We start from the raw sequence: 72,089 nt of genomic DNA on the forward strand, positions 1-72,089 counted from the left end.
ATCATTGGTTAATTTAGAAAAAATATGTGTTTTTGGTTGCTTTAATTTGACTGAAAAAATTGGAGAATATGCCTGGCTGAGAAAAAAGGATATCTTGATAATCGGGAACCCAGCTGAAACAAGATTTTTACTCAAATAAATCCTTAATATAATATTATGGTATATCTTATATTCATTTTCTTCTTAAATTAAAAATCCAAGGTTTTATAAATTCTAATGCTAATAATCTTATATTAAAGTGGATGTAATTGAGTACAATTGAATTTGATTGTCATTCTATGAAAATTCTGCAATTTGCATATATTTAGTTATAATCAGAAATACAAATTATGAAAAAATATAATGAATAATAAACCAAGAATAAATAATACACAAAGGTTTCATTTATCTACAATAAAAGAATTCATCAAAAATTATAGGATAGGAAAATAACTTAAAAATTTACGTTTATATAGAATATAAACTGTATGACGCTTAAATATTAGATTTTCTAATCGCTATGACAGACTATATAATCACATATGAAAAAAAAACACAATAAGTCGCTGATTCATCACATGTTGTTGGAATCTGTAGTAAAAATAGCCCCATTATCCAAAGTTTGTATATATAAAATAGTTTTAAAGCGTTAAAAAAATAAAAATATGGTTAAAGATGATTATTTAAGTATTTTGGTAGCTGCCATCGATATTCCGTTCGAAATAAGAGCAAAAAATTCACCGAAAATAGTATCCAAGAAGTTTAGAAATATTTTCTGGGTGGTCTTGGAATACATATATATATAAAAGAAAACGAAAAGTAGTCGAGGAAAATAAGTCATATTATTAAAAGAACAAATTTTTATGTATATTTAATAGTATCTTTTTTTGATAATGAATATATTATAAAATTTGACTGAAATATATAATTTTTTCTCATGAATCACAAAAAATTAGTGCGTTTTTAAAGTTTTTGATGTTTTTTATATTATCAAGTACTTTTACATAAAAAGTGCTTTAGATATTTATTTAATGGATTTTTATTTTGTAAAATATTGAAATTTCTTTCAAGATATCTTGCAAAAAATAATCATAAAATTTATTATTCCACTTTAATCATTCTTATTTTTATTATATGGCATATTTTTAACATCAATAAAGATCATTTGAATTTATTTGAATCTTAAAAAAAATGTATTCACGGTATAAAATACTCTTGAAGTGAGTTTTAACGTTTTTAACAACATTGTGTTCGGGGATCTTGCCTGTGAATTATTCTATGTTTCTCTTTTTAGCAATAAACACATTTATTATGTTATAATAGGTAAAAATTTGAAAGCTAAAATTATTTTAAAGTAAGGATACCAGTATAATAAAAACGTTAATTAGAATTTCTTTTCAAAAAATATTTTCATATACTTTAAACAATTTTAGTGTTCGATTAAGGCTTCAATATGTGGCGGCAACGCTTATTTGTACTTTTAAGTTTATATATGATACACTAGAATAAAATCAACAATTTTATTGTATCTTTGACATTAATATGTTCATAATAGTGCTATGCATATTTATTGCTATCGTTTCACTTATACAGCACAATTCCTACTTTTAAATATTTTTCTGATTTTCAGTATGTATATTTTCATTATAAACAAAGGTTACCCATTATCTATTTTCAGCTCTAAAGATGCAACAGATAGCTTAACTTATTGACTTTTTTTGTAATTTTTGTCGAGTTCATTAGTTTTATCTATTTTTTCGCTTGGACTTTTGATCTGATTCATCTAGTTTTTGTTGATCTAATAGCGAGCTAAATTATTTAAAAAATTTGAAATAGAATATTTCTTTATAAACTCTAAAGACATTTTTTTACAGATAAAGAGATATATTTGCATATAGTAGATATGCAATCGGCGCCATATATGAATTCTTCGCAAAATTAATAATTTATTAGTCTTGTAATTCTACCCCAAGTTCATATTAATTTATATTATATGTGTAAATTCGAGAAGTATCATGAATTTTGAAATCAATTAATTACAGTTCCTTTGAATTATCACGGGAATTATACAGAATAATATTTAGATGCGCTTTTCTTGCGCATTCAGCTTTATTTTGTAAAAATATAAGTAACCACATACAAATGGAACTACACTGTAGCAATATGACGAAAATTTAATAATATTTGAAATTTTTCAGCCTGTAGGCTTCAAGTGAATTTTTAAAACAAATAATATCTTAAGATATCATTAAATAAATATGGTAAAGCATATGCCTGGGCTTCAGTTGTTATCATAACCATTTCTTTGATATGAATTTTTTTATTAAACAGCATAATGTTATTCTTTTACAAAAATGCGCGGTTAAATATTTTTGAACACTTTTAATAGCACAAATGCATTATACATAGGTATAAATCATCACATGTGTAAAATATATAAATTATAAACTATTAAATCCGGGAGGAAAAAAAATTACTTCTTGCGGTGCCTATAAGTATTATTATAGCATGATGTTTTGTAATTTTGTTTAAAAATACGAAAAGTCGTGTCTTAAGATGCATAGGTGGGCAATGGAAGTCTATCCACCCCGAAAAACAACATTTTAAATATACCCTAGAAAAAAATACACAATTTAAATAAATATAGAAGAAGTTTTGTGTGTTTCATACTCCCCTTTGGGCATGCGCTTGTTGAGCTTCAAGATTTATAGAATTTTAAATTAAAATAATCAAAAATCTGCTTAAATAGTAAAGAAGCATAAATTTAGGATATATTCTGAAAAGATATATTTATAGCGTAATTTAAATCACAGATAAATTTTAATTCAACATAAATTCACAAAAAAAGTAATAGTCTTTAAAATAAAAAAATCTGGTATAACAGTGATTCCCTGTTTATATATAAATTGAACATTTTCGAAATTTATTCTCTAATTACAACTAAAATGTCCTTTATCATTCGCATTTTTTTATTGAATGCATATATCTGTGTTTATTTTTAAAATATCCATTATTTACTTCACTCTTCTGAATCGTAACACAATGCAAACATCATTTATTCACTATCACATAAGAAAAAACAGAAAATAGTTTAACTACAAATATCAAAGTCAAATTAAAATAAACAGGCAAGTAATATTTGTAAGAGTATATTTTTAAATTGACAGATTTCTTTCCTCTTTTAAATTTTAGGATAGCGAAATTCGATTTTCTATTTTAAATCTAAAAATTAAAATAAACTTATTTCAGAATTTTTTATTTTGTATTAAAATTTTTCACTATACTAACTAGAGTACTTTTGATGCAATTTTTTTCATCGATAAACCATGTTTTCCAGCCTCTTTTTATTGGATCTTCCAGATTTATGAGCCTATCTTCAAAAACATAAACATTTTCCGGATTATTGATCTCGAATAAATCGGAAATAAAATCATAGGCTTCTCTGGATGGTTTACAAATGAAATTTCCATCATTTTTGTATTCAGAATATATCATTCCATCGAAATATCTGGTTAAATTCAAGGCTTCGAGCATTCTCAGCCCTATTTTACGGGATCCATTAGTTAAACACCACAATCTTATTTTATATCCCTTCTTAATATTTTGAAGAATATCATGAAGTTCCAGATCTGGAAATAAATACCTTTCTATTTCAAGATTTTCATCATAAACTTCTTCCCATTTCTGAATCGTAGCTTCTTTATACTCCCTTAAAAATCCTTTTATTGTCAACCCGTAATTATTATAATAACTGAGAACGGCTTCGCTTGCTTTATTATCATCCCCTATAAACAATTTTGCATAATTAGTGATTAGAGTTAAAATATTATTGTGCATGCCATTTTCTTGCTTATAAAGAGTGTTATCAATGTCAAATATGAATATCTTTTCGTCTTCGTTGAGCGAACGTATTTTTAGCTTTTGGTTATAGAAATTTTCAAAAGTCATTGGAATACATGCAAAACCAGTTTCTAACTCGAGGTCTTCACACTTTTCTTCTAAATTCGATTTTTTTTTTAAAAATGTGTTAGTATCGACATACATTATTTGGGTAAATTAGAAAAATTCTTTTTATTTTCTAAATATCAATATTACATATTTTTGGAGGCATTTGCTTTTTGGCATATCAATAAAAAAATAGATGGAGACAGCTGATATAAGCGGTGATGGTCATATAAATTTTAGAATACAATATAATTTACATTTCAGAATTAGATATGGTAAATTTTCGTTCTCGAAATAAAACTCTAGCCAATAGTACATTAATTTATTTTCTTTTCGACTATAATTTGGTCTTTATTTCCTTATACATACTGATAAGAGCTCGAATAAATTTAAACCGTGAAAAAAACGAACAAAATAATAAAAATTAGAGTATCTTTATGCACAATTTATGCCTATTTAAATAAACTCCAGTGAGTGTACATTTTTACCCTAAAATATATACATACATTGATAGTCAGGGATGCTAACTGAAGCAGAAGCATACACACAAACAATTGTATTGGGAAGAAACTGGACATAATAAGTCTTGAGAAAATAAGATGCATATAAAATATTTTAAAAATGATCTCGTGTAAAATCTGCTAAATATTTCATATAAAGCAATCTTAAGTTTTGTTCGAACAGCTATAAATCATTAAACTATTGCATAAAATCGGTTTACTTTTTTTTGTTATATATTTTTAAATTCTGAATTTATACAATGCAAAGAAGTCTTTTGAGTGAATTATAAATAAACTCTAAATAGTTGATTCATAAATAAACTTTAATTCGATAAAATTAAATCGGATTTCTTGGCTATTTTACAATATTTTAATCACTGTTTTGCCTAGAAAACATTCTGTTTACTTTATAGGCCGCCTTAATTTTAAATCATATGGCTTATTATCTTTTGAAAAACATTAATCTCTCATATTTTTGATAATTTATCATTAAATTTGCCTAGCGAAGATCAATATTTAATTGAAGAAAATCGCAAATGCTTTTAAAAATTAGAAAGCGGGATTATATGTTTCATCTGGTAGTTTCTTAATCGCCAGAATTATAATTTTAGAATATCAACAACTTTAATATCTTATATATTAAGTGTACAGATAATTTAGGAGAAAATATTCTTTCTCTGTGTGTATAAACTAAAGTTAAAACATATTATCGGATTTATCAGTTCAATATCAATGTATATTTCTGCCAAGATGATTATAATGACAAGTACTTTTTCTCTCTATAAAATATTTCGCTGCTATGACCTTTAAATATTAAAATGGGATTATCAGTAATAGAATTGAAAAGGTAGGCAGATAGTAGACCAACCGAGTACTAGATTAAGGAAATTTTCTGGGTGGTAGTTTTACCACTCACAATCAAAAAACAAATAGCCAATATGATTAGAAGTTATAAAGAAATCAGAATAATTTAATATTATTAATTATATAATGCAATAAATTAATCCATATTTTTATAGAAACCACAGATAATCATGTATTTTATTTGGGAGGTATTGAACATTATTGGGGGCTACTAACATACATGTCTATGCAATTAAAAAGTTTTCAACCGAACTGATTTTCTAAAAAATGTATAAATTTCAGCTTCCTCTAGATTTTGATGAACAAGATTTTTTATTATCAGAGTTCTGATACATTATTAAACGATATATGATTTACGTTGTTGATTAAATCATATTTTGCTCTCTGTTGTGATTCATATAATTTTATAGGAAGTTATGTTCTGTAATTAGCGTCAAGCTCGAAAAAATGTTAATATGTGAAGAGAATATTAATATCAATACAAAGGTATAAACCTAAAATCCAGCAAATAAATTTTAATTTGAAGCCGATTAAATTGAAAACAAAAAGTATTTATGCCAATATAAATTATTTGGATAAATAGAAAGCTATAAAATTATAAATTAAGGCATGTCTACTGAGTAATATATTATTATAATTTATAATACGATAATATACAATAGTAAACAAGCACTGAAATTTGTTTGAATTTTTTCATTAAATATACATAAAGGATCTAAAATCATATGATATATAATAGTGAAGAAACTGAATAAGGAATATAGTCTATAGATTATATCTAGTAAATGCATGCTAAATTATTGAAAGTATACAAAAAAGACATTATTCCCTTCATATTTGTAATTAGATGATAAAAAGCTCTTGATATGTTATACAAGGAAAAAACCCCTTTTAAATATCGAAATGTATATTTTTCTTGCAATCCGTTTATTTTTATTTGTATTTTACGATAGCATGCTTATTTTGTTTCAATATTTAAGAATAACGTCATTTATTTTTTCATTGTTAAACTATTGAAGATTAAAATTATTATTATTTTTCCTTTGCATTCATAAAAATCTTTTTTTCATCTTAGATCTCAGACATTATTTATATAATTCAATTGCCTTTAAGACATTTTATTTGAATGATTAGTTTAATTTTTTAATGTAAAGGTGGAACTTTTCCTTCTAAACACTTCATACTTTAATATTAACATATTTATCATTTTTTTCGATATGGTTTCTTGCGAAATAATTTAGGCTAACCAAACTAAACCAAAAAAAAATAAACATCAATTATATTTTACACACTTTAGAAATTGGGTACATTAAAAAAGAAAAAAATCTACAAAAATACCCCTATAAATTTTTTAAAGACAAATTTCTTGAAAAAGATTCATTTTATCAAGCCTCGCATATTCTCTCGCAAAATTGCATAATTTACCACATTTTTAAATGATCCAAATTCGTTGTATGTAAATTCTCGGCATATTGTTACAACTTATATTTTTGGAGTACCGGGATGTGATTGTGACATAGTTTGATTATTTAAGTATGAGCAGAGCGCATTTTTAAGTTTTTAATATAATTTTGTACTTTTTTAGAAATTTACGGAATTTTTTTCTTGCTGTTTCCCTAGATAAACCTTGATCGTAAATATATTATCACCCATGACTATGTATCAAGAACCAACTATTCAGCATTGGAATAAAAAATAAACGTTTCCTACGTACCAGTAACTTTATAACTGCCAGTCAACCTTTTTAATAATATAAAACTGTATTGTGAAAATATACTTACTTTATTGAAATGCCGCAATATTTTATATATACTGGACAACATTATTTACAAAATATGCGACAGGATTTATTTCTTAGACTCTATGTTCTCATGGTATGACATCTTAACAAATGATTAAAACATTTTTAAAATTATAAAATAGGGTTTTTAAAGTATTTTATATATTTTTTATAACAAGAATATGTATTTATTGTTTTTTGTATTCAAGAGCAATTATTATTTACTTTTTTCATTATAGCTAACGTGTCAAATAAATTAGAGTTAAACGACATTTTTGGTTTTTTTATAGCTTTTAATTTTCTATTTTGATTTAGTTAAATATATTTTTAATATTATTCTGGTTGTAGGGATTCTTAAATCCAAGTCCTAGGGGTTTAATAAGCTCAATTCTAAAGTATGTAAATTCGCAATGATTTTTAACTTTATGGAAACTGTAAAAATAAAAAAAAATGTATATCTAGAAAAAAGTTCTCTATTTTTATCGTGCTCCGCTGAAAGTGTTTAATTTTCCCTTAATACTCAGGAACGTAAATATTTTATTATTAATTTTTATGTATTATTAAGTAAAAAACTGTTTTTTGTTATCTATTTACTATATTATAATTATATAATTAGTAATATTTAAGTATTCTCATCGATACGAAGATATCTTGCTGGCTAAATTTATATTTTACAGATTTTTTTTTCACCTTTTTACAGCATTTTTATTTTATCTTGATTGCATAATAGATTATTATATATTGAATAACTTATGCCTAATTTTCGTAAATTATATTTCGTTTGCGTCAAATTTATATTAGCCAAAAAAGTATACTATATTTACATGATGGCATATAATTTTACATATATAAATCTTAAAATTGCCTTTTATAAAGAATTGGAATTTAAATCTATTAAATAAATTATAGCATGATTTTTATTTGATCGTATAATTTTTAGGGCTGATACAGATGAAAAATAATAATAAATAAAATTCCAAAAGAAAAGTGTTATATTATATAGTTTATTTATCAATGGTTTTTAATTATTTTATCGGATCTCAAAATATTATGTATACATGGAACTGCCTTTTTAAAAGGTTTATACAGACAAGTAATAAAAATACATATACTTATTTCTTATTACGTTTACCAATGTCTGTCAATATATTATATAATAAACATACGATGATTATGCATGCATATGCTAGAATTAACGCAACAACATATAAATTTTTGACGGTAAAAGATTTTTTTTCAAATTTTAAAGACTTGAAACGCAACGATGTACTTTAATGTGGTAGTACAGATAAAATTATATTAAGTGTGCAGGTAGTATTCATAATGAAAGCAAATCTCAGCTTTAAGTTATCAAAAAAGAACGATGCACCGCTTCCTTTATCGAAGTGAAGTTGATTAAAAATATTTAAGCGTAATTATAACTTTCATAAACATGTTCTGTGAAAGATATATTTTCATCCTATATATCTTTTTGATCTTTCTTTATAATTAGTTTACTAAAATATACACAAGATCATAATTTAAGAATATTACGTAGTAAGCAGGTGAAGGGTACTGAAAAACACGTTTCAAATCAATTATAAGGTAATAAAAGTATATTGGGCTATTTAAGCTCGTTTTTAGTTCATTACTATATATAAACCCGTTTTTTTATATTTTTGCATATCTTGCATTTGGAATTTGAATATTTTCACAGTATTCAATCTCTTATTTTATGAGGCTTTATAATACATATGATCCACACATATGACACCAAAAAACCCTTCTACACAAATTCGGCGATAAAAATTTATGATTTTTAAAAAATATAAAATTCGTTTACATAAATTAACCAAATTTGAAAAATAAAATATTTTGATGTTCGAATTTCGTTTTTTTAATTTACTTAACAAACATGTGACGACGCTGTCATTTGAATGTTGGAGTACCATTTCTTGTTGCATATCGACACAATTTCCTTCATTCGTATTTATATGCACTCCTGTTATGGAATCAAAAAAAATAAAAGTTGTGATGAGCAAACGATTTCGGACAAACTATATCCTTTATAAATATCTGTATAAATAGTTAAACCTTTATATACGTACTATTAAAAATATCATTTGAATTTAAGATTTTTTATTTAATCGTCAATTGCAATGATTCTTCGTGTTTCTGATATTTCAATCATGCAAAATTTCAACAATATCTACACTATTTCTCCTATCATGTTTACTTTTCGAGAAATTTCTCTGATCTACTCTAATGACAATCCCAGGTCCGCCTAGTTTCGCAAACATAGTACATTATCTTTTATATATTTTGGGTCTTAATATTTAGTTATAATTTAGGTTTTATATTCAAACACAGCTTTCTTGGTATCATGTGTCCACAGCGTATTAAAACTTTTGGCTATTTCTCCCTCTTTGAAGTATTCTTAAATACCTCACCTCTATTCAAGACTTATGTATTCATGAGTTTTTCTCAATCCAAAGGTTTGTATACTTAACTCAATCTAATTAGCTAAAAATATAATATAAAGTCATTATGTTATACGGCCATGTACCCGAAAGAAATTGAAGCTTGAACTAGATTGTGGAATATATACAAACCTTGGAATTAACGAAGACTATGAATTAATAGTCTAGAAAAAGGTGATATATTGCAGAAGACTTTGGAGATGATAAGATATCGAAATTGTAAAGACGGTGTGCGCAGTGTAAAACAAGAAAGATTTGCTCTGTAACAAAAACAAATTTTTACATATAAATATAATATGAATGTAGAAAACGCTGCGTATATTATATATAATATCACTCCTAAAAATTAAACGCTTTATTAAAGTTTTCTACATATGAAAGTTGATAAAGTCAAACTGTAAAGTATCTCGTTATTTCATACGTTGATTCATCTGTTAATTTTATTGTTAAACGAACTTCTTTCTTGCCTGACTGGAGACTAATTGAACTTTTGTAAATAAATACCTTGCTTTAGGAGCTAAAACAATTGTGTAGCAATAATTTCATATATTTTTTCTTTTATATTCTTTTATTTTAAAATACCTTTATCCATTCTTATTCTCGGCATTGTGCGCACATGCATTTTTAAGGGCTATAAAAAATTCGAGATTTCCTATTTTTAGATTTCTATGTTAATCTATTTAACCGATACACATCATATTTATTCTATTTATAATTACTTCAGAGACATGCGCTAGTCTATAACATCCCCAAAAAAAGTTTATATTTATATCCAAAAGAACAAAAATAAGCACTATTTACACTTTTGAATGAATCAATGCGTTTTATAATCATATAAATAAAAAATCAATATAAAGTTGTTTTTTAAGCACTGCAAGCTCCCTCGCTAATCTTTTATATAATTGATTACTGCAAGAATATATCATCAAATGTACATAACCAATCAAGTACTGAATTGATTATACCCTAGAATTTTTTCTGATAAAATGGATAATTATTTGAACAATTCGTAATTTTTTTCTTCAAAAAAAAATAATTGGAGAGGGAAAACGATTTTTATGTTTATCTATATAGCACTTTTCTAATAGAAATTATAACTAGATATTCAAAAGTGGTAATTCATGTATATATTTTTCGAATGATAAATTGCAAAAAAAATCTCTCAAAACATATATTTCTAAGAAATTCTATCGGGTCCTATGATTTTTATGCGTAAATGATATATAAATAGGCTAAATTCAAGCATATAGTACTTATATCACCATATTTAGATTTTTTTGGATTTTCTTTTACAACAGCTTGGCAATTACAACTATTTTATACATACTCTAATCTAATGCGATCCGATCCGATTGAATTATTGAATAGTATTAAATTTGTTGAAAAAACATGAATACAGTGATTTTTACTACGATTAATTAGTATGGATTTTATGGTTCTGCTTGAACCAATTCTAAATTCAATGATTCATTCTTAATAAATCACTATTTTTTAGATATAATCATTTTACCTCTGCATTTTATATATCAATTATAATCCAATTTATTTTTTGTTCATAGTATTACTCTAATCTATAGAAATAATTCCACATTCGAAGTTTTATTTTGGATTTTAAATTTTTGGGCTAAATAGCATTGCTTCGATGGGTTTAATTGTCATAATTCATCTTTAAAACTAAAAAATTATGATACTGTGTATATATCTCAGTTATAATTCAAACGGCTTGTCTACCTTATTACTTTAACCCAAGAGACGGATTTCTACTGGAAATACACCACACTTTAAATAAAATTTGATTATATTTACTAGAAACATACTTCTGCATTTTTTTGCCTTAAACAAAGCATTATGGTGAGTTATTCTATCCAAAGACAAAATATGGATGTTGCTATTTTATTAAAACTAAGGGCTAAAAAAAAATATGAGTGCAACATGTTTGGCTTGGATTAGTTTTAGATAAAATTCAAGGAAATGATAACAAAATATATAGTTTCACCATATATTTTGATATCAATAAAAAAATAAGCTTTGTGCATGTTTATTGTACCTGTTGATGATAAAAATTAATGTGGAAAATTATAAAAAGATAAAAATATATTTTATGCTTCTTATTTACGTACATGTTAGATATTTTATTATTATCATAATAACTATTGATTGCTGTATATATTAGGCAAATTCTGTATTGTCTTGAGAAAATACTTCGTAATCCTTAATATCTAGTCTATTTGCCAATTCCAAGCAATTTTCTATAATATTTTCATATGTCTGGTTATTTATATTTTTTTGATTGAATTCAGCTGATCTTGTCCATCCATCTTGTTCATCATACTCGTTAACAATCCTGCTATGGATCTTGCTAATTTTGTTGATGATATTTTTAATCGCATATTCCATAGTTATATAGTCATTTTGTTTAATATATTCTTCAAAGTAGACCTTAAACATCGATATAATAATGTGTGTCCAATACGGAGTTTTTTTTACAGATTCAAGTAGTATAAGCCATTTTTTTGTTGTAAGCAAACCATCAAATAATATAAAAACGTGATCATGATCATATTTCATATAGTGATAAATAGGCTTTTCAATACATCTTATAAGTCGTATAAAATGAATTTGTCGGGGGTCCAGTTTCTCCCGAACTGTGGCTCTAGGGTTAAAGCTGTACATGTGTTGTTTTAATTTTTTCCCCATTTTAAGCAGCCATATTGGGTAGATAAATCTATTTATAGTTTCCCGCAACTTCGTACGTGAATGCAAAAATTTATCGAATGAAGCCTTACTTTCCTCTGCCAAATGTCTAAAACCTTTAGAAAGGAATATTTTCATAATCTGTCTATGGTATAAGTAAACAATGAAATCCATTACGTGATAATCTATAGCGGCGGGACCTAGATTTTTTTTTAAAAGAGCCAAAGCATTCCTTAATGAATCATCATGTATGATAAATTCTGGTAAAATTCTAAGAAGTTCCCTTTTTTTCGAGATTGAATCTATAATTGCAAGTGAATCATCTAATATATCATAATGTAAGCATAATCTTTTCCTATTATCAAAAATTGGAGCATCAAAACCATCCCTGCTATAAAATTCTGAAGTAATGGACCCAGGCCTGCTTCCAAATCCATCTAGTGTCTCTATCAAATTTAACATATTTCCGAAGTTATTTAGAGACCCAGAATTATTTTTAATTTTGTATCTCTCTTTGATCTGTAATTTGATCCCATCAAACCATTTAGAAAAACCTTCATGAAAATAACTCATTTTCAGTTTTGAATTTATGCTCTCCTTCAAAAATACATTATCACTTATAAAGTCTATATTTAAATCTTCTTTGCGACATTCTGTATAATATAGGCTATTATTAGAATCAATGTTTGATAATTTTACTATAATACAACCCATAGGTGCATGAACATTTTCTAAATTCCTACTAGAATCTTGCATTCCCTTCTCTTCATTAAGGATATTTGATTTCGGCTTAGAAGATTCTCCTAAAAAAGGGTTCTTAGAAGATTCTCCTAAAAAAGGGTTTTTAGAAGATTCTCCATAAAGAGGGTTCTTAGAAGATTCTCCATAAAGGGGGTTCTTAGAAGATTCTCCACAAAGTTGGTTCTTAGAAGATTCTCCATAAAAGGGCATTTGTTTTAAATTCAAATCTAAATTATTGCCTATCTTTATATGCGGCTGGGTTTTCATATGTTTATGTTTAGAAGTCTCTTTGATCAATTTATTCTGTACCTTCTTTGAAAAAGGAATTTTAAACTTTTTTAGAGCTGGTTCTACTGTATCTGTGTTATCCATTTGTTCTTCTTGTAAACTTGTTTTTGTTTCATAAGTTCCAATCGTGGTTTCATTTCCAGGGTTACTCAATTCATGTATTAAGGGAATTGGAATAATAGGGGTGGGTGGCAAATGCTGATCTACGTCACAGTCAAAAAACAGGTCATCGATATCATCGAAATTCCATGGATTTTCAGTGGTATTTTGCTGTGATAATAGATGTGTCTCTTTCTCTTGCTGTTCAAGTGTATTCGATATAAGTAAATTAAATTCATAATCATTTTTGTATTTCTCGTAAGTGCTTTCGTAATATACCCTTAAATTATCTGTGTCTTTTAATATATTTATTATATCGAGTTCTTTTAAAGTAAAACCTTCATAAATTTGTTCTAGTTCAACGGAATTTTGTTGAATTAGGTGGCCTTGAATCAAATTTACATCACTTTCTGCTTTTGCTTTGGCATATCGGTTAAGAATCTCTTTTAGGTCAGCTTCAGAAAGAATTTTATGTTCGATTACTTCATTTGAATCGGTATTTGTGGGATCTTCGGTATATTTGTCAGAAGAACATGATGAAACATTTACAAACTGAAGTATTGCAAGTGAGATTTTGCAAAGCTGATAATTTTTGAATTTATGGCTCATCTGGATGCTTCTTTTAGTATTTATGTTGGTCCAGATTACACGTAACATAGACAGAACAAAAATACAGATCCTTTGTGTAAAAATCATTGTTTTTATTCGATTTTTATCCCTTATATAGCAAATTTAGCAATCAAACAACAAATTAAATTTATGATAAATCAAATATATGATAAATCTAAAAATAAATTAAATTTCAATTTTTGATAAATTTGATTTGATTTTATGTGCTTTGATAACAAATTTATAGTTTATAGTTTATATATTAATTATAAATTAGAATATTTTTCAATATGATATTGCATAAAATCCACTGCAAATTGTTTTCATTTTAGACGTATTGTGTTAAAATCGAGCTAAAAAAAATACAATTTTTGCCTTATGTCACCGATCTGCAACGGAATCTAAAATAAAGCTGTAGCTTTGGTTTTTTGGTTAAAAATTGCCAGAAATAAATCACTGAATGTTCTTGATTTCAAAAAATCCATCTAAAGATTTATCTTGCTTTAAATCAAAATTATATAATTTTATTGATTTATATTGTTTAATTTGTTCACGTTTCTTGATTTTTATTCTCTAATTTAATGTTAAATTAAACAATTTGTTATACAGGAATGTATTTTAATGATGTTTATATTGATTACTTATCGCTTTTAAAAAGAAGTGTATCAAATTACCATATAAATCATTGGAAAAATTAAGAATCTCGAAGCAACATATATATTAGAAATGAATTAAAAAGAACATGGTGGTAGAATTCACAAATAACAAAATACTGAGGATAAATTCGATAAATTCATGGATTTTTAAAAACTAAATAGCGTGAAATCATGAATATTTATCTGTTTTGATTTATTTTACTGTGCGCTAATATAATTCAAACCAAAATGTTAAATTAAATTGATATGGTAATTGATGGAATATACATTTTTGCTTCTTTTGGTTTTAAAATAAACGTCTTACAATGATCATATTGTTGCATTCTAAACAAATCATCATAAATAGTAAAGTTCTTCCCAGTCCCATAAAATAAGTTGGTGATTACTAGAAAAAAATTACATCTCGTTAAATAAAAACGAATGGCGTATTAAATATATATTTTTTAAATTTTTAGTATACCTTCAAAACCGTTTCGTGTATTTTTATTGTCACTACATTTTACTGTGCAATGTGCATGCTTATAGTTGTTTACCCATTTTTAACCTCTAACTTTTACTTTCTCAATAATTTTTTCGATGAATTCTAAATTAAAAATTATATTGCTTTAATAAGTATGAAATATCTCTTTCCAGACTAAATTTTAGTGTTTTATATCTTTGAAAACCCATAATATTCACAATTTATACCTTATGGATAGCTGATTCTAAACATTATCGCTTTTTATCAAGCCTTGAGTATATAATCACTTTTTTCTTTTTTTGTACAAATTCTGCAATTTTATCAATTTGTTATCTGGTCTATGATTGAATTTCGTAAAATTAAATCAAAAGATAAAAATAAATTGAATTAAAAACTAAATTGTTTGAAATCATTTGATAGAAAAAAAAACGGCTATCTTCAAAAATTATATGCCTATTTCATTAAATATACCTCTATATAATGAACAAATTTACGGAGAACGACTTTATAATATTCGGGCTTGATAGAAATGATACTGGGTTTAAAATATTATTTATACGTTTTACGTTTTAATTGAGTTCATGAAATGAACTTGTTCAAAAATTGAAATTTAATACCTTCCAAATAAATTTAACCTATAATACCATAATAAGACGTGGTATGGTTCTGTCGTTTACAAGTCGGACCACTGTGAGGGGTCGCGGGTTCCACTTCTAGCCCATAAATTTCTAAACGAATTTACTGTAAAGAAAATTATTCAAAGACGTAGCAAGTGATAAATAAAAGATAAACCAATAAGCATTATTGACAAGCCATGAGAAATAAGAGGTTGCTGAGCAAGCCGTTGAACTGTGCCTCCAGTATTGAAAAAGATCCCACACCGTTCAGCAAGGATATAGGTAAGTGTAGAGTGTGGTTGTAGCTTGTAACTTGTAGCGATGAACAGTAGACAGAATCTCATTCCCTCCACATAATGACTGCCGCCTATGGGAAAATGCCCAATCCATGGTGATTACGGTTGACAAGAAGTGCTGGAGGAGTTCTACAAAGAGACTCAGCAGTTAAGCAATAGTTCTTATTAATATAAAGCGAACTTCCAAAAAGTAATAGAAGTAAAACATAAATAAAGTAAATACTCAGATAATAAAATTTAGAATTTTCGACCTGATTAAAAATAAAAAAGATTTGTAATGATATCAGGTCAATGTAAACATTTTTTAACTGTTACGAGATTTAATTACAAAAAAAAACACTATGAAAATTCCCAAAAAGTATTTTTCTCATTTTAGAGCTCGTGATGCAATTCAGACTTATTAGATAGGCATAAACAAGGGGTTAAATGCATAAATGTGGCTTAAAAATACCAATTACTAGCAAAATAAGAATTTTGAAAATACATTTTTTCACTTGCGAAATTTGAATTCAAAAACAAAATAATGGTTTATGGCATTCAAAATATTTCCTTTTTACCAATATTACAGAATTAAAAATTTATGAACGGTAGCATAATAGATAAAACTATATATTCCATCATATTAGATCGAGAAGATTTACGCGAATGAAATATTTTGAGAAATTTATCATTATATTATATTACCTACATATAAATGTATTCTTAACGCTTTAAACATTCTTTAAGCTTGATGAATATAACTATTTTTCTTCTTGTTTTAGCCTTGATGTTTTTGTATGAGAACTAATTTAAAAAATCTCATTTATTTCAAGGAGATTATATTGTAATTTACAGAAAAATATGCTTTTTACTATGACTTTTTTAGTTATAATTTGATAACTACTTCCAGATCAGAATTCAACAGATTAATCGATTTAAAACAATAAATATAATTTAATTGAACTCATAAGTGTTTTTTTCTGGCTAGTTTAGCTTAAATTTGTATTAACAGAGTTCATTCTTTAGGGCTATAGTATCTTTGGCATAATTCTCTGTAGGTTCCACCTTTTCAATCTAAATATTCTTCAATCCTTCTAAATTCATATAAATTTTAACAATATTACCTTGCGCAATTGATATCCTTGACTATCCTATTTTTTAGGGAAATTAAACCACATCATATTTTCCTCTTTCATTCCTCCAATATAAAAATAATAAAATTATTCTAGCCTAAAATTCTGTAAATTTTGGGATTTGCTTATGTTCCACTTCCTATATGATAATTAATGTTTTTTATTTTTGTGTTAATTTGATTTTTAGCTTTTTATGGATGTTGAAGCACAACTTTAGATTACTCTGTAAAACAGATATGGCTAATTCTTCTTTCGACCTCCATATCTTATCAATCTTCCACGATGCATCTTCTTCACTCTAGACTTATTGATCTAATTTTCTTGCTCAATTCTAATGTTTTTGCACATCCTTATGTTGTATTTAAAATCTTTAACTCCTTAATTTGCTATTATGGTATTTTGTAACTACACAATTCAAGTTATGACGCATAGAAATATTCGAGATCTATGATTGCAAATTAGGTTGTGTTCATTTGATTATATATCGTATTTTCTTAGCTTCTCATTTTCAAAACTCCCCAGATTAGCAATATTCGTTATTCATATTTCTATATGCAGGATTTAGCCTATATGATATATACATATCCATAAGAAACAATAAAACTTACTATTGTCTATTTAAACATTTTAAGATGTTCCTAAAAAACATATAAACTAAAATTGCGTTACAGTTAATAATATGAAAAATTGTATTCAAAAACGTATTTCGGCTCCTTATTTGTTTAGCATTTATTGTATCAGAATCTTATTAAAAAAACATATTTTTCTAACCCATTACATATCACAACATAAAAATATATATTTTATAATAAATTCCTATGCAATAAAAACATTTACTTGTTTCTTTAATCCTTTTTAAAAAATTATATTATTAAAGCTCCCATTCATACTAAAAACAGCTTTCTTAGCCCTTATAATTATAATCTACATTTCTGTGCCAAATTTATAACTGTATATGTTTATTTTTAGAACATAATTTTTAAAAAAAGTTTGTTCTCTGAAGAAGATTTTTCTTCCAAAATTAATTGTTATAGAAAGATTTTTTATATAAGAAGACATTGCCGACTCTCTCAATATGTCTTATTTATTTCCTTTTGAATTTTTTTATCGGTACACTTTAAGGTTCAAATGCAACAATTTTACATTGTGTCGAAAGATATGATGGCAAAAATTTCCTTTATTCCCGCTATTCATTTTATTATTGAAATCAGAATTTATATATTTCAAAAAAAAAAAGATTAGAGATTAAAATATTCGTTGAATTATTTTAATTTCATCCTAAATATCATTTATATCTCGGAATTACTAGATTTAGTAGGAATTAAGTAACGATCCGGTAAATTCTGGCATATTATTAAGTTTATTTTTTGCTTGTGATCAAAAAATTTATTTTTATTAGATTTGAATTTCCGCATAGTCTAATTAAGCAAAAGAAAACATGGTTCTAAAACCAAATCAGACTTTTCAACTTAATTCAAACGATAAATATTATATTAATAATTAATAATTAATAAGAAGAAAGAAAAACTTAAATTGTTACTGTGCAATGAATGGTGCACGAATGAAAATATTTAAACAAAAAAAAGATTATTTTTGATGATGCAAAGGCTAAACGCATAGATGTCAAAAACTAAAAAGGATGAAAGAATCATTTTTACACGGGTGGGCTAAAACTGTGGTTTTAAATACACAAAACAAATGATGGTAAAAATTTCAAAACCGCTGAGATATCAGTATGATCGAAAAAAACTAAAAAGGAATATCAAATTCTTTTTAATACTAAAAAGAGAAGATACTGCTCTCGTAAACTAAAATGAATTAAGAATTCAAATGCAAAGCATTGGTTTTATATTAAGTCAATTGAAATTTAAAATTCGAGGCGAATTCAATTTTTATTTATTTATCTTCTCGTATAAATCTTTTTTCTACGAACTTCGCATATTACTATTAATTAAATTTGCTCAATCTGATGCTCCTCAGCCTTTTTCCTTCACATTTTTTGCAGCCTATTTGATCTCCGTAGATTAGACCTGTTTTACCATGGGGTTGTCGATATGGTTTGGGATGTGATTCTATACACTTTCCGTCACTGGTTATTATGCTATCATCACTCTACATTTACCCATATCTTTGCAGAAAGGAGCAGACTTCGTTTAATACTCTGGGTACGTTTTGGAGTCTTAAAAAGCAATTTACCAAATTTATTCTCGGCTTGTTAGTTTTGTTATGTTTTAATTTATAGATTCCACGGACCACCCTCTTGCGGTTACACTCATTTGAGTACATTCATTTAATTCTGAGGTGCTTTATGGTTGGAACTCAGGCAAATATCAAAGTTTTCTGAACCAACTGCGTCTACATTACTCAAGGAAATTTTATGCATACATTTTACCTAATATTGACTTGAACATCATCTTTATATTAATCGTTAATATCAGGGATAAAATTTAAGTAAAATATATATTTGAATCTGATTCAATTGAATTTAATAAATTTATTTAATATAGGTTAAATTATTTGATATAGTCTAAATTATTTGTTATAATTTTAGCTTTTGTTCTCAAGCACAAATCTCTTGATCTCTCGTGGCAACAAGCGTATTAATACTTTCGGCTATTTTTTCCTCTCTGAAGTCAACTTGTATACCTCTCCTCCGTTCAACACTTATTAATTCAAGGGTTTTTGTCAATCCCAAGGTTTGTATTTAAGCCACAATCTGGTTATTTTACTATGAGTTCTTTTAGATATCTATTATGATATTGTGTTACCACGACGTCCCAAGCTATATTATATGGACTAAGTCTTTCATTGCAATTGTATATTAATGACAGTGAAGATGTTGGCAGATCATGTTTTTTTAACTTTTCGTTTTCAATCATTTTTATGTTTTCAATACTAGTCACAAAAATTTCTATGTGAGTAATACAGTTCTTATTATTATCATATATAAAATTATCATGTCTGTTGTTTGATAATTTTATATAGGTTTTAATTCTTGTATTTATTTAGATCTCCGCGAAGATATTTTCCAATTAGTTATGTACTGATTTTCTACAGATTTTTCTGGGTTTTTTTTGAAATTATAATTTTTCGCTAGCATAAAGTAAAGACACCGACCATTTCATTATGCCTTCTTGTATAGTCATGGCCAAGCGTTTTTACATCTGTTTGCCAAGTAATCAACAGTTTTAAAAGAGCCGTTACAGTGCGGGAATCTTCCTCTTTTACCTAAGATGATATTTCTATCCCGAATGAAACGTAACTTAGTTTCCTCTGAAGGTCTTGAATTTCCGCAAGTTAGCCACTTTGATGATGCTAGTATTTTTATCTTTATTTAATTTTGCACATTGAAAAGTTTTTGATTGGGTTTTTTTTATTGTGAATTTTAAAATATCATACTTTTCACGGATTGCCTTAAAATTATATGGTAAGAAAGCATTCTAAAAATATAAACTTTTCCATTGCAAAATTCATAATGATATTTGGATTGAATTATAATGGTCAATTATTTTAAAGGCTGTACATCAGATTTGACTAGCATCCCTGAGACTTTAAGATATGATTTTAGATGTTTTAATAACACTTTGATCACATCAAATTATATCTAGATAAACTATGATCTTTTATATTTTTTTACATCTTTTCCTGGATTAAAAAATATTACTCACTGTTTCTTTTTTCGCGAAGATACAAAAATTTTTGAGAAATTTTTCGAATCTAAAAGATTGTAAGACAGATAGTAACTATAAATATGTTAAAATTGAATAAAAAGGCATATTAAACGCATGAAAACGGTAAATCTAGTCCTTTCAACAAATAAAGTTCTATATATTTGGGGTAATATATTGAAAGAATGTATTTTTGTGATTCCATCTTATAAAAAAACAATATTTACTAAGGATGGAATTCGGAGATATTTCAAAAGCTAAATGTGCTTTTATAAACAATAGAAGCTGTGATTTACCACTACATAAAGAAATCACAACAATAAAACCTATTTTAGCTCACTATAGTTGAAAAATAAAGGTTTATGTTTCCAATCAGATAAAAAATTACACTTAGATTTTGTCTGAAAATCTTGGATCAAAAATAATTAAACCAACTTTAAAAAAATATTGATGTGTAAAAATAAGAATTTTAAAAAAAGTATGCGCTTCAAGATTAAAAATAAAACAAGAAAATAATCGTTATTTAAAAGATTCTCGATATTTTATAGAAAATATGACAGTATATAGAAAGCTATAATTGAATATTAATGTAAATATAATTTTTTAAGCGCAATTATGAACAAAGTGAAAATCAAATTAATAAACTTTTTACATGAATTGATAGAATGCTGATAAGTTTTTATTAGCTGCTATAATATATTAAAAAATGATTAAAAATAATTATCACAACTAAATAAACTATTGCTAATTAATAAAGCCTACAATTGAGTCACGAGGCTATTAATAAAGCAATTAACAATTTATAAAACATCAGTAAAAACTATTTGTAATGATCAAAGTATGTCTAGCATACAGTTTATGAAAAAAATTATTGAACATATAAATATTTATATAACTTTCTGTAGTACAAACAAAAAATAAAATAATTATTTAATTCCAGTAGCTAAAATTCAAAAATCCCAAACATTAAATTAGTTCAAAGTAATCATCAAAGATACAAGTGTAAAAAAGAATTATAATTTATTGCGCAACATTAATACATAAAGGCAGATAAAAGATACTTATGAAGGTAAAATTATATTGGAAATAAAATTCACATAATACAAAGATTTTTTATAGTTTTAAAGGCGAGCTAATATTTATATTGTAATTTTTTATAAACTCCCACACCTCTATTCCTCAAAAAATGAGTTTATTTATATTAATTTGTAACTTTTGACCAAATTGGTCTTGTAAAAAATGTTTATATCCTTTTAGATGTAAATAAAAAACCCTTAAAAGCAAAATCAATGAGGGTATGCATTTTGATAAATGAAATCGAACTGAGATTTGATTGTATTTGCGTGCTAATTTCTAAAGGGTTTATATAACCCCATTATCTTTATCAATCGACGGACATGAATTTTTTTTTCTTTTTGATTTATTTCATTATTCTGCATCTTAATTTTTTATCTATGGTTGAAAATGTCTTTTAATCGCCACAATAATAATTATACATCTTTTTTCTAGCTAAAAATAATTAATTTTTAATTTAGGTATATGATATTGTAAATTGACAAGTAAAAAGAAATTCGTTATCTTATCTGAGCTATATTCCTTTATAATTCTGTTGAATGTGATAAATTGTTGTTTAGGATAAAAAGATATTTTAAAAAAAACTTATTTATACTTTCTCTGTGTTATTTATCATGCCTGAAATTAAAAAATGTTTAAGGCACAGAAAATTAATTTTGTGGTTAATCCCGGCCGGCTGGAATTCAAGCACGCCGCATATTTTTTTTTATAAGACGCCAATTATTTGTTTATTGGTATCTTTAAAATGTTTATATGTTATTTCTAAATTACATCTTTTGTTTAAAATTATATAAATATCAATAATTGATTTATTCACATATAAAAATTTTTCTTTTATTTAGGAAACATAAAACTGTCCTACTTGTTAAAAATATTTCAAGAGTAATGTTTTTGAATTTCATGCTTTTTTTTATTTGGTAAAAGACAATTTTGCATTAGCGCTCTTTGTAGATATTTTTTATCAGATTATGAATTTCATCTGCAAATACCGAAGGATATTGTTTATATTTACAGTCTGTAAATCTAAACCTGATCCTTTAATTAAATTTATAATGGGTTTAAAAAAAATTTGGCAAAAAAACAATATATATTATATCGCAGAAAATTATTGTGCCTTATTTTACACTTATCGGTATGGTTAAAAGATAAAATTGACCTATATAATAAGTATTTTTAAAATTATTCTAATATCACATTATTTTTTAAATTATCGTTATCTATAAGTTTGTTGCTAACCGGTTAACATGATATAGAAGTAGTATAGTTAATTCTGAGACAAAAGGATGCAAAAAAAACATTAAAGTATCAATCTCAAAATATGTGTAATATTTTTAGAAATCTATGCGGCATTTGCTGAAATAGATATGGGGTTTTGTAAATTTCACATATGCATTTTGAGAATGGTGCCCAAGGCAGTTAATTTATACATTCATACAGAAGGGACATTTTAAGTGTACAAAATACATGAATGATCAATAAACTAGTTTATATTGAATTAAAATTTACCATTTGTGTTTAAAAAATTTGTATCAAATCAGTGACTACAGTAAAATTTATTTAAGGTGTGAACAAGTGCAAATAAGGCTATAATTTTAATTTCAAAAATATTAATTACCAAATTAAAATTTTTTTGGGTTCAAGGTATAATTTTATATTATTATGCGATTTTGGCACAATCTTTTTTTGATAATCTACTTTTAAAAATCATACATATCAGGCTGTCTCTTTTAAAAGCAGCAGAGACAAAGAAAAATTATATTTTTTTAATTAATATTAACAATTCACCATTAAAGTTATGTATTTTTTAAAATTAACGTTTATGCCAAAACATCATTTTCTTCCTTTGTGAATTTTAATGGGCCGAATAGGAGCAATAATCTTTGAGAAATAACTGTGATTAAAAAGATAATATTTTCAACCCCTCAAATGTCAGCTCTGTTTAATTTTGATTCCTTGGTCCGAGTAATTGTATTGACAATATGCCTCTCAACTTTTATAAAAAAGTATGCGCCTAATTTTATATCCAATAAGAGAAGTGGTCTAGTATCTATATTTTATAAATGCAGTGTAATTGGTGAAAGATTAAGTCCATATGTTTGTATTTTATGCATGTACATTGGCTTGAAAATTTTGGTGGGCATCATTTTTAGTTGAAATATAATATATTAAATTTGAAACACAAATATTTACATAGATTCTTTAATTTCGCTGGTTATAATGGTTTAATTTATCATTAACCGAAAGAAAGCCCTAAATCTAAAAGATCCCAATAATTTTCTAAATAATTTAAAATATTGGCATATTAATTAAAATTACGTGAATAATATTTATATAATACTCAAAATATTATTTAGGCGCTAGCCCGCTCTTACCAATATTATTTAATCAAAGATTTGCTTAAATGACATGAAATTTTTTTAAGTAATAAGTAAAAATATTATGGCCGGTTAGAATATTCCGTTAAATTTTTATTTCCTTAAAGAAATCTTATAAGCTTATTGTGTTAACGAGACGTAAGATTTGCATACTTTGGATCTCCAATCCTATTTTGTCGGAAATGTGTTTGAATATTGCTATGTTTCACTTTGAACGCATAATTTATCTACATACTGTTTTTTACATATATATAATAGATGTAAATACACATGAATTCATGCATTACCCTATCGTCATTCATATTTTAACTGGTTGAGAATTCGTACTTGTTCCTCCAATCCATGTTTTTAAAAGTAGTTTATCGGATTTATAAAGCTTAGCTAATCAAAATTAATGAAAATAACCGACCATTATGTCATAACATAGGATGGTGTTGTCACAAAATAGCATAAGTCGTATATTAAGGAATTATGGATTTCAATGAAAGGATAAGCAATTCACAAAAAATAGTATTGAGAAAAACACTTAAATGTACAAATCTTGAGCGTATAAGATTTATTGGGATGATATGCCTGAAAATACTATGCAGCAAGTCTGTAATATAGAGCAATCTTAAGTGTTGCGCGAGCAAAAATGAAAAGCTAGCATTTTAATAAATATTATATAACCGACAATTAAAGGAATGTTATCTTGTACAGAAAAAATATATAATTTATTTATGTGTTAATTTGATTTTCAGCTATTTAAATTAGTACAAGAAAACTTTGGATTTCTTATAGAACTAAATTTTTTATAATTCTTTTATATTATATCATTTTACAATATTGCAAAGTGCATCATCTTCTTTCAATATTCTTTAACAAAAAAATAACTTGAAAAACATTTTTATGTGCGTATGGTCCCATTGTGATAGTTAACTGCTATCATACGACTTATCGTATTTTGTTACAAGAAGATCTCATGTTATTATCTTAAAAATTGTAATTTTTTTATAAATAATCTGCAATAATTGACTCTTTTTTCAAAACCCAGTGAAAAATTATTAAATCATAGTCACCAATCTAATCCGATTGAAAATAAAATATGTTCTTCATATTTACACAATGAAGGATAATGAAGTGGTCAGATATATTCACTTATTGATCTCAGGAAAATATGAGTACAAAAAACCAAAGGAAATCAGAAAATATAGTGCGTTTTATATCTATAATCAACTAGTATTCAAAGATTAAGTATATTAACAGAAGAAAAGCAGAATCGAATTTTCGAATGTGAACGAGAATATTCATATAAGATGAAATTTTATTGTATTCATTGAGATCGAATTTATGTATCTATAACTTGACAAAGCTTGAAAAGACAAACAGTGAAAAATGATTTGCTTGCAAAATAACTTTAGCCAATTTATAAGTACATAACAAGAACAATAACTTCGCCATTCATGATTTTTTGAAGACATAAAATACCAAAGTCGTATTATTAAGGTGTTGGAAATGTCAAGTGAAACAGGAATAGACGTTAAAACAACAGTAATTAACAAGAAAACTTATATTAATAAGTCTTCGAGTTTGAATTATAAGCACAAAAGCTCATAAGAAAACCATTTTGAAATTTGTATAAACTTGAACAACTTAAAAAACCAGTAAGGTATTGGTTGTTTGAAAAAAAATAAAAAGTAAATCGATAAAACTAGCACATAATAAAAACTTGAAACAATAATCTATATAATATTTCTAAAAAATAGATAAGCTGTTATTTGATATCCATCTTTGAATTTGAAAACAAAAATATTTATATTTTTATATACCATTTTAAACCTTCACTTGTAGTTGTAAAATTTTTGCATACAACACTCTTTTTGAATTCTCAGAATGCGTTATATATACACTTTCGATGGCTTTCATATAGTATTTTGCCTTTTTTACGAACGATTAATTCCTTCTAATACCATACTTTCTTAACTGTTTATTTTATAATAGAAAATGTCAGTGAAATCGTTCTCGAATATTTTTTGGTATCGAATGATACCGGCTTTTTTATAGGTTCCAGATTATATTGATATCCTTTTAAGAACGAAATGATATTCCAACTAGTTAGATATTATTGCATATAAATTGCAGCAATAAAAAATTAAATAAATTACTCTGTGCAATATAAAAAGATTACTTGTTAACTAAGGAGTAATTATATATAATACAGATGTAAAATCGTCTACTACGAATTCACTATATATCATTTATTATCTAGATCGATCTTTTAGGAGAGGCGGGCGGTGGAACTAACTTGTTTCTACCATGCGATATTATAACGCTACTTTTCAGATTTCTATAATGTTATCTCTATCATATGTGGGGAAACTAGAAAATTAATATATTCTGTTGTTTTTCTATCTGTTTAAAATATCATTTAACTTAATAATGATATTTTTTCAGCATAATATTTGTATTAAAATAAATATATCATGATATATTTGCTACGAGTATTTATAGATAATTTTTATTTTATTTTAATATACATACTAAAAGTATAGGAAACAATTTTTTAAATATTCGTTCTTGTTATTCAATATATTATATTTTATTTCAAGCTAATCATTCTGAAAAAGTCTACACTTATTCGTACTTATCGTGGCTCAATATAGAAAATCACATATAAGTTATGCTTCTAGTTCATCGAATGCGATCCCATCATGCGGATTGAATGATAAACTCAACTTAAAACTATATATAGTGTAATATCAAGTTAAAGAAACGTTTAAAAAGTACAATAAAAATGCAATTAATAAAAGTGATAAAAATAAAAAGTATATATATTTATGTTATCTAAATAAAAACCACTCTGAAAAGTGAATAAGTCGCTAATTTTTACTGAAATTTATACTTTATAACGCTTAACTTTTTTTTATTTAGTAAAATTATCGAAACCTTTTTTAATTTATAAATACTTGACAATTAATATAATTCCAAATACACAAGAAAATACTACAAAAATCCATCTATTTATATTTTTTTCTTTTGAAACGCATTCTATCACAACTTAAAAGTATCTTTTAAATTACATTATACTTGATTGTCTAATATAATTCCAAATGACACAAGAAAATACTCCAAAAAATCCATCTATTTATATTTTTTTTTTGAAACGCATTCTATCACAGCTTAAAAGTATCTTTTAAATTACATTATACTTTATTGTCCATTTAACTTGTTGCGCACCAAAAAAGGTTTTAATACCATTTATTTTATATAAAAGTATTCCAAATTTATCTGGTCATCTTGGTTAGAAGCTGCTAGCTACTTACTTGTGAGATATCACGTGTGTGAAGATCTTATTAAAAACAAACAAATATTTAACTGAAATTTCGATGATTAGAAAAAGCCTTCGGCTTCATTTATTCCTTCCTGATAAGGAGAATTAAAGGATTTTTATGGGATGGTGATAAATAAATTATAACCATTAAAGTCGATAAATTCCCATTACATTTGCAAATATTATACGTGAAAATAGTTATTGAAACTAAATAAATAATTATTTCATATAATTCAACGTTATCGCATGATTTTCGACCATTTGATAGCTTCTTTATATTGAATTCACCTATTATACGTATAAAAATTTTTTTTTTTAATTTTTTCATCGTATTTTTGTAGCTAAAAATAGATATTGCATTGTACGGAAATTAAAAATAGAAAAATAAATAAGAGTTCAGTAAATTAAACTTATGATAATAAACGTTCCTTTTATATTCAATGAATTTTTAACACACTTTCAGACGATATTAAAACTTTCCCAATTTCTCAAAAAAACACAATATGTGAAAAAATTTCTAATCTATTTGTCTTAAGAAAAAATCCGAATACAGATTTTAATATATATAATTAATTAAATCATATAGGTATTTCACCCTTGGGGTTGAGAAAAACCCTTAAATTCATAGGGCTCGAAATAAGAAGGGGTATTTAAGAAGACTGTAGAGAGGAGAAGATAGCCGAAAGTATAAATACTCTGTGAGCACAGAGAATCAAGCAAGCTTTCCATGAGAACAAAAACTAAAATTACAATTTAAAATTTAGCCCAAAAATAAAAAATATATAGTTATTTCATAATTTAAATTTTTATGATTATCATAATGGGGGATAAAAAAGGAAAAGAGAACTACATTGATAAAAATTAAAAATAAAAACCTGTAGCGAAAAATAAAACAAACGAATTTCATGAACCATATAAGCGCGCTAAAAAGCATTGTCTCATATTACTCTTGACCTGGTCTTCAAAAATAAACCGACGAATAAAGGCCATTGCAAATAAGAGGCTTATATCTCATTCCCAAAAATATCGGGAAAACGCCGAGATCTAACTTTCAAGAATTCATAAGAAACCAAAATGATGTCTTATTTGTTATATAAGCATGGTATTGATTAAAAATATACCAGCAAAGGTTCATAAAATAATGATGGTATAAGAAAACAATTATAAAGTTAATAGAAATAAAAACGAAACAAGAACACTAAAAAAATAGGCGAAAGAGTTTGAGAAATTGAATTAATTATATGATCTATATACATGAAAAAAACATCTCTTAGAGTACTGACGCCAATGTTTACTAATTACAACAAAAATTTCCGGGAAAAGAAAAGTACCATATACAAAATTTAAGCCCTAAAAATGAATTTTTTTCTGAACAAGGCGGTCAATGCGCATATCACAAATTACCAACCAAAAAGCATGTGGGAGATTAAAAGAATTTAAATAGCTTTTCCTGAAGTATACGTGAGATAAACTTCGATATCAGCTATCGAAGTCTTAAACTAGATCTTTATAGATAAGGAAAAATTACAAACGTACAGCCCAATAAATAAAAAGCTAGAATCTTACAAAGGCAATTCACAAAAACCAAAGCATAAGAAACAATAAATATGAAAATATACGAGACAACACAACAATATACTCGAGAAAATATGATTTTCTTACTATAATATGCAAAAAAAGAATACTAGTACAATTTTTAGAGCAATACGGCAAAGCAAGGGAATTCACAAGATTAAATTGGCATTTTATAGACAGCTAAAGGTAATTTTATGTTGCATTTCAAATATAAAGAAAAAAATTATAAAAGCTGAAAATGGGAATATTTTAAATTTCTAGCTAAATATGTGTTCGTATGGCATTTTCTAACTTAACTCTAACCCATAATTGCGCAAAAACGCGTTATAAAACACACCTGAAGTGTTCTTTATTTCAGAAACAGAATACCCAAAGATCATAAATCGTCCATAAAACTAGAAAGCTGCAGGATGCGATTGTATAAAAACTAATTTATATAAAATTCACAAAATTGAGTCCATATATATCGGTCAGTCGATCTAGCATGCCTTTATTACAAAGGGGCAAAAATTGGTTCTTCTCTGATATTACTTACCAATATTCAAACAAGAAGCATAAATGAATCGGAATTCGGGCCTTTAAATGTATTGAACTGTTAAAAATCGACAACTTCTGCATTCACAATGATATTATAGAATGAAGTTGAATACAAAAACAATATCGGAAAACTATTTGCGACGATCAGACCGGTAGAAGGAGCTCAAGGTCTGGTAATCGTTGCAATCAAGGGTGAATGCAATAAAAAATAAGTAACTTGGATCATCAGAAAAAAAGGCTTTTGCTTCAGATGCCCACGATTATCTTTTAAACCGCTTGAAAAACCGAAACAAAAAATAAACGATATTTTTATTTATATCCGATTTTTTTTATAATTAGATTTATTTCTAGGATTTATATATGAATTAATAATTAAAAAAGTGATTTTATACGGAGACAGTCTATCACCACTACTGTTTCTCTTATGTATGGATCCGTTAAGCCGCGAACTAAGCGATAAATTTCTGTCAAAATCAATATACTTGGGCAGTAAAGACACTTATAACCGATTATTTCCCTTTTATTGACTATTTAAATATTTTGGCAAAAGACGATCATATACTTAAAAAAAATTCCGATGTAATGACCAAATTATTCAAATAAATCTGTTTGGTAATAAATATGCCACTATCCATGAAAATTGAAAAGATATCGCCCCTGTCATAGATGGAAAAAATAGACATATATAGCTAAAATACTAAAGACTTTAAATCATAAACGAAACCATAAACAATGATTTATATAAAAGCATAAATGCAGAAACTGGTTAGTATTCTATTGGAAATAAATATAAACGGTTAACACATAATGCAAGTGATATAATAATATGCAATATTGCCATAAAACTAATATGTGGGTATATTAAAGCTAGAATCAGAAGACTTTATTAGGATAGAATTTATAAACAGGCGGATATAGACAGAAAATGGAATAAACCTGCAACCATCATATAAATAAAGACTATAGTCAAAAAAATTACTAGGACACGGAGTAAAAGATAGTAAAAATTAAATCATTAAGATTACTCTCCCAGCTACTATTATCACTGTACCAAGAAAGATAGAAATACTGAAATTTAGAGGGTAAAACGCAAATATTTTGTATATATAAATAGAGTCTACCTCTCAAAATATGCTTCTGTAAAACTAGATATTTTAGATTTTGAATTAAAAAAAAATAGAGTTTAGTGTTTAAAATAAAATCTAAAACACTGCATCAAAAAACTATTCAACGCTTGATATACATGGATCCACAAAGTGTCTATAATGTAAAAATAATAGTACACAGACGAAGCTAGGTTCTGTTTATTCAATATAAAATATTTTTGGAAAAATATCAAGGTGCCCACACTGTAAAGACGCATAAAACTGTCGACTAGTTGACAATCAGATGTAAAAGTAGGCTCGGCCATGAATTCACCGATAAGAACAATGAGATAATAAGGTTTCTATATTCATTGTTTCGCGAAAAAATATAATCAATAAAAAACTAAAGATATACGTAGAGACTATGTACAAGAAATAATGAAAAACAAATTCAAGAGATCAAACTAGAAACATAAATGAAAACAAAATACAATTATCGATAAAAAAACAAATATTTTTGTTTATAGTAAAATAAAGGCCTGTATCATTCTGCTAGAAATTGACTTGACTAGTGTCAGCAATAAAAACATATTTGAGAGCAAAAAATATAAACTTATGATCTGCTAGCATCTCAGCTGATACTAATATACAAGTCCAAGACGTTAATTATCCCAAATGTAATAACTTGACACACGATGGTGACACAAAATCATACAATTTACTTGAAGTAATTCGATTTCACGGACCAGATCGATGCATATATACAAAGCGAATTTATAATTCTTGAATAAATAGGTCTCAAAAGATAGAGAGGAATTGAACTAAATTTCAGAGCAGAGAAGTTAGCCAGTTTTTCTCAATACACCGTGCGCAAGGGAAACAAATCAAGTTGATCTCGAGAAAAAAACTAAATCATAACCAACAATATGGCCACATATAGAAATCTAGTATCATAATCCTAATTTTTCCGAATCTTAACATAAGTTTAGATCCTATACAAATTGAAATATACACATTTAAATTCATATGCATGTATGCGTAATAAACGTTTAGTTAAGATGATTACTGTGACGTAAGTATGTTAATAAACTTTACTAGGGGTTATTCTTGCCTTAATTGATTCTTTTCTCGTGCAATATTTGAAATATATGGCTTTTTTCGAAAATTTCCAAAAAAACAGGTGAAAAACGGAGAAGGAAAAATTATACTCTTAAGTATTCCTTTATTTTGTACTTTATGGATATATGCTTTTTTATATTAGATATGTTTTCATGGTTTATCGGAAAACTGGAAGAAATGTAAATATAATCTCTTAAAAAATTCTATCTTTAAATATTACTAAAATTTAATTGTGCGAATCAATTAACAAAATTTTTACCTGAGACAATATTTTTTTTTAATACTAATTTCTCAAAAAACTGGCACACAATTTTGTTATTAAATGATTTTAAACCAAAAAAGAAACCTTAACTCTGTATAATTTTTATAAACTAATTAAAAATGATTTAAAAAAATTAAAAATATACTCTATAATTTTTTTGTGTTTAAATGAAATATATCATTTAAGTAGATGATTACTTACATATCTAGCCTTTTGTAATACAGATTCCGTGAAATTTCTTAAATTTGGTTATATTTTTAAATTAATTATTCTGTTTTTATTTTGCGCATCGAATTTTTCAATTAAAATATATGATTGTTTCAATATTTGAAGTTTTTTATTTCAGAAATTACAAAAAATATATTTTTTAATACCATTTTAGAGCTAATTAGCATCACTGGGGTAATATAACAATTCAGCATTTAGAAACCTCTGCACTGGCATGAGGTACCTGGTGCTAATATCAAAAAAAAAGGCTTTTTATAGTAATTTTTCTTTCTATATATCTACTTTTAATTGTTATCTATAGGCTAAATTAAAAATTTATTGATCAATTATATCTGGTTTTTTTGAAAAATAAGCTTTTAGTTGGATTTGAAATTCACAAATAAAAATACCATTTTTAATATTATGAGCTTTTATATATAAAATACTTAATTTAAACAATATTAATATCCTAAAAAAACCAATACTCTATAAAAGTTAAATGATACGAATATGATTAATTGTGAAAATTTCCATTTTTATCATGTGATAATATAACCTTCTAATCGGGCATATATGATTATTTTATATATCATGAGAAACACTTATTGAAAAAAAAGAATGCGATTCCTACAAATTATGTGCTTTATATTATATTTAAAACCTATTTTTTCAATAAATTCGGAGAACGCGGATAATGATATACAATTTCCAGCTTCAAATAAAATCCCCGAGATTCCAGAAACTAAATCTATTTTCTTCAAAGGCGGGATGTCTGTTTACAAATATGGGGTAGAAAGGGGTTTTGAGTCATCATTTAAAAGTTCACCTAATGAAATTGTGGGTGCCATAAACTTATTATTACCTAATAATAATACCAATGGAATGATGTTTAAAGTGGAAGGAATTGTACAACAAAGTTTTACAAACCTTGAAGCAATTAGTAAAATTCTAAATGACGATTTTTTAATTATGTTTAACGAAAACATAAAAAAAATTTCGGACATGGATCAAGAATATATAAAAAAAGAGGGGAATTTAAGTGGTATTTTTAAAGATGACGAATATGACTCTTACATTAGTAGCGATACATTTTTTTCCAATGAAGATGAAAACGAAAATTCGGACAAACTGAGGAATACTGTCTTAAATAAAGAAACTAGTGAAGATGAAAACCCCCCAAAATGCATATATACTGAGCGCAGGTTTAAAGAAACCTCTGTTTGAAAACTTTTACACTCTATAAGAACTTTTAAATTAAAAGAATTTAAAATGTAATAGAGGTATAATAAATTATTTGTATTTAGTTACCTATAAATATTTATACATGACATAATTGTTTATTATATAATTTTTCTTATTAAAAAATTATAAATGTCTATTATCTATATAAAAAACGCAAATAAATCGTTTCGAAATATCTTTCTAAACACCATGGAAATTTTGTAACAGTTTGATATTTATTTACTATCTATCAAGAACTAAGTATAAATAAAAAAAGATATGTAAATTATAAATGATAAAACCCTCTTATGCAATATAATGTAGCAATTTTTTTTATTTGTATCTAGGAAAGTATGGTGTGTCTGAGATACAAGTGGAATGTCTACGCGTCTTTATCATGCAAATATTTATAGTACCTGCTCATTTATTATAAAAATCAGTAAAAGAAAAAATAGCTTAACGTAAGATGATGAAAATGGAATTTATGATCATTAGAAATCATGCTACAAGGAATAAATCACATTTAAAAGATATGAAAGAAACTCTAATAAAATATTAAATCACAAAAATTTAGAAATTAGTCTATATAAATAAAAAATTTCTACAATTCTCAAAAACTGAACAAATTTTATAGATTCGATAATTTAACAAGGCTAAAATAATGTATAATGTAGGTAAAAAAAACTTCTTAGCACAAAATTGATACCAACAGAAACAGCTTTAATCACATAAATTAGATTATATCTGGTTAAATTTTTTGATAAAAAATAATTTGATAATGAAAATAACTTTGAGCTCTTTATGATCCACTTTTTCAAAAGCATATTCTATAAATATATAATATATATTTGATCATAAATTTGTCGTATAATTTAAGTTTAATTGATATATGAAACCATTTAAGATCAGTTTTTATCTTGTATCTTAATTTTCGTTTTGAGAGGTTGTTTGTTCATCAAAGAAAATATTTAAATTCACATTTATACCTTGTGCAAAAAGCTTTCTTTCAATATTTAATAATTTTCTTTTTATTAAAAGGTACGCATGATCATCATAATATCTTGAGAAATTATATTTTATGTTTGCTACATTATTTTATTGGCTGATACTTATCTTCGCTTTCCTGTTCAATTAATGCATGTAAAAATGGTAATAGAATGATCTTTTTAAAAAAGGTTAGACTGATCATTATTTTATGATATCTTTTTAATTTTAAATATTTAATGTGTGATCTTTCTTTTAAATTAATTTAAATACATGTCATAATAGCTTAAATTACTGAGTTAGCTAAAAACATAAAACTATCATATAACTGTTGAAAATATTATATAATATTTTTTCGTAAATTTTGGGAAAAAAATATAATTTAATTTCAGATTTTTGCGTTTGTCACATGAAGAGGTTACGACTATAAAGGTACAATAATAATGTATGCTCAAAATTACAAATCATTCATAAATAGAAGAATTCAAGTATCGCGATAAAATTAATTCATGGTTTTTCTATACTAATGGATAATAGTAAAGATATTTTGTCACGATTCGCATGTTATATCAGAAACATAATATAAAGTGATAGAAATTGATATGCATTTTTTACCATTCTGTTTCGAGGAGTATGGTGGGATTTAATCCTAATTTGATGCATTTTAAAAAATCACAGCACACAAAGACCATGCTAAACGTGTATGGTTTTTATATTTACAGTTATTACGTTTTATAATAATTTGTAGGACATGACAATTTTTCAAAATAAATATTTATCAATAACATCATACTATTAGTATCTTTAATTAGATTTAATTTATCATGCTTAAGGGCTAGATATCGTATTGAACCTAGATTACCTAGAATTGAATATTATGTTAAAAATAGAAAGTAAATTTAAAAATCAACTACCTCCACATTTTCATGTGGAAACGCCAATTGATACACGTATTTTTGCATTCTTTGTAGATTTTCAGTAAGTTAAAACTAAAATTGGGACAAAACAATTAATCATGTTTCTATATGAATAGAATTTTAGTAGATTTGAATATAAATATTTTTACAACTTTAAAAATTTTGACTTATCTTTAATAAATGTGAAGATCTAATTCTAAGATAAAAATGTGATTACGATTTGTTTTTTTAAATTTTAATTTAATAAATATACTAATGTATCGTTTTAAAATATATTTTAACATATACACTGGTAATTTTTTGCAAAATTTCATAAACTATACAAATTTACAGGCATAAAAGAACTGAAATATATAGTTAAATTTATTTGATTGTGTATTTTTCTTTTAATCAATGCAATTTTTTTTAGTTAGCTCAATCAATATTTTTACATTGCTCCTAAAAGATTTTTATGATCAATATAACTTTGAATTTTTATATATCGGTTCTTTAATGTCTATATATCCTTTAAAGCGTATCTTAGGGGTCGATTCAGTGTTTATTTTTTAAATTGGTTTGTTGGAATTATTTTCCCTGAAAAAATTGATATTTATGAAAACATTTTGACTATTGTATATGAAGCTTAAAATAGTAATTTTTGTAAAGTTATTGCGGAAAAAATTCAGATAGAAGACTTATTAAAATTCTGCTAAATCAATATTTTCTGTTACAGGCTCTTTTAATGTGTATTTATTTGTTGTTTAGATATATTTTTGAATATATATTTAGATTATATGCTCTAAAATATAATATGCATTGAAATGGTAGCTTCTTTTATTTAAAAACCGCATAATATCTAGTTTTAAACACCGAAAGAGTTAAAATGAAAATATTTTGGAAATTTTATTCGAAAATGATCTTAAAAACCACGGCATGGTTTAATAGATAAAGGCTTGCTTTCGTCAAAAAAATTAAAAGAGATTTGTGATTATGTTTCTTGACTGTTTTAAAGGGACAAATTTGCTATTTTTATATCAAAAAGCATATGTCATAAACCGATTTTTAAATATAATACTCTATTAAATGAATTGTTATGAAAAGGTATAAAAAAATACGGCTATAACTTAATTTTTAGAGAATTTGCAATGAAATACTTTGTAACTGTCACTTTTCCGGTGACTAATTGGATGTGTCTTTTATGCTTCCTTAGAATATCTGAATTTAAAATTTTAGCAATTTCATACTTAACATAAAAGTTTGGCTTTGGCTCTTAATATATATCTTAATATCTACTTTTTGTAGTTATATCATAGCATTTTAGAATAATCCTGCTTGAACAATACAAATTTCATCTTAACAGCTTTAGAAATTATATAATATAAAAAAAAATCTTCAGCAGTTCATGTTAAAAAAATTAATGATCAATTTATCATAAATTTCATTCCAATCCATATTCTTATCATTTTTCATGCTATAATTCTTTTTTTTATCTAATATGTGATTTTATATTTTCTATATTGTTTATGGTGATACGATGTGTCCTGTATCCAAACCAAATATATTAAAAACTCTGTTTCGCGGGGTTTGTATTTGGCTGCATCTTTACGTAACAATATGATAAATTATAATGAGAATTTATAATTCTAATCATGATTTTTCTGTACAAAAAAATAACATTATGGTTTTATGCGCTTTAATGCGCAAAATTAGTCGCCCCTGAAAAAATACCACGAAAATAGGACATTAATAACAATGAAAACAAACCTAAAAGCTAATTATTAACATATTTATGTCATTTTCATGTAACCACACGGATTTTATAAGGTTATTCAACATAAAAATATAGCTAATAGCATTTATTACTACCAATTGAATGTCTCTAAAAGGTCATATTTTGCATATTATATTTTTATTGCTTAACAATAGATTTTTTTAGTGAATCATTCTATAACCGAATAAAGTACAAGCCGATGTCAGAAACAATTTATAAACATTCCTTTTTGGTGTGAAGGGCTTTAAAAAGATTAAATTTGAGGTGAAAATGATTAATTTTGTTTGTAATGCAAAAAAAGATCATTGTTGTAATTGAGATGTGAACGAAATTGTACACAACTAAACAATGTTAAAACGAGTTTTTCTACGTTATTAATATAACACCGAGGCAAGTATTTTATAGTTTTTAATCTGTATATAATTTATTTATTACTATTATATTATATAAAATTATATTAGAAGCTCGATTTTTTCTATATGGTTTCTAGTTTTGGGTTTGATGTAATATTATTTTCGGATTGATAGAAATCTTCTTTTGTGCATAATTCAAGAAAATTTGAATTATGTCGAACTGTATTATTCGGAAATTCGTAAAAATTTTAAATTTTATTTTTTATACACTCTCAGATTATAATTATGTTCATAATCAAGAAAAGTGATTAAGACTTTACCAATAAATTTATGCTTATTTGCACTATAAGTTCTAATTAAAGAAAAATATTCTATAAGATATTTAGCGTCTTACGTATCTGCGCAATTTTTATGATAGTGTGATATTTCTATAGCTGAATTCTTAAAAAGAAACGTATCTGTCTATAAATTTTTATACATTTACTATAGGGCTATAATATTAAATATAAATCTTTCAAAGAGATCATTTTCTTATAATATAAACGTTTTGTTTAAATTTGGGGCTGTATAGAATGGTAACTCAAAAAAAGAACTAAATTAGCATATATACTTTCCCCCCCCCTAGAATAAAAAATTTATATATGTTTCCAAACACTGTATTCTTACTTTTCTTTCTTCTGAAGACAAAATAAAACCCTTTTAGACGTTTTATTTGAAAATTTATATATCTTTTAATAAACTATCTAAAAAACTTCTGGGAATATTTTCGGATGAAATAATATATCTAGATCGACTACCGATTCTTGATTTCACAAAATATAGGATTCTATGTTTCTGAAAATACAGTCTAGTATGATCACTAGAATATTTACAGCAATATAATAGCAGTTTCTTGTCCCATTTTAAAATACACGCAAATTCTTCAATGCTCTTCTTTAATTGTCTATTTTTTTACAAAATAAAAATATTCTTTTAGATTTATATGATAAAATAAAAATTATTTCTTATTATAAAGAGCCTGTTGTGTTTGTTTTACATTAGATTGGTGTTTTTCATATATTTTTTTACAATAAGATTTTAAAACTAAACTTATGATGGCCTTTGAGGAGATTGATTTATTTTTTAATTATTCCTATAATAAAATTTTATAGGAATGTATGTCGTGTATATTTTAGATCAATATAGTAAAAAATATTATATTAATAAGTATTATCTTTATTTGAATAGTTATAGCATTCCTATAAACTTTTTCTCATATTATACTAAATTTAGAAAGAAATTATTCGGAAAAACCTGTTTTTTAGCTCTCGAATAGTTGTTTAATTTCTTTTACACATAAAATATTAATAAAAATATTTATGAAATGTTCTTATATGTGGCTGAATGCGTGTTCATTTTTTTTAATCTGTTCCTCGTGCAAAAATCTTGATAGTTTACTATGAATTTTTAAATCATTTTTATTAACTCATATTAATTATTGAGCTTCTTGTTAAACTCTAGATATTTTTGAGTTCATTACCTCTTATTTTATTCAAAATAGTTATCATGGAAAAAAACAAAATTTTTTACAAATTTTTTATATAAAAAAGCTTATGTATATATCTTTCATTGCATGATTTTTCTGTTTTTTGTAATTTTTATAATGCTTTGTTGATTTTATCGAGCACATGAAAACTTTCATTCAAATAGGCATAAATTTCATATAATAAGACTACGGAATACGCTTTCTGAACGACTTTCTAGCTTTCTGGTCATGGTATATTATTTTTATCTTCTTAATGGTAAACAGTCATTATTTCTTAGGTTACAATTATTGCTTGATATAAAAATAATTGCAGTGGGTAAATTACTGAATACATTTATTTTGTCTATCGGTTTAGAAGTGAATTTAATGCACTTAAAATTCATTTAAACTCTTGTTGCATTATGTTTTTTTATAATTCCAAGCGTATTTTTTTTTAATTTATTAAAAAACATATAAAATCGAAGGAGAAAAACGTCACAATTCGAATATTGTGGATTTTTTTTTCCTTAGGTTTTAAAGCTGCAGCAGACACGTTTCCTAAAATATGTTTTATTTTCATTGCAGGCCTATAAAGATATGACCATGTGTTAGGTAGTATTTCAATATATTCTGGCATTTTTATTTAGTCAAACTATTTCACCTGCGCTCTTTCTTTACTTGCAATATGATAAAATGTTTTCTTCTCTGTTTTTCTAAATATAGCATTTATCTTTAATGTGAAATTTTAATACGTAATTAATTATGCATTTCCTTTTTTTAATGATCTATATATAGTTTGTTGATAGCTTTTTTGCCAAAATATAATGTGTTTATGGCTTTTCTAGGCCCGTGGTGTTTTTTAGAAAATTTTATAATATAAACACCAAAAACATCCTTATTTTATGCTTTATTCCAACTAATACTATGAATGGCCCAAATATGTTTAAAAGGCAAATTGTTGCTGTAAATTTATATTTATTGTTTTTATAAAATAGACATGGATGGTTTATTATTTATCTTAAAGTTCCAGAATTTATAGTTTGCCTAAGATTATTTTAGAGTCCATATTTTTTCGGCATTTATAGATTTCTTATATACATTTAAAAATATTTTACTTGTCAAAATAAGATTTTAAGACACGATTTGGAAAATGGCGAAAATATGGTTGATTTTTGGTGTGTTTATGAAGATAGAAACAGGATTCGAGTTTCATTGTATCATATATGTTTAGTTTAAGTCTTGTTGTGCCATATTATAACATATACACTTCAAGATTTCACGTTATAAAATTTAGACACTATTTTGAAATAAATTATAGACAATCTCGGTTTCCTCATTCCATGGTTTAAAGTTATATAGTTATGAAAATATACTGTAATAATTATCTCTATGCTGCGTTACATGCAGTATAACAAATATTTGAATATATTGATTGCCATATACGACGAAAAGACTACGTATTGGGTAATTTTGATATATTTTTACTATTATCACAAATTAAATTTTTAAATAATTGTTTTAATTTTTTAAATCGTCGATTTAAGTTCAATTGTGAATCAATATCCAGAGTCGAATTTAAGCCTAATGACTTATATAAACATAAACAATTTAAGCGTACGATATCATAACCATATCATCGCGAAAATATTTTTGCTTCTTTTACACATATAATTATTAAAATTCATCTTTGTTGGGACAAATTTATTTATTGCTTCAAGCAAATAGTTTTATGTAGAAGGGTCAAAATATGTTGTAATTTCAAAATTTAGCATAAAAAACAATCTCATTGGTAATAATGAGGTGGATACAAAATACCATAAAGTCTTCATTAAGTAGTTTGGAATGTCGACTGAATCGGAAGTATAAACAAAAACAATAGGATTGAGGAATACACTTGAACTAATAAGTCTTGAGAGAAGGGGATAGATCGGGGAAGTTTTTCAAGATAATGAGGGGAAATATGTATCAGCCAAATCTTTCTAGCGAGCGATACGGATTTGGCTGGAACAACTATAAAAATTTAAAAATTAAATTAGAAAATAAATAAAAATCAACAATATCATAGGTAATACATCTTTTAAGAACCAACATTATATTTGGTACAAAAGAATTTTTCCCAATGAGCTTTTAAAGATCACTAAAATCATATTATCTAAACCAGAAGAAATTTATGGTTATTATACAAAAAAATCATCTTTGGTTATTATATGATAAATTAGAATCTAAAAAATAAGAAATCGAGTATTTTATTTTCAATCTATAAAACTCACTCAGCTGGCTTATACAACATATCATTAAGATATCTTCTGATTCTCACTGTTAAATCTTCTACCCTTTCATTGGTAACTATCAGTTTTCTTTCTTGCATCAATGCACTGACGTCTTTGAAGTAAATATTTTCGTCAAATGTATTCTTTTTCAATCTACAAAGGCAGTCGAAAAGCATAATTAGCCCATCGTTTGAGCCTGTATTATTTTTGCAAAGTATATTTTCAATGAATCTTAAAAGTTCATGTAAAATTGTATCATAATCATGGATAGCTTCGTGAAGAACATCTATGTTCCTATCCATCATTTTTTCTTTGTTTTCCAAATGACGCAAATGTATTGCTTTTTTGTCCCGGCTTTTTTTAGCAGCCAATCTATTTCTTTCTTTTTTCCATGCATTTTTTAATTGATTAATATCACTAGTATCTCCAATAAGCTCATGATATGTTGGGCAGCTTGTTCTTGTTAGAGTTCGGTAATTTCTATTCATATCCTGATATGGAAAGTTATACGGCCCCTGGTGATTATTAATCGGTAAGTATCTCTGATGCTCTGGAAATATCTCACTATACTCGTTGGGTGTGTACTCTGCTGGATATTCCATTTTATTTTCTTTAAAAGCGCCTCCTTCATACAAGTTATCATCGTATCGATTAGCCTTTTCCGACCTTTCCAAGTTTTCTAATTGTTTAACTTCATTGTGGTGCTGGGGATTAGCGTATGTGATGAATGTTGGTTTGTTTGTAATGTTCTTGTTCTGATCCGCGTCATTGTTTTTCATTGGATGTGACATCATTAATTGAAAATGTACGATGATATTTTTAAATAGTATGGGGAATTTAAATTTATTTCTAAATTTAGATTAGAACGTTTAATTTTTAATGTGACTTTAAATGGAAAATAATATTTATAGCCAAGCTTAATTTTAAAAAAGTTCCATTAATGAATATAAATTAAATGACAAATTTCATCAAAAAATTAATGAGCAAGAAAATTTTTATAAAAAATTATTTTTGATCATTATCCTCTTTTATTTCAAGATTGACATTTTTAAAATATATTATCTGATATTTTAATTTAAAAAATGATCTAATGACGTCATTATTAAGATACGAACCTGAAAATAAGAAATGAATTTCTGCACACAATAAAAAAGAAATTATAATTCAAAAATTTACGGGGAAATAAGACGGGTAGTTCTACGGGTGTAAATTGGATATTTATACGGTTTATATCCTAAAAGTATGTCTCTTTTATAGATAGTTTCGATATAATCCTTTAATATTTAACACATGTGAATCACTTTGAATTTATTGATTCTCTTTTGAATGATGTAATGTATGGTCAATTAAAATTCAAACGTTGTTTTTCGCCTTTTAAGCTACGGAAATTTTAAATCCTCTTCAAATTATATGGATTTCAATAATTCGTAAACTGATAGAAAATTAAATCTGTCATGTCGAAAATAACTTTCGAAGTAGTGATCATAAATGTTTACTTCTGCGAATAACAACAGAAGTATAAAAAATATCGAATTATACGCACGATAAGATTACCAAAGAAACATATAGCCTAATTTTTTATAATTAAAATACCGCGTACAATTTTTTATTATTATGCTGGCTCCGATAAAATATTACCTAAAAGCTTTTTAGATAAATAAAATTTCTCATAAGTTCTATATTCTTCAAATATTCAGTCTTTGGCTAAATTAAGCTTAATATATAGAAATTACTATTTCCTTCTTTAATTAATAATTATTGAAAATAAAAATATATTTTTAACGACAAACTAGAATATTGATTCCAAATATTATGGTTTAATCTTGAATATCATTAAAATTTAATCTAAAATCATCTGTTAAATAAAGAAATTTTTTGTCTTGGCGTTATTATTATTCTTTTAATTTTTTTTCAATATTACATTTTTAATATCGGTTTTGATTATTGGGTTTATATGCTACTACAATAACGAGTTTGTACAATATTAAAAATCTTCATAGCAACATATTTATTCGATATTATGATTAAAATTAATTTGGAACATGCGATCTTCTTTATTAAGGACGTGCTAAATCGATTCCAGCTCCAAAATCAATGCTCTTGATGCAAATAATTTAAATCATAATTTATAAAATTTGAGACAAATTTACTTATTTTTATTTATTTATCTGCTCCTATATATCTTATTTTTAGGATCTTCGCATATGACCATTAGAAAATTTTTGTTTATCTGATGTACCCCCGCGTATGATACTTCCAATTTCCTATAAACAGTTTGATCTCCGTGTATTAGACCTGTTTTACCAGGAGATAGCCGATATGCAGGGAAAATTAGATTCTATCTAGTTTCCGTCGTTTTTAATTATGCAGCCATCCCCCTATACTGACCCATATCTTTGCTCAACGGAGCAAACTTCATTCAATTTTCGGGCCATTTTTTCAACATATTTCACAGAAACCTCTTAATTCATTCTCATCTTGTTATTTTTTACTTTATAGCTTCAATGGACCACCCCCTTATGGCTATTTTTCATTTGGCAAATTCATTGAATTCCGGGGTGCATTGCGGTTAGAACTAAGCCAACTTATTAAAGCTCTTATAAACCAACAGCGTCACCGCACCCATAATGTCATAATACATTAAAAATTCGATGAGATATTAAACATTTAAACATACCATGACGCAATATAATTTCAAAGTAAAATAAATACTAACACAAAAAACTCATATTTTCCATTTATAAAATTTTCTATTGTTTAATCTTGCATTTTTTTTTGTCATAAATAATATTGCAAGTGTATATACCTGATATAACTCGAAGTTACAACCCAAAAAGAGGCATATATTCAAACTATAGGATTGAATAAAACCTTTGAGCTAATAGGTCTTAAAAAGAAAATAGATTGATAAAGATGCATAGGGAGAATAGGATATAGCCAATGGTATAGATGATGTACTACGAGAAATTAACCACGTTACGCTTAAACAGAAATCCTAAAATCACTATACCAAAATAAACCCAGGATAAAAAGTTTAACTAAGTGTGGTGAATCTACACCACAGCGAAGATAATTATGCAAAATCATATATATGTAAGTGTATATGTTCTTGGTTTACTGCACTATAGAAATTTATAAGTTTAATTGCTAATGATGAATAAGTTACAGTATAAGTGGTTTTTTTTTATTTTTATAGTTCGCTATAACTTCGATAGTTTATATTAAATATGTGAAATCTCAATAACATATCTAAATGATAAACTGAATCATATGTTTACTGAACATCGTAGAATATATAATGCAAAGGCGCTGATAGCACAACTTTGGCCTATATTTACCGCTAATATAAGTCTTATAAATCATTTTTGAACGAGAATATATTTTTTACATTGAATTTTAGTAAAAATATCGTACTTCTCTATTAGCAAGTGGCAATAAAAGTAAAAAAAAATTATCTATTGCTAAGATCAAAATATAATAACGATTCCTTTATACCATGAAATGATATTAATATCAAGTTCTGTAAATTCCTAAAAATTTTTTAAAAGATATGTGGATAAAGGTGTAATCCATTGATTTCTCAAATAAATTGATAATTCCCATTAAAATTCGGAGATCGCTGATAAGCCGAAATAATTAACATTATGAGCTATGTATTTATTAGGAATGAATCATATAAATATTTTAAATCTAGAAAATCACAATTTAAAGATATAAATCTAAATACCTTGTATGTTTATTTTTTAATAGTATTTAAATCTAAATCTTCATACCAATTTTTTTGCGGCAAAAATACCGTACTTTTTTAACTAAAGATTAAATATTAATTTTAACTTCTGAAAATTTAACTTGAATATTGTTCAAAAATATATTAGAACTAAAATTATGTATTTCTCGTCTGTGTGTTTTTATAATATGCCACAAACTGCCTCTAATTTTAAATTGTAGTCGATTTTCTCATTATAAAATATTAAATTCCATGCATCTATTCAAAATACCAATAGTTATTACGATAATTATTTTCTCTAGTTAATGTTCATTTGCAAATAAAAAACATTTTTTAACATAAAATATCAATAAATATATAGTGTTGGCACTACCTAAATATTATTTAAAATATAACACATTTTAAGTTGGTAAAGTCTATTGTAAGAATTAGTTTCTTTGATTAATTCCAAAATAGTATAATTTTTAATCGTGAATAACTCATGGGGAGTCTTATATATTGTATAAAAATATTATATATTATTGCAGAAAAATTATGTGGGATTTTTTATTAATTAATCAAAATGCGATCTTTTTTTTAAGGACTCTAAAAATATTTCTCTTCAAGACGGAGTCTATTGTGTCTCTTAATATACATATTTTTTTTTGCCAATAAAAGAGGTTTTTTACACGAAGATAACGGTGAAAATAGACATCAATAATGCTATTCGTAATTTAGTATCCTATATGTTTCATTTATCAGGTTGCTGCTACATGAAAGCGTTTGTGTAATGGTATCAGATAAATATTAAAAAAATTTATGTTTTAATTATTGTGATTCGAAAAAAAATTGTTACAAACAAAATTTCTACTTCTTAAAAGGATTCAAACTTGCAAATTTTATATTTCCGATATTTTTTAGATCTTTTATTTTAATAAGAGGCTTAATTTCCCCATTTAAGTGCACAAAGAAGCATCGGGGGAGTTTTTTTGCAACTATCCGGCATATTTTTGAAGAATATAAAATTTATAAAATGGTTTTTCTATATTTTTAACGTGTCTTCTATTATTATTGATTCTTATTCAATTTTTTATATAATTTATATATTTTATTACGATTAAAATATCCAATTTTATCTCTATTCCCTGATATATTTATAGATTTTTAGACAGTTATACAATGGAAACATTTCTTTCCTATGTGATTTTAAGTACGCCTCGGTTTATTCAATATTTGAGATTTCATTCATGCCTTTTATGAAAAAAAAATTTGAATCTAAAGAATAGAAACTGATATGATTATAGATTCTATATTTATGATATAAGTATCTTTTTATCAATTCCATCTATTTAGACATATTTGGTTCATTGTGAGCATTTCACAGCTTCTTGATATATCTTTTTCTACCTTCCTTTGATCTATCTTCATCGACAGCTCTTCTTCTCTCAAATGAGATGAGTATAAGTGCCTAGCGAATATGAATATTATAGTATTTTATACAAAAAATGGATTTTGCATTAAATGTTAAAAAAAAATGTTGTATCAAGTCATAATAAAGTTTTACCTAAAAAATTTATTCATTTGATGATAAACTTAAACAAAATATAATAAATTGAAGCTATGGAGCTTATTGTAAAGTACGCTGCTTAATTAACGTGTTTATACACCGCATTTAATCTTTAAAATGTGAATATAACACAATACAGAGCTTCATTTATTTATATTAGATGCTTGTCTTGTTTTTTTATTATTCATCTATCATATGATTTAATTATTCTTTCTTTGTAGATTTTCATTTTTTGTGTAATTGTTTTGTGAATCACACGTCATATAATTTTTAAATAAACACATTTATCAATAATTCAAGGTAATTACTAAATTAGAAAATTTTTTAATGATCTCAGAACATACATTGTGGAAATATATATTTTTAATTAAATCTAATAGCTGTGTTCACTGATTAAAATAGTATTTTCCCAGATATTTTGAATTTTATTATGATCTTTTTTGATACTTTTAACTTTGAAGCCCTAATCCGCTAAATATTATGATTTATGACGACTATACGATAGAAATTATATATACCACCTCACATTTTTAAAGCGTAATTTTGAAATTCTTTTCCACAAGTAATTTGAAAAGTAAATATTAAAATAAAAAAAAATTGGGCATGTAACTATTTTTTCTATCTATTTTTATTTTTTGAATAACAAATAAACCATTCAAAAATTTCCTATAGAAACATAAAAAGAATTTTAAAAGGTAAAAATGGACTAAGTACCGTATATTATAAAATTTTCATTATTATCAACTATTATTTCTGCAGAAAAACGATCATAGAACGTCTTTTATGTGAAAGACATCCGGATAGTTATATGTCGTTTTTTGGACAAGAAACAAAAACTATATCATTCATTTCAATTTGATGCTTTTTTATTTAAACACAATTCCATTGAACATATGGTATGTATTTTAACGAAATGGTATATGGGTGTTTTCCCTGAAAATTTCAAATTAAACCTGCAGAGTATTTTTAGCAATTATACCCCCAAAATCATATTTATCTAAAAAAAATAGTGAATTCACTTAGAACATAAGATTAAAGCATATTATTTTTGTTTTAAAATCATATTGAACTATATATATACAAATGAAATTGTAGATATATGACATAAATCAAATGATCTCTTTTATTGGACCCTTAATAATTTGTAGAATATTTCTTAACATAAAAGGAAATTTAATAGTAATTTCGTAGAAATTTTTTCCTTGACTATAGAATATTATTCTTAATATTATAATCATAGAATTTAATCTAAACTTATGAAAAAAATATCAATCGATGTTTAAATACAAAATTAAATTTATAATTACAACGATCACTTTGGATATAATAATAATAAAATTGACATTTTAAGTATATAAATTAAATTTTTACAGATCATCTACCATTATTTTTTAAACATCATAGACATAAAAAAACCTTTATTATGGTGACTCTCGTATAGATATTTAAAATAAATAAGTTATATACTCCCTGTATACAATTCTATTTGGTTTAAAATATGATTTTTATTTTTAAATATAATTTAATAATATAAAATTTTAATTACTTACTCTATTAAATTTGAATGTTTAAGGTCATGTAAGTAATTATTTTATGTTTGTTTTAATTGTGTTGATTGTAATTTAACGCTTTGTTACTTTATATCGTTTTATGCATCAATTACTGGTGATTTTTAAATTATATGATTAACAGGTCAGATTGATGGTTTTCGATAAAGTCAATTTTTAATAAAATACAAATAAATTTTTGCTGTTCATCATAAATTTTTAAAAATTAATCATCTATAAGATTAAATAATTTCGTATACCTTAACTTCGTGCCGATTTCTTATCGTTTTCGTTTATTACCACAAAGATAAAATTTTAAATATTTATTTGGGGTAGAAAATGGTCGTACCACTCTCTTTTAAATATTAAATTGGTGTTTTATGTTTTAAACGTAAATTTCTTCTAAATAAACAGATTAAGTAATAAATTAAATAAACCAAATGAGCTGAAAGCAGTTTAAACAAATCCTATGCGTCATTTTATTTGATTATTGTAATAAAAATATGTTTATTGGGTGAAGTCATTCAGTAGAAATTTTTGTGCTACACAGGGATTTACAATTAATTCTATGCTATTCAAAATCATGTATATATTTACAAAATTATCAAGATTAACAGATTTATTTAAAATTATATGATATGAACTATAACCATAAGAGATACATTTAATTTTGGGTTTGTGATGCAGATAAAAATGAATAATTATATTTTTCTAATTCTAATATTTTTAAAAGAGTAATTTTATAAATGCATGTTTTTATTTTGAAATATACTGTAAAGTAAATTAATATGGTTACGATATTAAATTATGTAATTTTAGTATGCGTAACCCACATTGATTTAAAATTTAACTGAAATAACTCGAAACCACAACCAAATCGAGACATAATCCAAACGATATGATTGTGAAAAAACCTCGAATTTATAGATCCCGAAAAGAGGAGAGGTATCAAAAAGATGACAGAGAAGAGAATATAGCCAAGAGAATAGATGTAATGTTCCTACAAGAAATCAACCAAGATATGCTTGTGAGAATATCTATAATTGTATGCCAAATTTTAATCCATAATAAAATTATTTTAAAATAAGTATACGAATATAAATAATATTTCTAAGCAATATTCGGTATAAAATTATTTTTAATGATATTTCAGCGTCTAAAATACAACTGAAACGGAATATTATAATTAGAATTGTAATTCCCTTTAGAAATACGATCAAAGAAGACACGGAAATTTCATTGCATGGTAACTCGCGAATCCGCAGCCATATGAATTAATATGATATTATTAAAATTAATATTGCTTTTTTAAAAGCCATTATCTTGGAATAAACCCTTTTTTTTTGTTTTTTCTTTGATTAAATTCACTGGAATTAAATCTTGTATCTATTTTGATTTAGGTTTATTGCGCTTTTAAATTTTTTTAATAATATATAATATTCTTGAGATAAAATATTTTTTTTTGTTTCTCAATGTGATATTTTCCAAAATACTACAAAAAATGATAATATCCCCACAAAAGCCCAATAAAAGAAGATTGGGATAAGTTATTTCCATATATGTAACTTATTTGTAAGATACTCAAGCATGTAAGGAATTAAGCACAATAAATTCAATGCGACACCCTGTTTTTATGCCTATAACCCATTTAAAATGTTTAAAATGGTAATGTATTGATAAAATATTTTTATGCCCAAAACCTATTTAAATGTAAAAATAAATCTATACTTTAACAAGTCTATTTAAAACCACTAAAATATTTTAAGTTCTAATTATGCTTAACATCAGAATTTTAGTCATAAAAATATATGTGTTTTGTAGTTATATATGCGCAAAGAATTTGATCCGAAACCCCCCTTTTGTTTGTTCGATGTGTGAGAGAACGGGGTTTTACAGCTAAAAGAAAGTTAATTTTTCTGGAAACTAGTATAGATTATAAAAAAGAAATTCTATTTGACATATATTACAAGACGCCAGAAATATATGAATTTTTACAAACAATCAAACCTCTTTTTCCCAATTTTCTTTTGAACGTGGAATTTGAAAGATACGAAAAATACATTTTGATTAGATTAATACGTAAAATGCTGGTATGTAAGAATTTCGAAACTTACTTTCATCAGATGAAAATATTTTAGGGTAAAGGATATGCGTTTTATTATTTATTTATGTTTTTCTTTCACCCTTATTTTTTCAAATAAAAAGAACTAGAATTCCAATTTTCTTAATGTTAAAGTGTGTTTTTGATGGCAAATTAAATGTTTTGAACAGCATAGGATCTTTTCAATAAGTAATTTTTTAAAAAAAAAGGTCAAGGGTTGCTGCTTCCTAAACTCGTTTGCTTAATTAATACGTATTTTATAACGAAATATACCCGAAATGATTATAATTATACATAAGGTTTTAAGAAAAGGAGATATTAAGAGAGTTTATTGACTTCTAAAAATCCAATAGCGTGAATTAAATTTAAACAATAGAGATTTTGCGAAATAAAATGTTGTTGGAATTAAATGTAATTTTTATACTCTAGATGATTGTTGAAATTAAATGTAAGGGTAGAAATTAGATAGATAATTCTCACTAAAAGATACTGTATTTTATGGTAGGAGAGAGCACAACACTTCTAAAATTTTTGATGCTACTGAAGAATCGACAAAAGTCCACCTTTAAAACAGTAATATTAGAATAAATCAGCACACGCTTCTAATAATATAAATATGTTTATGGTTTCGACATGTCTGTTAATAGCGCGCAAGAGGTTTTTTTTTGTCTTTGGACTTCCATATTTTGATGATAGCTTAGTTGTGATATAGTAAATGGCTATAAAAAATACATTTATTCTATATGATATAAGATTAAAAAAATCAACAACTTTATGTTGATATACATGTATCAAGAAAACTATAAAAGCAATATTTTTGATAAAACCTAGAAATTGATATATATTTCAAAATTATGATAGATGGTTATTTATTGCAATAATACGGAGTCTACAATATTTTTTTTTGCTGCTAATAAATGGTGTGAGGGCCCCATATTTAGTTATATAATATATTTCCATAGCTTTTTATATGTGCAAACTGCTTTAATATGCCAATAAAATATATTTTACTCTAGAAAACAAAAATAATTACCATTAATTTTATATTTTAGGCCATTCATTTTTTAATTTCTATAAATTCATGATAATATCATAGAATAACAAATTAAGCCCAGCTTATATGTTATTTTTATGTGATATCTAAAAAATTTAAAAAAAGTAAAATCCAATACTTTGAATATTCGTGTATAATATCAAACGAATAAAGATAGATTAAAATAGACTATAACCTGATCTTCCCACTTTTTTTATGATAAAAAGTCCATATTAAAATAGAAAGATTTGTGATTAATAAAATTTAACATGAATTATTAGTAAAAGTTATCAATATATTATCTTTAATGAGTTGACGAATAATATACTCGTGCCATTTCCATAGATTAATAATCTATTTAGAATGTAAGGCAACCAATTGGAAAAATCGGATGCCATAATTTTATAACAACAAATAGAAATAACTTAAATTCGATTATCGCAATCAACGTTATTATTTCCAGGTTATCGAACAATGATCTGACAAAATATTGCGCAGCTAGCCAATGATATTACCGATAAATATAAGTGATCTGGGATTTATTAAAAATATATTTTTAATTATCAAGATATGAAAAAATAAAATGTGGTTGTGCCTACGGGTATTCTAAATCCTTATATATTCCAAAAATAATATATTCGCCATAAATAATCACTTATTTAGATATTTATTTATGGTTTAATTTTCTTTTTATCGATTTTATCTATTTAGACGTGGTCAGCGTGTTGGGAATATTTCACAACTCCTTGATGCATCTTTTGACACCTTCCCCTGATCTATCTTCATCAACTGCTCTTATTCTCTCAAAAGAGATGAGTTCAAGTGTCTTGCGGGGTGTATCACTTATTTATATTTATGCTTATATACATATATGAATTTCAATCTTTTTTTATTTTTTAGCAGACAAATTTCAATAAATAATATATAATTTTTATCGGCATAAATTATTATCTTAAAAACAAATTTATTAAAGCTGACTAGCGATTTTGTTTAGAAATTTTTAAAAAATATATAAACTTTTTAGTGATAATAAATTGCAATAGAACTCTCTGCTATTTTCGCAACGTTGATATTTAAGAATCGTATCTTTTTTTTATAGTAGAAGTTTCGAGATAAAAAAAAGCTGTTTAGTTTTAAAAATTAAATTAGATACAAAAAAACTTTATTTTTTATGCTAATATATAATAGAATAATATATTTCTCATGTGTTCGGCATATTTTTTTGTATAGCACAGCATAGTTTTATTATTTGTCAGATCACGCATAACTCAATAAAAAAAAGCAGCAAGTACTTCTAAAATAAAAGTTTGTTTATTGGTAAATATAATATGTATATTTTTACCATTATCAAACTTTTACCATTTTACATAGTTAGTAAAGAAAAAGTTACCTGCATTTTTATAGAAATACATTTGAAAGCGATCATTTTATTCTAGATAAATCTTATATTTATTATTATAAGAACATAATTTTAGTTTTTTGTGGCGAAATTATCTAAGAATCTAAAAATAAATAGACCATTAAATAGCTTAAAAAATCCCACGACTTTGATGAGTAAATATTATTTATATATTTAGTATATTTTTTAATGGAAATGAAAGTATAAAAATAAAAATCCAAAATCATATATGGTTTAACATTGGTTATTATTATTCTCGGATTTTTTTGCATGTATTATGCAAAACATAGGAAAATAAAAAAGCAATGTTTTTATTGATCATATTTTAGCAGACCCAATAAATAATTTTATTGATTTTTATTGTTTTTTGCACATTTTTAGAATTCACAGCCCGTAGTTTCATTTTATTTAGTCACAGGAATAAAATAATGATCCATGAAACTATAATAATAGTGGAAAACCTTATAAATTCTATTTTTAATAAACATTATATTTTGGAATGAAAATATAAATTATACATATAATTAAGATGCATTTTCTTCATTCAAAATTTAGAAAGAAATTATTATATGAGTTATTATGAAATAAAATTTGCATTATATTGCTTTTATTTAAGAAATTGGCATTAATTATAAAATATTTTGTATTGAATTGCTAATCATCTTGTTTTATAGTAAAAAATGAATAGAATATTCAGCTAATATTATTAAATAATTTTATAATATTCATATTTATTATACTTTATGTGTTGCTTAGAATTAAGTTAAATGTAAAAATATATTTTGAATTACAGATAAATCTTTTTTCTTGTTCTTAATATTGAATGAGGCAGCATCTGTCTATTATAATAGTTTTATATTTTGAGGTAAGTCATTTTTCTTATTTTTAATATTGTGTGAGGTAGCATCTGTCTATTATAATATTTTTATATAATTTAGATCATCTGGTAGTTTTAGACAAGCGTAATAACCATCATAAAAATAATTTTATGAGCAGAAAAGTGGTCAAGATAGTCCTTAAAGATTTTTAAAATCGATTTCTGTTTAATTTATGAAGATCGTATACAAGAAAGCAAATACATTATCGTAATAATTTTCATTTTTTTTAGCTCACACAGTCTAGTCAATTATATCACAAAAATTAGAATAAAAACAATAAACGTATTAAAAATTTTACATTATATTTAAATCGATCAGCCCACAAAATTCATTTAAATTATAGGATTTGCTTGGCAGAGTATTCCCAAAGAAAAGGTTAACAAATTTTATTTAACACGTCAATTGCGGCATCTCTTTGGAAAAATTCACATCATATCAATAATGGCTTTTGTTGTTGAACTTGCGAGTAGTAAATTCCCAAACTTTTTATTTTTATTTCCATATTATGATTTTGGTATTTGATCAAAGATTTCACTAAATGATTTTTGACAGCTAAAAATTTTATAGAAAATATCAATAGCAATAGTTATCAAAATGAGAAACGAAAGAAACATGACTTACTAGCGAATGAATTATCACACATCATAAATTCAGAGTACAATAATACCGTAGGTCATAAATCAGGATGGTATGGTTAAAAAATACCGTGATTCGTGCATTAAAAAGCAGGAATGGCAACTGAAGCAGAGCATTCATAAAAAAATAAGGTTGACGAAGGCACTTGAACCAATAAATCTGTAAATAAGAAAGCGCATTGAAGAATATTTAAAGATAATGAAGTGAAATGAACTCTCAGCCAAATCGGTTTTAAAGAGCATTCTGAAGTTTTGCGTGATATAAATCCAAACTTTAAAAAAATAAATTTACTCATAAATAAATCAATGTCATAGATATCGATTATTTATTTTATTTCAGTATGGATAAATTAGAATAACAGATAAAACCAAACATAAAATTATATGGATGGAATATATTTTAGAAAATTTCAAATAACCATTTTTAATTTTGAGATTTTACCAGATGTCAAAAGATGGGATGGAGAGGTAAAATAATTTCATAAAAAGGTGCATGAAAGAGCTCGAAGTCATAAACCAAATTAAGACATATATTCAAACTATAGGATTGAGGAAAAAAACTTTGCAATAATAGGTCTTGGAAAGAGGACAGGTGATGAAGAAGATGTAAGATAGATGGACAATTCCAAGACTATAAATACGATTCGGGTACTTGAAATCAATCAAGTTAAGCGTTGAAGAGAAAATCTAAAATTATAATACCAAATTAACAGATAATTAAAAATTAATTGTAATCTCGATCATTTGATATATTGATTAATATATTTCATATTTTAGTATCGCCCTGAATTATTTTCTACATTATAATGGCGAAATAAATATTGTGGATGAAATAATGGCTCTACTTGAATTTGCGGCTGAATATACGGTAAATAAGTCAAATAAATTATGTCAAAGTAACTTAAAAAGCTTCACCATAAAAGACCTGTACTTGGTAATACCAATAAATAATTTTAATAAATGATTTTATATTTAAATGAATCAAGATACGTATTTTAGATTTATTTAAATCCTACAGTTTATTTAAAGAAGTAATTTTATTTTTAGCCATTTAAATTTTTCTGAACGGAATTATGGTTTGCTTTAATGAGTAAATTTTGGTTGTGTGTTTATATTTCAACCCATTTAAATTTACAATCTTCCTCCTTAACAAAGTTATCACCAATGTACCATCCAGCCTAATTTATATTTCTTAAGATCACCTCATCCTTAAAATCTTCTTCCTTCAAAAACTTAGCAATAAAAGTGCTATCCAGCCTAATTTATATTTCTTAAGATCACCTCATCCTTAAAATCTTTACCTAATAAAAACTTAGCAATAAAAGAGCCATCCAGTCAAATTTATATTTTCTAAGATCACCTCATCCTTAAAATCTTCTTCATTCAAAAACTTTCTATAAAAATATGCCATCCAGTCTAATTTATATTTTCCAAGATCAGCTCATCCTTAAACAATCCTCTTCTTTAAATTTCATACTTTCAAGACGTATTAATTCAAGTGTATTCCTCAATCCTATTGTTTGTCCGCATGTTTCAGCTTCAGTTGGCATTCCTAACATCTTGATATACAACTTATAGTATTTTATGGTATGACGAATGGTATTTGTTTACATTTGTAAATTATTGAGGGTTCATTTTTTAGTAAATTATATCTTCTTGGTTTCACATTTTCAACATTAATGAGGCTATCAATACTCGTTATTTCTATTCGTGTTGTAATCAAGCATTAAAAAATATATGTTCGGATATGCGATTTAAAATGTCTAATCGTGATCTGCTGGTAAGTTTGATTAAATTTCATTGCTTTTGTAATAATTTTATTTAGTAGTAAAAAAGGCAAATTTTATATTGCAATAAGATTAAATTTAATGATAAATTTTTGTAAATATTGCTCTCTTAAATAATAAAAAATACAAATTATAGTTATTCAAGATCAACATGGGATATTTATTATCAAAAGAAACTACGGATGTCAAAAATCAACAATTTGATCTGTGATCGTGCTAAAGATAAAAAAGCAAATTTTTGACATGATCTTTAGATCCTCAAGATCACAATACATAGATAAATATATATAAATAGAGGGCTGAAACAATTAATTATATAAAACAAATAATACCAATCACCTGAAATTAATCTATAAAACATATTCCAAACAGAAAAAAAAAAGTCAAATGTGTTTCGGCGTGATAGACTACATGGGAGGAGCGAAAACACCATCAAAGGTCAAATGTGTAATAATCGGTGATTCTAAGGTGGGTAAAACAGAATTAATACATGCGATTGTTGAACGAGACATATTATTTGAAAAACCTTTTAATCAGAACATCAAGCCAAAAAAATATCCGCAAATGCCTGAAATGCCTTATAAATATGCACGTACACAATTCGATAATTTTCAAGTAAATTACAAATACGATCGAAAGTATTATACAGTTAGTATGTTTGATACGGCTGGTGCTGAAGATTTCGACAAAATACGTAAATTGTCATATCCACTAACCGATGTATTTGTAATATGTTTTTCTATGAATATTCCTGTATCTTTTAGAAATGTCTATGAGAGGTGGATTCCTGATATTGAAAAGTATAATATGCCGGTTTTAATTGTTGGATGTAAATCGGATACTTCACATGACGGTATTGGATCTGGTGACAGAATCAGTGAGTCGGATATTGAAAAGAAACTGAGGCCCTTTATAAATAATAGAGGTTATAGATATGTTTGTTGTTCTGCTGTTGAAAAAGAAAGTATCGAAGACGTTCTTATGACTATTGTTGAGGTAAAGGAATTATATGAAAAAAACGTGGAAAGAGAACGGAGATGGCGAAGACCCTCAATTTTTAAACGGATCTTTAATTTTATGTGTTGCCGGAATGTTCCGCTGTATAATTGAGAATTCATGGTCATCTCTTCATCAGAAATCCTTTGCATGCATATTATTTTTTCATGATTTCATTTGATGAACTATGTATCATAAAAACACAACAAAATATTAATAAAATAATCTGAAAACTATTTTTTTGTAAATTTTATATCACGCTCTTTAGCCTTTTTTTAAAATGTGGAAAAATTATAAATCTTGTGTTCTGATTAAGAAAGAACATGAAATTCGCAGCCGTTCATAATTAAAAAATATAACTACTGTTTTAAATAGTCTTCTTTTTCTTGATCGATTCATAATTAAGTTATATGTTGAATAAGTAAGATATTTTGTGTAAGATGCAATCATGTCACCTATTATAATTTAAGAATAAAACAACAGTTTTTAATCGGTTTATAGTTAGATGCGAAAAAATATAAATCTTATGCTTGTTTAATAAAAGACCCTGAACTTATTGTGATTGATAATTAAATTTTATAAGAGCAATAAAAAAATAATATCCCGTAGAAACCTAGTATTTCTTAAAAAGACAAAGCTTACATAACTTTTTTAGTTCTTTGCTTTAATAGGAATTTTACTGGCCATAAAAAATTTATAGGATTCTTTTACATATGAAATAATCTTTCTAGTATAAAATTTTATTATAAAAAATAAACTATCTTCTTTATGATGAATTTATTCAGCTTTCCGTATTTTTTTTAATTTTATAAACTACATTCTTCAGAAAAAAGAAAAATTTGCCATGGTTCTTCAAACCTGTAGGTTTTCTTATTTTTGTTTTAAAAAAAATAAATGTTAATATTCTATAAGAAAATATTTGAATTTAAAAACACTGAAATCTTATTTTTGTTTCTTGAAACTTTTGTGCCTAAATTCACTTACCCATTTATTGCCAGAATTTACTTTTTTTTTGTGATTATTTTTTGCGCTGATATTTGATTTAAAAAAATATGAATTCTTTTGAATGATAAATAATGGTCAGTCTAGCTATATTAATAAATATCACCGATTTTTTAAGAAATTTAGACCATTATTTGGAGCGCATATTGATGGAAACATGTGATTAGGTTCAATTTTTAGCTCTCGAAAATTTTTATAGGCACATTACAGACCATTTTTATTTATAATCAAAAAAATTTAATCAATATCACATTCTATTGTTTGAATTGTAAGAAATGATTTTAGAGATATAAAAAAGATAAATGTCTAAATTCAAGATTCGAAAATCATATATTACACTTATCTGTGCACAAAATTATTTAGAACGAGACTACATGTATTTTTTTCTCAAATAAAAACCATAAACACAGTTATTTACGGATATGCAACGTTTTATTATAACATATTTCTTTTTGATAACATAAGAACTAAACTACTTTCATCCGTAGATCTGTTTATATTGGCTGATCAAAATAAATGATAAATACTTTATTCACTATGATATTTAATATGCTTATTTAAACATTTACAAATCAAAAAAAAATTGATTTTAAGTATTTTATACAAGTTATCAATTAATCAATTTATATAGAAATCTGATTTCGCATATTCCACGAATGTTATCAATTATTGTATTTATCAACAAACAAAAATTTTAAATTTAAAACCTAATCGATCAATTTAATCTATCTATAAAATCAAAAAAATACGATTTTGTTTTGAGATTGTGTTTTTTTTTTAGGAATATTGACTACCCTATAACAACTATAAAAAAAATTATCAATTTATTTTTTCCCATTAATTTCATATATAGATTTATGCATTATTTTATTCGAGAAAAAATTAAATTACTTTATTTATGGGTTAGTTTATGGTATTGTTTTTTGGATTTTCTCTTCAAGCATGTCTTAATTTATTTTCTGTGAGTATATCATATTTATGCTATTGTCTATATAAGCATCCATTTATTGTTATTCTGTGCCTTTCCTCTTATTAAGACTTGTTAGTTCGAGGGTTTTTGTTGAGTCTATAGTTTGAATAGACGTATAAGATAAAAAGACAATTAGAATAACATCGAAAAATTTAATGAAATATTGTAGATTCTAATTCCTTAGAAATTTATTTACTTTTTTATTATCTAATATTGATAATTTTTTACAATTCGCAACCAACTATTGTTTTTAGATTTGTTTATTTCTATTTTATAATTTTGTAACTCAAAAATAAACCGAAAATTGATTTCCCTTTGCTTTGCAACACAATCAAAAGTGCCAAAAAATACAAGTTTCTGAAGATTTAAAAATCAAAAATACAAAAAAAATATGATTTCCCTTTGCTATAAAACACAATCGAAAGTGCCAAAAAATACAATTTTCTGATGATTTAAAAATCAAAAATACAAAAAAAAATGATTTCCCTTTACTATAAAACACAATCGAAAGTGCCAAAAAATACAATTTTCTGATGATTTAAAAATCAAAAATACAAAAAAAAATGATTTCCCTTTACTATAAAACACAATCGAAAGTGCCAAAAAATACAATTTTCTGATGATTTAAAAATCAAAAATACAAAAAAAAATGATTTCCCTTTACTATAAAACACAATCGAATATATATTAAAAAAAAAATGATTTTAATTTTGCTTTTATCCAGTAAAAAAACAGTTTTAGGCATTACCTGCTTTTAACGAATATTCATTTTGTGTATTTCCTAAGTTTGTATCATAAAACACGATGAATTGTTAGATAATTAAGCATAACTTATATAAAAAAATACTTGGATACGGAAAATTAACTTATGTGTGCCATTAAATTATATATTACATAAAATAAGTCACCACTTAAAAATGAAAAAAACCTATTACTGTTTGATCATCTTTAATTTATTGATATTTATGATAATTTCAATAATATAAAATGTATTGAATAAGGTTTCAGTTTTTTTCTGCAATTTAAATGTTTGTAAACACAGTAAATTTTTAGAGTTTAAATAATGATATTGAACTAAAGTTATTTAGATATTAGTTAGCTTATAAAAGCATTTAAATTATTTTGTGTATGATCAGATTGTAATTTTTCATATTTTATATGCATGATTTTTTATCCATTACTTTCATGAACAATAAAAAAATAATATTTTCTTGTCTATAAAGCCTAATGCCTCATTTTTTAAATTGAATTGTTAAAATCGATGAGAAAAAAAGCACAAAAAAAGATATACTGAGCCAAGATGAAAAAATAAAATTGATGGTAATATTTTACAACAGAGATGATGCATATAAATCTAAAAATAAATTTTTCATGAAATGGTAAGAATCCAGAAAATTTATATGCTGTGTTAGATTTTTTTGTGTGTTAAGTTTTATCAACTAACAAGTTTCTTTTGTATAATGCGTAGGTTTTTCAATCAAGAATTTTGCAAGATTACTTAAGGTATCTCTTGACATCACACTCTGACATATTCTCATCTACAGCCCACTTCTATCAAAACTTATGCTTTCAAGCTTCTTTCAAAGTGCGGCTCTGCTTCATCTGAATTTTTAAAACCTTAAAATATTATTTTATGTATTTTTATGACACATCCATCCCTAAGCCATTATATATGGTATGTCCGAATTTTCTAAAATCTATAAATATTATTTTATGTATTTTTTGTAAACTACCCATCCCTAAGCCATTATATATGGTATGTCCGAATTTTCTAAAATCTATAAATATTATTTTATGTATTTTTTGTAAACTACCCATCCCTAAGCCATTATATATGTATGTCTGAATTTTTTAAAAACTTAAAATATTTTTTATGCATTTTGTAGCTAATATATTTTAAGTCAATACGTATGGTATGTCTGGATTTTTTAAAGCCTTAAAATATTATTTTATGTATTTTTTGTAGCTAATATATCCTAAGTCAATATGTATGATATAATTTTTGTTTTACATTTGTATTTTAAAAAGTTCAATCGCTTGAATCGCTTATTACGACTATTTGAAGCATTTATATTTATATAAAAGCATTGTAAATGTGCTGTATAAACTGATTAATAGAAAAATGTTGTAAATTTGCCGTAAAAACTTTGTAAATTTTTTTAAAGATTGAAAGTGATTTTTACTGTTTTCTTAAAAAGTAGAGATACCATGATAATATTCTTGGAAAAAAAATTCTGCATTTTTTTCTAAATTTAACGTGAGATTGGCCGTAACAGAAAGATTAAATCTACATAATTAATATGGGGTTATGAAACATTCCCCCAACATTTTAGTTTACTAAACTTTCGATATTTGTTATTAAAATCAATTATGCGTTGATGTGTTCTCAAAATGCAATAAATATAATATTAAGAGGTTGGGAATACCAATTGAAACATGGTACAACGCAGGCACAGTAAGTTTGAGAAGGATCTTTGAATAAATAAGGTATGGAACAATGATATTACGAAAATGAAGAGATTTAATAAAGATTAAAATCATTGTCTGCTCCATAAAGCCACCTAAGGTCTTTTTTATTTGAAAAATAGCAAGAAAATAAAACTAAAACATAATAACGCAATCAACCAGCTCAATAAATCTTTATAAAGTTTTTAGTGTATTTTAAATTAATCAATCTAGAATATTTTATAATATAATTTAATTTGGATTATATGGAAATAAATGAGTTTTTAATTAATCTAGACCATATTTTAATTTTAATAAAGGGGAAGATATCGTCACTAATTTTTATTCATTAAAATTATATCCATTTTATTTTAATATGGATTAAATGGTGAATTATCGGGAGTTAATTTATACTGTGATTATTTGGACCGAATTTTAAGCGTAAATATATGTGAGTATATCGAAATTGATTTTTTATACATAATTAATCTCGACAGTATTCTGAAAATGATAACATTTATGGCATACTTAATCGTGAAGCATCTTGAAAGTATTAATAAATTAAATAATTGATAGAAGTAATTGAAATTTTTAGTTCTACTTTAAATGTAAAGCCTCTTGAAAGCATTAATATATATAACATAAAATTTATTTATTTGTGGGCTAATTTATTCATTATTATTTTAGTTTTTGTTCTCAAACACGACTTGTTGATCTCTCGTGTGCATAGTATATCGGTACCTTGGTAATTTTCTTCTCTATAAAGTCTTCTTCTATACCTCTCCTCCGTTCAAGACTTATTAATTCAGGGTTTTTGTCAATCCCAAGGTTTGTATATATGCCTCAATCGGGTTGGTTACTTCGAGTTCTTTATGATACCTTTTATGACATTGTGTTACCACGATGTCTCAATTTATAATATATGGAATAATTTTTGTCTTGTACTTGTATATTAATGACACCTCAGATGCTAGCAGATCATACTTTTCAACTTTTCGTTTTATCATGTTTATATTTTGAATACTAGTCACACCTATTTCTATGTGAGAAATGCAGTGCTTCTTTTTATAATATATACAATTATAGGTCTGTCGTTTGATAATTTTATGACGGTTTTAATTCTTGTATCTAATAATAAATTAAAGGAAATTTTTCATCCTACTTTATGTAATGACTTGGGATGTAGTGGTTACAAATTACATAAATAATATGTTAAGGAGTTGAAAATTACGGACGAAGTAGAAGCATACATGGAAGCTCTCACACTCCGCAAGACACTTGAACTCATCTTATTTGAGAGAAGAAGAGCAGTTGATGAAGATAGATCAGGGGAAGGTTTCAAAAGATGCATCAAGGAGTTGTGCAATATTTCAAATAGGCTGACCACGTCTAAATATATATAATTGATAAAAAGACAATTAACCCATAAATAAATAAATATTCATCCTACTTAAATGTAAATCAATTTAAAGTTATTAATAAATAGATGTAAATCAATTTAAAGGTATTAATAAATAAATGTAAATCATCTTGAAGGTATTAATAAATAATATAATATAATATAATTTTTAATTCTAATTAAATGTAAAGCATATTGAAAGTATAATAAATAAATAAACCAATATAATTTTTAATTCTACTTCTATTTAATCATCTTGAAGGTATAAATAAATAAACTAATATAATATAAATATGATTTTTAATTCTTAAAAAATGCAAAGCATATTTAAAGTATGAATGAATGAATAAAATTACATTTGACGCAAAAATGTACTGATTTTTTTTAATCACATGTCGATGGGACTAAAATTTATAATTTCCGGTTCATCATAAAATTTATCATTTTTAAACCGAAACAAATTATTGAGAGCCCCCATATAGTCATATTTCCTTCCGACTCTCATTTTATTTTTATTTTTTCCTTCAAATGTATGCAACTTGTGTTTATTAATATTCATTTCATCTTTAGTGAGACTATCTGCATCATTTCCCTTTTCATGCAAATACATACACTCATTATTCTGACAAACAATGCTTTTCAAATAAAAGCTACAATATTTTGTCGTACCATAAGTGCATCGAATAATTTTACTCGTGTCGATAAGAGACTCGTCGCATTCCATAATGCATTTAGTCGCTGAACATTGGTCTGCATATGTTATATAAGCGGATGCTGTTGATTCACTAGTATCGTTTGCACCGTTTGTATTGTTGCGCTTGTTAATTACAAACTTTTTTATTAAACCGAATTGCCCGAAAAATTCGTGTCTTTTAAGAAGATTTTCGTCGGCATATTTTTGTGGAATTCCAATTACGTATACAAGATTTTTCTGTATAACGCGGATGTTCTGTAGATATGATTTTTCTAAAACATCCGATAATGTTATCGGGGTGATTATTTCTTGTGCATGTTTTTCCATGAACTCGAGATTTGGAATGGGCATAAAAAATGGGTGTCAATGGGTGAAATTTGAATAAGATTTTTTGATTTGTCTGATTAAAGATTGAAAAATCATTGGATAGAATTTTTGTGATATTTTGAAAGGGATTTCGATCTAAAAAATAAAGATATTCGTACGCTAATTTAATGTGAATCAAAAATATAGTTTAATTTATAATAGTCTTCCAATTAATATCTGAAATATTCCCTTTTTATTAAAGGAATGATTTTTATGCTAATGTTGCAATTTTTTAAAGGAGTCATGTATTCTAAGATAATTAAGATAAACATGTTATCTTCGTATATTAATATAGTATGCTCATAAATTATTACCGATAAGCATGTATTCTAAGATAAGTGAATTATTAATGTTTGTTTTATCATTAATTTATATGGTATACTATAATTTAGGAATGAGAAAATGTAAAATATAATATTTGTATATGCTCACATATATTGTATAAGAAAAAATTATAAATGAAAAGGTGTCATTAAAGCCTTTAAAAAATATAATAGCATTACCTTTCATACATAAATAGGCGTTCTTTATATTGATCTATAGAAAATGTAATCATTTGTGTAAGTGATTCGTTTCTATAATATATTTGTAATTTAAAAGCAATTGAAGTATAAACATGTTCGCAAAATTATATATCATGTAAATTTAAAAGCAAACGAATTATAAACTATCTTCACAAAATTATATTTTCAGTAAATTTTAAAGCAAGAGAATTTTAAACTGTCTTAATAAAATTATCTATCATGTAAATTTTACAGCAAATTGAAGTATAAACTATGTTATCAAAATCATCTATCATGTAAATTTTAAAGCAAAACGTGAATAATGTTTATTTTTTTGAACTGTCTAATAAATATAGCCTCCATACCATGTTTCAATTGAAAAGGGTATATTTGGCGATCTCAACGTATTTGGCATAAGGTACAGAATGGTTATATCGATATTTTAAATCTAATTTGAGCCTTACATACATCAATTCCGTATAATTAAAAACTCTTGGTTATAATTTATAAATACTCTATCCTTTACTAATTACGAAGTTGCAAATCTTAATAATAAAATCTAGCCTAATTTACATACTCTAAAACTACTTTTACTGCATTTTTTCTTAATAATCAATTCCAAATACTCAAAATTTTATTTCAAATTAATACCCCAATAATTTATATCTTTTTTCTATATAATTTTTCTATGGGTCATTACGAATTCTGGACATGATAAACGATATATATGTAACAAAATAAACATTGTTCAAGACTTCGTTCTTTATTTAAATTTAGTATGCAAAACATAACATCATTATATACTTTTAAATAAAAATAAATATTTATCATCATTGTTTTTACTTTTTTATCTATACATTATAATGTAAGTATGGACATATTCCCCATATGGAATTATAAACTAAAATTCCATAATATTTTTTTCCTTCAAAACATCAATAATAAGCATAAATTATTATATAAACAATTTGAATGTTTGATTTTACTACAATTCAGCATCATTACAGAAACACCAGTCTTGAACAATAATCTAAAATATTTTAATATCTGTTTTTACCCCAATTCTTCATTCTAAAAACACAGAAAATTATTCTTTTATAGAACTAAAAAAATGTAAATCAATGGATGATTTTATTATAAGCTAAAAATAAATTTAATTTCATATAAGTATGTTAAAAAAATATAAACGAATAGATAAATATAAAATTAAGATGGCGGACAAGGAATCATGCCAATTCTTATAAATGTAAAACAAAACACATCAAGGAATTTTCTCATCTTATCTGTTATTATACCTTTCTTGTTTGGATCTCGAGCTTTAATTCATTTTCAAATGATTCAATGGCCTGTGTATCAATTATTATTAGACTATTTACAAACTTATATTCAAATTATGATAGACCCAATGCTTATCTATATAGATTATATTAACAGACATAACTTGGTACATATAATTGGGATAGCGAAGGGTTTTTTATTATCGGTTATTGTAACTGTAAAACACCTAACAATATGTCCACTTGTTTCCACAATGCATAATAATCGAGTCTATTTTGTAATCCGATTAAAATTCATGATTTTGCACGGTTTCATTCACTTGAACTATTGATCTGAGTCCTCCTAATCGAATCTTAGAAAATTTTGCTTGTGGAAATATGCCAATGATAAGATTGATTATTTTTAACTGATCGGAATAGATGCATAGATCGAGTAACGAGAGTTTCGACATGAATAATTAATTAAAATTTTTAATATATGTTTATAACTTATACTTATGTCTTCAAAAAAATGAAGCTATCTTAATTGAAATAGATTTTATGATCGATTTCATATATATTTATTACAAATTTTTTTACCATACTCACTAAATTGAACCTGTCTTTTAATGAAACTTTCATTCATCAAAAATATCATGTGATCATAAAATGTAAATTTTATGAGAGAATTGATTAATAAAATCGCTTAAATTGTAGTCATTGTGTTATAGATACTTATAAATTATGCATTAATTGTTAAATTTTTATATTTTATTACGGGGGGAGGGAAATATTCGATTTGATTCACAACATTCATAAAAAATATGAAACTTTACAAATACCAAGAAAACATGAATTTTTCAGACCTCCATTTCTGTCAAGTGTATATAATGATTCAATATTTTTAATTTAGTCAAAAAATCTGCATTTTGTAATTTATTCTGCATATTCAAGTATAAAAAAACCCATTTTGCTATTACATATAAAAATACCAGAATGTACCCAAAAAAATATTTATTACATATGAAATACTATATACAACCTCCTTATTATCAATTAAATTAATTTTTATTCTTTAATGACACTATCTAGTTTAGTTTAGACATGAATTTATCAGAAACCGGAATATGATCTAACTAGAAGCCACTTTTATAGTCTATTGCAAACGCAACCAACCAAATTGTCTATTTTTCGCACGTAATATGGTAAATGTGTTTTTTTTATAGATCCAATATTGAATGCACATTTTCATGATTGTAGACTAGAAATTGAATGTGACTATTAAGTAAATTTCTCAAGATAACATAAAAAAATGTTATCGAAAAAATAGAAGATATCACTAAATAGTTAATATTAATAACATCTCTGTTCATAAAGCAATTTAATTTTTTTTATTTGAGTATGGGTTTCTATGTTTTAAAAAAATTTAAATTGAATTATGTATAATATTTATTTCAGCTAAACATATACATTATTTATAATATTCATATTTATCAACAAAAATTATATGTTAAATTTTTGGAAATTTCATTATAATAAATAGAACACTATATTAGAATTTCGTTTGGTCTAGAAATCTTATGTACAAGTTTATAATTGCTAAAAATATACTTTAATCACGAATATAATTTTTTTGTTATGTTTAATATATATAATAATTCGAATTATGCTAAAAGAAAGTAGTACGATATAAATAGGCGAAAATTCAAATATTAATAGTAATAAATAATTATTTTTTATTTTTTAAATTCAATTTCGAAATATAATTAATTAAACGATCTTTTGGATTTATAGAAAATAGGTTTTAAAAAAAAATTTCTATAGTGATTTTTTGATTTAACTCTAAAATAATATTAAAAATATATCATACCTCAGTTAAATTATACCTTTGTTGATTTAATCAATCGTATAATTTTAAAAGTTATCAATGATAATTTCAAGACCCATTTTTCTATCTTATAAGCCTGATCTACCATGATTGGATTTTTAAAAAATTCCAATGAAGCTTAGAATACCCAAATGCATTTTTATTGCGTATATAATTAGAAAATATAAGTAGGTAAATTTTTTTTAATTTTATTATCACAATTCTCAGTTTAAAATGTTTGAATTGCGTTTATACTTAAATATATATAAAAATAAATTTATATATCAATACAAGACACTTGAACTGTTAAAATTGAGAAAAGAAGATCAGTTGATGAAGAAAGATCAGGGGAAGGTGTCAAAAGATATATCAAGGAGTTGTGATATATTCCCAATGGGCTTACCACGTCTAAATAGATATAATTTATAAAAGAGAATTTAACCCATTAATCAAAAATATTGATGAATTAAACTCTGATATTCGGCATTTTTACATATTTTATTATTATTTTCTCATTGAACATAATAAACAAATATACTGGCGATCGCATTCAAAAAGTATGTTATCTATGCCCATGAACTAGCACACATTAATTTGTTTGATGATAAGATATGAATCGATCATAAAAAAATATATGCCTATTTGTCAAATCATCTTTATGAAATTTATTTTGAAATAATAGAATAAATAAATAAATATATAATTTTTTATCTTTTTTTGTGATTATTTGAATGCTAAAAAAGTTAATAATTTCAGTTTAATTATAAAAAAAATAACAGTAGAACATGTAATATATCAGCGAATTTGCACTAAACAACACACGTTTATACAACTATGATTTTCTTTTATTTCCAAGCCTATAATTTTTTTAAAAAATTTACAAATTTCTATATGTATCTGTGTTCATCATAATTCCTATCTAACCTATTTATATTTTTAAGATACTCTTTTTCAAAAGATCATGAACAATTATTATAATTTTTAAACGTTTTTTAAATATTTTGAGTTTTAAAGCTACCATATATAGCTTATTTACACTGTTTAAACAGAGATTATGTAACATCAAGTCACTTTTTTCTATAGATGCCAATTTCAAATCATCTTGTATTGTATTTAGCGTTCGATTTATTTGATTTGCAAACCAGTAAAAAATACATTTAATAACAAAACTAAAAATTATGTATTATAATCTTGTGGAAATTTTTAGGGATGATTATATTATGCATAGCCGGAAAAAAACAATTTTTTTTGGTCCAGAATTGTCGGGCTCGTTGGCTTTTCAATTATTGTGTTTAGTGAAAATAAAAAGATATTTTTTAGAAAAATTTGCCAAAAACACAATTATTTAATAAGTTTAGATTTGCTTTTTATCACAAAATAATTTAAAAAAATCCAAGACGGAAAAATAGCTTCTCTATTTAATCTTTCCCAATTCAAATTATATCACATATACATATTACCGAATAAAAAGAATTACTTATAATCATTCTAAATGGTTTACAAATATGGTATTGTGATAGTTTTACATCCACATCATTTTTTTTAGTTATCTATTATTTATAGATATTTCTTTAGTGATATTTAGGACACATTATAACGTATCTGTTTTTTCAAAACTACAAGTTTTTCGATTTCAAAAACAGAAGTCTGGATTAAAAGGCACAAACTACTGAGCTACGTTTGAACAAAATCATATTATGTTTTTGATATAATTTATCCTAAAACATGTTTATAAAAACAAAAAAATCATCATATCTAAATTATAAAACAACTATCTGTCATTTTTGTCGAAATATAAGAAATACTAAGTATTTGTTTCATATGTCTGGCTTTACTCAAATATTGCGCTTTTTGGGGGCTTAAAATTTATGAAATTGGATTTTTTTGAATGGGCGGCATATAATTGTCTTGTGGATATCTAGAATATATCCAGTAAATATAAAACATAATGAATCTCCAGTCTAATAAAAATGAGTGATAACATTTCTATCATAATTTATAAGTGGTATGTACAAGATAAAAGGTTTATATTTTTTAAATTTAATAAATCTAGAGCTAGTTAAATTTGTTTTAGAAATTATAATCAAAAAACACAAAATATAGGCTATTATATTTTCTGAACAGCGAAAAGCATACGAATAATTCGAAGTCGTTTTTTATTGGTGGATGAAGCAAAAAAATAAATGTTTGTATCTAGATAAAATAACCACAGATATAAAATTTATAAATTTTAATATAAATTTTCGTTTTGGTAATGTTTATTAGATTGGTTCATAGTCTCCTTCCAGGATACTATAATTATATATTATATATAACATAAATAATTAAAATTTATAAAGATAATCAATTGCTCTGTTAAAAATAATCAATTTCTCTGTTAAAAATAATCAATTGCTCTGCTAAAAATAATAAGGATCGCAATTATAATTTGCTTGATATAGGAATCATCTAATTTGAATATTTTAATTATTATGTGGTCACTAACCCACCCTAAAAATAAGGACGTGTTTTAAGTGTTAAAAACAATAAAAAAAATAGTTGGTTATTTGAAACAGATATATAATTTGTAAGTGGTTTGTTGGCAAGAAACACAAAATCGACTGATTGAAAATTCTAACATAATTGTTATTTCATTTTTTGTCTCAATTTCGTGTTTGGAAAACTATAAAGAGTTAATAAAAAAATATAATTTTTGTACGTTCGACGCCGTGTTTCTCGTACTCGAGAAAAAGATATCAGTTTTTATGTTAAAATAAACATTTAAAGCGACTAAAATATTTTAAAATAATATTCATTTCCTAAATAGGGTAAGGTGCTTAAGTTTTCGAAATATCATGGGATGTATATTAAAAAGCTAAAAATACCAGCGGAAGCGGAGACAATGCACTAACAACCCGATTTGATTAAGTAATTTATGAAAAATGAATGCAAAAAAAAAATAGGTTGTAAAGAAAATGCGATCGGTAAAAGGATAAATAGGGCATCTTTACAAATCCATCTAAAGTATCGGTTGGTTCAAAAGGAGCAATAAGATATTCAACTACAAATATATTTTCAATTTTTTTTATCTTTCAATATTTCTAATTTCGAAAATTTAAATAAATAAAAACATATGAGAAAAATTATTAAATTCTATGTCACGAGATAAACCACAATAAGAAAATTAAAATTAAAAAAAAACTTAATTTATGATTATTGTTTATAAAATTGATAATAAAGCATTATGTCTAGAAATTTTATGAATCATCGATGGAAATCCAACTTCGAAGAAATTATTGGCCGAATATATTATTCAGAAAGTACATTCTAAAAAAATTGACCAATAAAAATTATAAAATTATGAAAGAACCACAGAATCTCAAAAGAAATACCATTTCATCAGTATTTCCACAAATAGCAAATTTCACAAACTTTTCTAATTCAGAAATAAAGAATTGTTTTGATTATTTTTATATTTAGAATCAAATAAATCAAATTTTATTGCAAATTATAATTGAATACAAAAGAATTCATTTTTATATGTCTGTTTTTTTATTCATCTCTCCATTAATATCTTTTCTAGATATTTTATCACACTCGCGAAAACATATATAAGTGGTAAAAATAAAGAGCTTCGGCCAGATATTAACACAATTTTACAGATTTTTTTACATAGAACGTTCTCTTGCTATTTTATTGCTTATTATTGCAAATTGTTAGTAATAATGAGTTATGAAGAAATTTGGTTGGATATTAAATCAAGTTTCAAATCAACACAGAAGAAAATGAATTTCGAATTCGAATAAATATGTTTACATTTCACAGTGCTTATATTTTTCCTGATCAAATTAATCCATTAAATGATTGACTATATATGTACATTAAATTTATTGCATTCTAAAAATAAATAATAGAATAGTATATTTAATATATCTTTTTAGGCATAGATTAGATTTCATCTTTCCTTCATTCTTATTCTAAAACAAAATTGAAACATTTTACCATTGAAAAACTTAATTTCTGTTTTAAATTAGATTTTAGATTTATTTATAGCTTCCAATAAACATAAAATAATATTCTACATCGCCCAGAAGATAAGAAAAATGAATAGACATGAAGCACCCGTGAAAAAAATTGAGTCGAGAAATAATGATGATGACGAAACATTTATATTGACTGAAAAGCCTATAAGCATCCATAGAAAGGTATTTATGTCGAGTATAAATGGAATACCACTTATAAGAGAAATAGTAGTAATAGAAACAGAAGCTTCACTAACAAGAGTTTTCGGAATTATATTATCGATGCTAATATATGCCATTATGTTTCAAATAATTATTTCATTGTGGCAGAAATACCATATAAAAAGCTGCAAGGCATTTATATCGTTCGTGTTGTTTAGCTTTCCCCCTATATTTGCCCTTATATACGGCGATTATATATTTTTTAGCTTTTGCTTTATATATAATGTAATAGTTCTGAAGACAGTGATTGAATGTCTGAGAAAACCAATAAGAAGTCATACACCTAAAAAAACATATAAAATATTTAAAACGTTATTTAGAATAACATATTTAGGCGCTTTTGGTTCAAACGTGTTTTTAATGATTGGCTTCTTTTTCAGTTCTTCAGTAATTCTCGCATTCTCA

The sequence above is a fragment of the Rhyacophila brunnea genome, unplaced genomic scaffold, assembly GCF_057557595.1.
Source record: "Rhyacophila brunnea isolate RB1 unplaced genomic scaffold, BYU_Rbru_1.0 scaffold_100, whole genome shotgun sequence".
Lineage (NCBI taxonomy): Eukaryota > Metazoa > Arthropoda > Insecta > Trichoptera > Rhyacophilidae > Rhyacophila > Rhyacophila brunnea.